This window comes from Nicotiana tabacum, chromosome 7 (genome assembly GCF_000715075.1).
Source record: "Nicotiana tabacum cultivar K326 chromosome 7, ASM71507v2, whole genome shotgun sequence".
In the NCBI taxonomy this organism is placed as follows: domain Eukaryota; kingdom Viridiplantae; phylum Streptophyta; class Magnoliopsida; order Solanales; family Solanaceae; genus Nicotiana; species Nicotiana tabacum.
In genome coordinates, this window is record NC_134086.1 from 5,209,599 (window position 1) to 5,281,687 (window position 72,089).

General features: G+C 37.6%; 4 protein-coding genes, 2 non-coding genes and 1 pseudogene across 7 annotated transcripts; 2 read left to right on the plus strand and 5 right to left on the minus strand.

The window, feature by feature from the left end:
- Positions 1-805: 805 nt before the first annotated feature.
- Positions 806-5,929, minus strand: LOC107796168 (uncharacterized). Of its 2 annotated transcripts, none has more exons than XM_016618911.2 (6): positions 5,527-5,929; positions 5,191-5,334; positions 3,559-3,747; positions 3,021-3,131; positions 2,376-2,824; positions 806-1,510 (listed from the first exon to the last, which is right to left on the minus strand). In XM_016618911.2, exons 1-6 carry the CDS (start codon positions 5,858-5,860, stop codon positions 890-892), a joined length of 1,848 nt encoding a protein of 615 aa, XP_016474397.2. In that variant the 5' UTR covers positions 5,861-5,929; the 3' UTR covers positions 806-889. The 2 variants fall into 2 exon arrangements, with proteins under 2 accessions (XP_016474397.2, XP_075113007.1); XM_075256906.1 differs by having other exon boundaries at positions 5,698-5,919.
- A 3,385-nt stretch (positions 5,930-9,314) lies between these two features.
- On the minus strand, positions 9,315-24,700 carry LOC107786922 (phosphoglucan, water dikinase, chloroplastic-like). The gene is made up of 19 exons (XM_075256903.1): positions 24,225-24,700; positions 22,299-22,902; positions 21,591-21,677; positions 21,381-21,512; positions 20,555-20,680; positions 20,241-20,419; positions 14,842-14,926; positions 13,499-13,666; positions 13,356-13,408; positions 12,894-13,102; positions 12,685-12,803; positions 12,526-12,596; positions 12,273-12,390; positions 11,832-11,918; positions 11,636-11,722; positions 11,459-11,535; positions 11,140-11,305; positions 10,877-10,988; positions 9,315-10,439 (listed from the first exon to the last, which is right to left on the minus strand). The coding sequence occupies exons 1-19, from the start codon at positions 24,440-24,442 to the stop codon at positions 9,535-9,537; spliced, it is 3,603 nt and encodes a 1,200-aa protein (XP_075113004.1). The 5' UTR covers positions 24,443-24,700; the 3' UTR covers positions 9,315-9,534.
- A 10,673-nt stretch (positions 24,701-35,373) lies between these two features.
- On the minus strand, positions 35,374-38,166 carry LOC107826573 (geraniol 8-hydroxylase-like). The gene is made up of 3 exons (XM_075256907.1): positions 37,483-38,166; positions 36,918-37,202; positions 35,374-36,060 (listed from the first exon to the last, which is right to left on the minus strand). The coding sequence occupies exons 1-3, from the start codon at positions 38,077-38,079 to the stop codon at positions 35,455-35,457; spliced, it is 1,488 nt and encodes a 495-aa protein (XP_075113008.1). The 5' UTR covers positions 38,080-38,166; the 3' UTR covers positions 35,374-35,454.
- Positions 38,167-49,097: 10,931 nt separating this feature from the next.
- TRNAD-GUC (transfer RNA aspartic acid (anticodon GUC)) lies at positions 49,098-49,171 on the minus strand. Its single transcript has one exon. It is a non-coding gene; the product is annotated as a tRNA-Asp (tRNA).
- A 626-nt stretch (positions 49,172-49,797) lies between these two features.
- LOC142161961 (geraniol 8-hydroxylase-like) lies at positions 49,798-50,169 on the plus strand. Its single transcript, XM_075218253.1, has one exon. The coding sequence runs from the start codon at positions 49,798-49,800 to the stop codon at positions 50,167-50,169; it is 372 nt and encodes a 123-aa protein (XP_075074354.1).
- A 7,741-nt stretch (positions 50,170-57,910) lies between these two features.
- TRNAD-GUC (transfer RNA aspartic acid (anticodon GUC)) lies at positions 57,911-57,984 on the minus strand. Its single transcript has one exon. It is a non-coding gene; the product is annotated as a tRNA-Asp (tRNA).
- A 1,008-nt stretch (positions 57,985-58,992) lies between these two features.
- Positions 58,993-69,052, plus strand: LOC107828268 (geraniol 8-hydroxylase-like; annotated as a pseudogene).
- Positions 69,053-72,089: the final 3,037 nt, after the last annotated feature.

Consider the following 72,089-nt stretch of genomic DNA (forward strand, 5'->3'; position numbering starts at 1 on the left):
GAACAACCACAAAAATATCTTTGTCCCTTTGTTTTTTTGCTCACTTCCCCATCTCCTTTTCTCTCATTCTCACCCCCCAGATCTGTTTCTCTGCCCCTTGCGTGTATGTATGTTTATCTTGCAGCCGTTTCTGGTGGTAGGCGGCTAGCTTTTAGATTGAGAACAAGAAAAGCTCAAAATCCGAAGGGGGAGGGGGGGGGAGGCGCTGTTGGGCGTAGATGGGGAGGAGGGACTGGTTGGGTTTGTTTGGTCGTTGTTGTGGGTTATGGGTGAAGCCTTGTTTCTGATCGTTGGGGATGGTGCGAAGATACAGGAGTGGTGTGTAGAAGACGAGATCTGGGGGGGGGGGTTCTATTATGGAAATCGGCGGATGGGATTTCTTCTTCTTTTTTGGTTTTCCTTATAGTTTCTATTTATTTTTTTGATTTTATAATCTTTTTAATGAATAGTAACAGATACACGCGCCATTTGAATGTGACTTGTACGCACTATGTCCATGTAAGATAAGCTACCGCCACATAAGCATAGTCAATGGTCAAAGGTGTTTATTAGTTATAGGTTTCACGAGTTTGAGTGTTTAAATGGGAAAGACTAAAGTTTGTGTATCGGCTTTCAAAAGCCCTACAAGTTCAAGTAGACTGCAAGCCATTTCGCTTTGAAAAAACAAAGAAACAAAGAGTGGACTACTAAACCCTTTGGGTGTTAGAACAGATGACTGAAGGCATAATCTCTTAGCTGAACAAATAATGTTGTTAACTACCGACTAATAATATGAACAAAAAGCAAAGAAACAAAACGTGTGATAGTAAAAATTTGACCTCCGTATCTCATTAATTCGAATAATGAAAAGCTTACACCAGAGTCATAGAATTTGGCTAAAACCTTAAACTTACATATGCCCTCTCTTAGGGGATGTAAATGAATAAGAAACCAAATAATACAAATAATCAAAGATGGGAAATGCTAAATCTATATAAATAAGTGTCATAATAAAACCAACAGTGACCATAGCTATAATAAGCCACCAGACATCTTTGTTCCAAAATATATTATCAAGGTTAAGTGTTTGAACACAGGCCAGAACTGAAAATGTTGTTGCATAAAACACTGAAACCATAGCATTTACCACCCTTGTAGGTAAAGATATGTAAAAATCATCGGTGTCGAATTTGCAAAGAATAAATGATAATAGAGTACCAATGGTGACTGCTGAACTTAAAATAGCTGCACATAAGTAAAATATCATCATCTTTAATTCAAATTTCAGTTTGTTGAGGAACATTGGTAGGCCGGTTTTCTGATCAAAACCTCCTGGAAGTGTGAAAATCGCAGCGAAATTGACAGTGCAAAGAAGAGTAGCAAGTATTAGTGCAGAATTTGCTAGATTTCTTATTGCATCTTCTGCTTCTTTTCTTATGTGTAAATGGTTTTCCTCGAATAGCTCTTCTGCTGTTACACCGTTGGAGTTTTTAACGTCCCATAGACGTGGATGTACGTGGGATTTTACGCGCTGCAAGAATGATCATGAGTTAGAAAATCACTAAAATACTAATGCAGGTATTTGTTGAAGTTGCATTAAGTGAAAACTAATAGTATAACCTTTTGAATGAGATGTAGGAACAAAAATTTAAATAAAAACCAGGCATCGTCTTCTCAAGACCTATCATATCAAATTATCAAGAAAATAAACTAGGCGCAGAAGTCTTGCTATTAGTGATCTTCCAATCCAAGACGTATAGATTAGGATATCTACACATAAACCTATACTTGAGGTGTTTTAGGCCTAGTTATCTTTAAACCTCAGCAGATCACTTTTAATTTGGGCCAAACCTTCTATGATGGAAAATAACATACAATTATATTATTAATACATATATACATGTGTGTGTCAGAGAGTGTGAAAGTCCATTAATTCTAACGATGTCCAACCCGAACTACTTGAGAGCTTGTGTGGTTGATTTTGGGGGAATTTGGATTAATACTTGGCCTATATAGAGTTTGTCTACAATAACAACAAGCCATCATTCAGATGGCACCATATGAGACATTGTATGGCAAATGTTGCCGCTCTCCAATAGGATGGTTCGAGCCTGAGGAAAGGAAAATGTTGGGACCAGATATAGTGTGAGAATTGATGGAAAAGTTCCAACGTAAATGCAGCCAAAAGCGGACAGAAAGCGTACTTCCATAAGGGGTGTCATAAGGTAGGCTTCACGGTTGCACATTCAAGTTGACTAGTTTTACGTGGGCTGTCAGCCTACGCTTGGGACCAACAATGTGAGCAAGCTTACACAGAAAGCTAGCGAGGTCCATCTGTAGCAGAATTAGCTAATCAAAAATAACAAAAATGCACACAAAGGAGAAGAGAAAAGTACCTTAAACCAAAGCACACCCCACATCATCATGAACACAGACAAGATACACCAGATCTCTTCCTCATGTTCTGCAGTTGATGTACGGAATGGCGACCCGACATTAGCTGCATAATGCAGAATAGTATTCCCTTTTTGATCAATATCTGCTAGGATTCTATCTTTGTGAGCCACTGTTTTGACCAAATAATCAAAAAGAAATCTGTTTTTATGCTTCACTGCTACATGCAATATATTCCTCCCTTCTTCATCCAATGTCTCGACAGCTTCAGGGTATATTCGCAAAATTTCCACCACTAACTCATTGATTTTAAGTTTTGATGCTTGCATTAACGGATTTTGCGCACTGTGTGTATAGCTCCAATCAAATTTTTCCAGCAACATTTTTGCTAATATTAGTGCAAGAATATGCTTTTGCTTTGCTTCATCAATGGCTTGTAACCAGGAATTACCTAAAAAGAAGATACATACTTAAAAATGCATGAATTATCATATAATGGATGATTATAAAGAGATATGTTGCTCGGGCTATTCGAATATGTTGTTGTAGTCCATGTTGGATCCTCAAAAAGGCATTATTTTAGGATGATCCGATATGCACCTGGCTGAATTTTTGAAGAGTCCGAGCAATAAAAATGGAGAGCATACCTAACAGAAAGTTGGCGAATAAAGACCTTTCTATGGGGACAACTTTCGTTCTAGCTTGTGTATTGCTCGAGTTATCGCTAAGTTTTGATTCTTCAAACAACACTGGAATACCTGCTCCATCAAATAATAAAGTTAGTCGTTCAAATAAAATCAGATCGAAGGGGAGCTTTGGCATAGCTGGTAATGTTGCTGCCATGAGACCAGGAGGTCACGGGTTCGAGCTGTGAAAACAGCCTCTAGCAGAAATGTAGGGTAAGACTGCGTACGATAGATCCTTATTATCCGGTCCTTCCCCGGACCCTGCACATAGCGTGAGCTTAGTGCACCGGGTTGTCGTTTCCTAAAGTATAACGAGGAGCAATTCTAAGCTATGGTTAGTCAAAACTAGAGACGATTTTAGAATGATGACTTCAAGTTCTTAAATCAAGAATAAATACAAGACGATTGGCGAACAACAACAGTATGAATAACCCCACCAAAATATAAAAGAGATCAAAATAAACTAAATTGAGGATGATTTAAAACAAATTGAGCTTACAAAAATAGATGATGATTTCAGCCATCTGAACAGGAACTGAAGGTGTTTTGCCAATTTCTTCAAACAAGTAAACAGATCCACTCCTGAATGATAACTTCTTTGTAGCCAAAACATTTAAAGCAGTCATACCATCATCATCACGTATGCTTACAATGTCTGGATATAGATTTACGATATGTATTGCTAGATCTGCTTGACATGAAACAAAATAATTAAGTCGAGAAATTTTTATAGCCCCACAAATGTTAGGACGACAGGTGTAAGATCATTAGTTTCTAAAGTTGTATTGCCAAACAAATGTTACTACACGTATAAGATTGCAGAGTTTCAACAGTTTGTTTTTTCTTTCTTAAACTCTATATCTAGTCAAATAAAAAAAGGGCAGCCCGATGCACTTAGCTCTCGCTATGCGGGACCTTACCATGCATTTCTGCAAGAGGCTGTATCAAGTCAAATAGATTCATATAAATTGAAACTGAGCGAGTACATAAATTTGGAAAAACATGAGCTAATAAATAAAATTAAGAAAATTCTTTTTTCCCAAAAAAGCGAAAAAAAAGAAGGATGGGAGGTTAGGTAGTTTGGATTATGACCCATCATTTGACACATCTTGACCTAATTTACTTTGATCAGAGGCGGACCGAGCATTTGAGCACGACGGGGGCACCATTATATGCTAATTAATAGCGATAAAATTTGACGGGCAACTTTTTAAAAACTCAATGATTTTGATGACTTATCATCCAAGTACAAATAAAAAGAAGTTCTAAAGAAATAAAAAGCATCGAACAAAGAGAGATTTCTTCGCAAAATAGGTGCTACGGAAAGGAAAGGTATTTATTTTAAGACTGTTTCAAACTTTAAAATTTCTAGCCTTTTCTCAATTAAAAAAGGTGTCTATGATCAAAAGGGTGTTCAAACTTCAAAAATTATCAAAGAAACTTACTAAAGAAATCAAGATTAAGGGTGTGCTAATAGTCAAAGAACTGAAGAAAAGCCTCAAACTCTTAATTAGATGTCATTGCCGAGTTAGAGTTGACGGATATCCGCTACTTTGTCAAAGTGATTGTTGAAGAAAGTTGTGGCAGAAGGATTTGTATTTTTCTACTTCCGAAGCGCGATAAATTACAATTTGAGGCTTTTAATTTTAAGGGAGGGATTTGAAAAGGAATAAAATTAAGTAAGTTGACTATTATATATTAAAACTAAACTATAATTGAATTAAAAAAAAAAAGATAAAAGTAAAAAGTGAAGAAGTTTGGTATTAAATACAAATTAGTTGAATTCAAAAGAGGTATAATAAAAAGGTGAGGAGAAAGTGGTGAAAATGGGATTGGAAACCACGACATCTAGCAAAGCTGAAAATTTAAGCGCCCCAGAAAACCACTCCTCCAATCTGGGCACACGAATATTATTTAAGGGGTCCCGGCTATATGCATAGATATATATAAGATAAATATACATGGTTTTTGTCGAGGCTAACGGGGTCCCTTGACCCCTCAACCATCAACTTAGGTCCGCCTCTGACTTTGATTGAAGTAAATTTTGGACGAGTCGAATCAAGATTCACATAGTTAAAAATACAAATAAATGAATGTAAGAAAACAATATGTTTATCGATATAAAGCTTACCATAAAAATAATGGTCTACTGCTGCATGAAGAACAGTTTTACCATCATTTCTCCTCATGGTGAGCTTAGTGAAATCGTAATTTGCCAGAAAAGTAAAAATTTCCTTCTCCCCACTTGCAGCCGCTACGTAAAGTGGTGTCTCACCTATAGAAGCGGAATCAGGATTTCAACTTTACGAGTTTTAAATTTTAAAACTATGACTTCAAGTACTAATAACTGACTTCTAAATTTAATATATGTACATAATTGATGGATTTCTCAACATAAATACACTGTTTGAACAAAAATTACTGAATTCGAATCTGTATCTGGACTTCTACCTCCGCCTCTACTCACCTAATTTATTGCGCAGAAAAATTAAGTCCTTCTCCTTTCTCAAAATCATCTCTACCATATCCTTTTTACCAAATCTAACAGCTTCATGCAACGGCGTATCTCCACTGCTATTCGTAATTTCCAGATCTTTAATGTTTAACGGATCAAGAATTTCAAGACCAGCAACGTTACCGTGTATTGCAAGAAAGTGAAGGATGGTTTCGCCACGATTATCAATCGGTGCGACGCCTTCTTCTCTCCAAAAATAGCGTAAAAATTCGAGAGATTGCTCTCCTGATGCAGCTCTGTAAGCTTCTGATCTGCAATTTGCTTTGGCACTGAAGTTGCTCTGCATTCTAGTTTATTTTTATTTTTTTTGGTGGTGAGCATATATGATTATTGAAATTGGGCTACACTTTGTACCAATTATTTAGTGTTTTGTTTATATATATATATATTTCCTCCCCTAGGGAAACAAGTAGTAGACTGCACTGCAAGTATATCCACCAACGTGTATAATGTGGAAAGATTGGAATAAGATTTTCAAAAGTGATGCTAAATGATGCCATTTAACTTTTAATTTATTACATCATGGCCGGTGAGTAACGGAAAACAATAACAACAAATCCAGTATAATTTCACGAGTGGGATCTGGGGAGGGTAGCATGTATGTAGACCTTACCCCTTCCTTGAGGATAGAGAGGTTATTTCCAATAGACCCCCGGCTCAAGCAAAGAAAAAAGAAAGTAGTAACAACCAGAGACGGATCCAGAATTTGATAGCTATGGGTGCCACTATTTAATGCAAACGGACCACTAGCGAAAAAAATTATATTAGGGAGTACATGTAGTCGGTTCGATCTGTTTTGGATTATTTCGGTTCGGTTTGGTACATTTTGAATTTATTCAATCCAATTTTTTTTAAAAAATATGCCTAAACGAATATATCATATGCCCCTTTAATTTACATGTAGTTGATTAATACCACATTATGTCTTTGATGTATCACTCTAAAAAATCTCTAAAATTAATATAATAACAAAATATGGATAAAGAGAAAATAATTAAAATTACATTCAAATAAAATTTGAAATCTAGAAAAAAGACAAAGGAAGAAAATAAACAATATAAAAAAATAATACAAATGAGATTGCACAAAAAATGAATAATAAAGATGAAGAAAATAAGAAAAATTAACAAAAAGAGCATAAAGAAAAGGGATAAAGTAACAAAAGGAATAACAAGGACACAAATTCCAGAGAGTCTGGATCTTGGGTCTTTAACAGGGAATTTCGACACTACAACCATGGCACCTAGCACCTACATTCATTTTGTGTATTGGGGTGCCACTTATTTATTATGTAGGATATGTGAGGAAAATACTAGTACACATAAAAGATTTTATCCGAGTGACCGGGTGGCGTACCACCCCCAACTCCATACATAGATCCGCCCCTGCTAACAACCAGCAATAACAACAACAAGATAATAAGAAAATATGTAGTAATAAAGATTACCAATAACCGAATACAAGGCTAACAACTAATTCTACTGGTATGGGGAAGACACACACTCAACTATTTACTAACATTATACCCTAATTCTCGGCTATAGATATAACTCAATTATTATATCCATATACTATAGAAATAAAGACCGAAAAAGGTAAGATTGGTCTCAAATAACGCAAGTAACTTATCACGTATATAAAAATGTCACGCAATTGTATTAGGACGTTGACAACTCACCTTACATAATATTGAGGTGAACTAATTAAAAGAATAAGAAAAAACCTCATTCTCCGATCCAACCTAATACCCTCATGTCTTTTACCATTTGACGCATCATTAGCATTATTTTTTTAAGTGGGTCGGAAGATGAGTTTTGTCCTTCTTTTTTTTTTTCTAGGTGGCGTCACGCGGAGGCGGACCTATGTACTGAGAAGAAGGATCATCGAACCAGTTAACTTCAGCAAATTATATATATTATTTCGAACTTTTGACGTGGAGTAAAGGTTTATATACAAAAATTCTTAAAAATTACAAAAATAGTAGATATGAACGCATAGCTTTAAAAATTACAATGAGTTCAATGCTAAAAATTTAAAAGTTGAACCGATAGAATTAAAATCCCGGATCCACCCCAGCCGATGAGGCACTAGTTTAGCAGTCTGCTTATGTGCCCCGCTACCTTCAAATCCTAGGTCGGCTTTGATGTCGCATGGATATTATGTAAAATAAGTTGTTAAAGTGGCATACTATTTTACCTTGTTATATATATATATATATATATATATATATATATATATATAGTTTTGTTATATTTTTCTTAAGAAAATTAGTTTTATAATTGTGATACAATAAAATAAAAGTTGAATAATCGTCCATGAAATAACTTCCTCCTCAGGTCAGGGGTAATTTAGAATATTGGACCAGTGAATAAGTTGCTTAAGTTTAGTTCTTTGGAATAACAAAAAGAAAAGCTACTTACCCCATTTACCACTGGAGATGCATTTGCTTTCTTGTTTTAAAGTAAATAAAGTAAAATTATTTGTGGAAAACATAAAAAGAAAAATTGGACTTCAGCATCAGATTCAGCTTTTTGAATTTATTAACAATTTATTCAGCTAAGAGTAAAGGATTTCTTCTCTTTTCCAGATATTCCTCTGTTCTTGTCGAAATTTATAGTACTTGATAATATATTCAATAGATGGAATTATGGAAATAACAAATTCACTTTCCTTGTTAAATAGAGTGTACTAATATTCTTTTCTTTTCTTTTCTTTTTAATAAAGAAAGACGACTAATTATATTGAAGTCATAAAGCGAGAATATAGTATGGAGATAGTCCCTATACAACAACAACGACCCAGTGAAATCTCACTAATGTGAACTCAATATTAACCACTAGCAGTCTAAAACAAAATCCTAATAGACTAGCCTCACTCTGGTGCGCCGTAGAAATATGCACAACTACCTCCTAACCAGAGGCGAATCTAGGATTTTAATTCTACGGGTTTAACATTTAAAGTTTTTAGCATTGAACCCATTATATTTTAAAGTTATGGGTTCATATCTACTGTTTATTATAAATTTATTAATTTTTACATATAAATTTATGTTTCGCGTCGAAAGTACTGGGTTCAGTTGAACCCGGTAGATGTATGTTGCATCCGTCCCTGCTCCTAACCCACGACCTTAATGCTAGACCTCTACAACTTCTTGTCTAGGGTCATGTCCTGGGTATCTCATTCTCAATTTCAGTTATACGACAAACGTTTGATCGGACACGGAATATAAGGAAGAAAGAATTTTTGTTTTGCACATATCAAAAGTACTTAAATGAGTCCATTACTCAAATGATTATTCAACTATCTAGTAAACTCATGTTTGTTTTGCTTATAATACAAAAGTACTTGCCTGTGCGTATATTCACTTGAAAAATCACTTGACTTGCGGTAGTCGTTTCGACTAATCAAATTTCTTATAATAAAATATTTGACTATTAGAAGGATTACAAATAATTTAGTCACTTTTTTTTTTCTATTTTCTGTTATTATTTCAATTAGTAGTGAAATGATAAGTAATTGGGAAGTACTTTTGGTCCTGAATGTTTGTTGTGAGGACACTGGAAATCGCTACAAAATGAACAATTTCTGGCGACAAAACTTGCTACCAAAAGTAGACAGAGACCACTGGTATGCAGTCCTGCATTTTTTTTTATCTAAGTGGCTGAGATAAGAAAAAATGCAGAAGGAAATGGCCAGAGACCACTGGCATCATTAGTTTCAGTGGATAAAGTCAAAGAAGCTTAGTAATATATGAGTGACTTTATTAATGTCTAGAATAACATGAATGTAAGGTCACAGCCAGTACAGCAGATTTGCACAATCTGAGGGAGAATATTCACCTTAAACTACTTCTATAAGACTAGTATAAGCTTGCTTCTTTAATCAACTATGTACATCTCAAAGAGATGCTGAATTATACATACACTGTTATGAGGTAAGTTCAGTGCAAAAAACAGGCTCTCACTGGGGTTGGGGCCGTGATTGCACGATGAAAATCTCGTTACCAACCAAACATCCTTCAACGTCTTGAGGAGAACCAAATTTACGTTCTAGGTAGAAACCAACAGCGCAAAGCCTCTGACCAAGTTGACGCCTGAAAATGGGGTCGATTGTTAAAGGTTTCTTGCTATAATCCACGGTCAAATGAATAACTTCTCCGTCAGCAGGAGTATTTCCACCTACAACCATCTCCTTACTAAAGTTGGCGAATGCCAGTGTGCGGACTGTGTCATCAAATTTACCACTAGACAGACGCCATGGTGTACCCCTCGTTCCTGAAGCGAGTGTTTCACCAAGTCCAGGTGCAATCTCAGCCTCAACGAAGTTATGATTGTTGTCAGTTGGGCTAAGAGTGTGGAGGACAAAAGATAAATCCGGTGAAAGCATTTCTTGCACTAGCACGGCCATTGTAGCATCTTTCTGGAGCACACCAGCAGCTCTACGGCTCAGTACTGCTCTTCTAGTATACAATGAGGCCCAAACGCGGGCTACAGCATGTCCAAACCTTATCGGATCTGAAGGGCTAACATTAGGAATTGAATCGTAAAGTCCAGCTGCTGACATCCCCGCCAAATCCTCAACATTAGCACTTGAACGCACTATTAAACGTGCATTACCCGAGAATAATTTTCCCAAACTTTCAATGACATCTTGTCCAGGCAGTAGAGAAGATATTAACTTCTGGAGATCATCACAGTGTTTATCAAGTTCACCACCATCGATTTGAGCTGTTTCTATCTGTTCGACAAGCAATGTGAAGGTCCCCGTTAACTTGTTCGTTTCTAATGCCATTTCCATAGAACCAAATGGAAGTACTGCTCCAGCAGGGACCTTAAATGAAGCTGGCACCCCTTGGTCACTATAAACTGTTATCAGATAGTTCATCAGACAAAAAAGAAAAAAAGAAAAAAGCATAAAAATGAGGCAAAGGCATCTATGTTGCACCAACGGCATCCATAAATTATGCTACGATAAGCTAAACACAAAAATTAAATCCCAATTACCTATATCGCGAGTACGCTATGGATAACAAGCATAGTTAAATTTATCTTTTATCCCTTATTATAAGATTAATCATTATGCTTGATCTATAGGAAAGGCAAGGGACACAATTTGTAACAGGAAAAAGAAAAAAGAAATCAAGAATAGAAAGGGAGAATGAACATTTAAGTGAAATGTTCATATAAAAAAAATACTCATCTGGTGTTACAGAACAGACATTTTAGCTATAGCAACTAAGAACAAAATAATAACAGTACTGATGTTATTATCAGAGGATTGTCCTGAAAAGAACCAACCCTACCTTTAGCAGAAGAAGATGCCAGCAAAGCTAATTGAGCACAAGAAGCCGCTTTTGCACCACTACTCTGTATTTCTGCATCAGCAAGAGGAATAATACCTCCAGTAGGTACCACCTGTAAGTAAAGAACTTAAGCTACCTTGAATATCTTTCTCTTTTTCTTGTGTGTGTGTGTGTGGGGGGGGGGGGGTTACAGAGGTGCAAAAAGCAGAACTACGGCCCGACATATTTACAGAAACATGTCATCGGCAAGAAAAGTTATTTACCTCTTTAAAATGAGAAGATTTGACAGCAATTGAGGAAGCACTACTGTCCGATGAGGCTGCACTTGTAGATGAAGCAGTAACTGAGAGATGTTTATTTTGGGAAACACCAGTGCCTTTCTCTGATGAAGAGGAAGTTAACTTTACACCAGTTGATGATGCCTCTAACCTGAAAAATGAAGGGTCAATAACCACAGAAAATTAAGGCAAAACAGAAAAATTATTAAAGTATTACAATCATGAAGGAGTTAAAGTTCTCATCAGAAGTCAAACTGGTGCAGCATGTAGAAATCAATGACATAAGGGGTTTGAAGAAAATAACCTCACATATTTTCCAGTTAGTTCTCTTATATCAGAAACTTTGTCATCATCGTCGCAGGTCACAAAAACTACCTTTTCCTGCAATCAAAAGAAAGTAACATTTCTATAACTAACACTCACATAAAAGGAAAAAGCCTATAATTAAATTTTGGAGATGGGGGCAAAATTTGGAACTTACCTGTCGCGCCCTAACACCTAGATGAGATAAATGAGGTAGCTCCTGTAGAAGTACGACCCCAGATATGTTACTTCCTGCTGCTGTCACCTGTAAAATGGTCGACAACGCCGTTCAGTATCCTGCTCTGAGTAATACATAAGTTTCTAAAGCCTTAGGATTCCACAAAAGAAACAGAAGGATGAGAAGCACGGGCAACCTCTTCATCTCCATCAGCTTTGTTCACTACAAGAATAACAGGTCCGGTTGCCGATGATGGTAGAGTCCCTGGGACAATTCTATCCACCTGAAATGTATGTAATCAGCCCATATACTCCAGTTACGGATATGATAGCACTATAAGAAAAAACTTGTTTAGATAGACTTAAGATAAAATTTCAAAACGAGAAAAATGCATGCATTCGCAGCATTAGAATTAAAGTTAAAACCCAGAACTAGTACGCGCAACTTAGATTTGCATCAAAACTTTAAGGGGTGAAATTTCTACATGAGAAAGGATTTTTCATTTGCATGTTAGCGTGTGTTTGTGTTTGATAGTATAGAGACAGCTTGCAAGAGAAATGGCAATGGTTATGCATTCAGGAAGAAAAATTATAACATGTACGAAGACATAGTGTGGAATAAACAGTATAACATGAACCTGTATTAGCTGTCCAAAAGCATCCCCTGGAACGAGAACATCCCAGCCCGAAGACCCAATTGTCCTTCTAGTAGCCTTCAAAAGTAGTGTAGCAAGCTTTGAAACCTGAAAAACCACACTACAAATGACACGTATTTTAAAAAGTTAGAAGCCACTTGTCAACTTATAGTAACATCTTCCCAGTCAGAGAGAAATAAGCATAATCAGATTGGAGCAAACACTATTCAGAACAAAGTATCTGTCCAAATCATACCCTGCTCGAATTTCAGCTTCAGTAAATGTTCTCACGCTATTTTCAGGAATCGCCAAAGATTTCCCTAAAATCTGCAATACGACAAACGCAGTTAGTCAGCCCTTATCATAATTGGTCCAAACTTAAATGCTCAATTTGGATAGTTTACAGGTAAATCACCTGGACTTTTTCAGGGAATATTTGGAGAAGTGTCTCGGAATACTCCTCAGTTAACCTCCGACTTCTATCAAGAGTAGCTTTTAGTCTCAATGCCCATATAGTTTTACCATCTTCACTGCCTTCCGTAAAGATAAGCACAAAAAATTTCAGGAGACCTGAAGCATATCATGATTGCACATATGATAAATCATTGGATGACAATAAGATACCTTCGGTTTCTGAAAGTCCCCTCTTTTTCCATGACAAAAGCTCATTTCCAACAGCTTTGCATTCCTCAGGTTTCCAACCAGATAGACCTAGTTGTTGGATTCCAACATTAAGTGCTCCAATTGGATCATTCCAAGAGCTAACATTTTTCTGCGCTACATTATCTGCAAGTGAATCAGCTCCTCCCCGAGCTTCAACTGCATTGACAAACCTATATATTTTGCAGAAAGATTCTTAAAATAAATGGGAAGTGTATAAACATATGCAACTGATGCTCAAATGAAGAAGAGAAACCGTCGATCAACTTGTCCTTGCCTTTACTCTAATTATTAAAGATCTTTTTACCGCCAGGGAAAAGGGAAAATATTATAATTAGAAAAAGAACCAATCTCATACTGATTACGCCCTGAGCAACACACACACATATGTTCCTTTAGCACATATCTGGTATTCAGAGTATATACCTGCTCAAAAGGACAAACGCATAGTCTTCGAGCCCAATCTCGCAGAGACGCCACTGCATAATGACAAGTTGGAAGTATTGGATGATTCAAGTAACTGGAATCAATGACAACTTTAGCATTCGGTAAATTTAAGAAATTCATACCTTTTGCCGCATAGCTATTGCAGCATCCGGAGCATCATTACGGAGGCCACTTTCAAGACCCTTGACAATTACTTCACGAAGAGCATTCAGAGAGTTTATTGTCCTGACTAGAAATTCAGTCCTTTCAGTCTCTGAAACATTATGTTTTTCATCCAACATAGCCAATCCCTAGGAAAGACGCCAAAACCAGAATCAGCATAAGCTTCAATAAGGGAATAACCTAAAAAGGGGATCCTTGCTACACTAAGGAATTAAATTTCAAAAATTCAGTCCAATGTATACCCAAACAATGTTTTCAAAAAATATTTTGAAAAGAAGGAAAAAAATTTGTGGACAAATGGCTCAAGAACATGGAATATTTAACAGTATAAGAAAATGCAAATAGGTAAGAGCCCATCTGGTGCACTTGCGGGAAACTCCTTGTTGAGGGCCTGTGCACCCCCGGGATTAGTCGGGGCTCTTAGAGACTCGGACACTCGGTGCAAATCAAAAAAAAAAAAAAAAGAGACCCATCTGAAAAGGGCAAATTATCCCAACACCAGTTTTTATTAGACTCAAGCTCTTGAACCCAAGAGGCAAAAACAGAAAACAATTGCTGGAGTCCAGGTATCTACCATAATCAGAGAACTACGGAGTGATTACTGAATAATGACTCAGCACACAAGTCACCACTTCATAGCAAAAGATACCATCTTTCAGATAAAAAGTCATTCTACTTCCCATACACCCGGAAATTGAATTATTTGGGACACAATGGAAGGGCTTCACAGCCATTTAGACCGTTATATTCTAATGAACTTTCAGAATGTGCAGAAGCAAGGAATTCTGATACTAAAAAGTTCTTAAACAGTGCGAAAATAAGAAAGGGCGGCAGAAGAGATGGAGAGAACGTCCTAAGACAAGTCTTAAGCTTGAGTCAACAACAACAACAACAAAAAAACCTAGTTTAATCCCGTAAATGGGGTTTGGGGAGGGTAGTGTGTACGCAGACCTTACCCTTACCTTATAGAGATAGAGAGGCTGTTTCCGATAGACCCTAGGCTCAAGGAAGAGTGGAAGATTGTAGCTAGTGGGAATTGAACCAATGACCTTGCAAAGGTTTTGAACCCCCTTGACCACTAAGCTATGCTTGAGTCATTAAACATATATTTGTCCGATATGTAACACTTGTACATACTTCACTATATTACATCTAAGTCAAACTTATTTACATAACTATCTAACAAACATATTACAACTGCTTACATACTAAAAAGCGCACCCAGCGATTGTTAAAATCTCATCATATTTGTAATCAAATTTGGACCTTCTCTTATGTACTATCACCAAAACAAAATACTTACCTTTTTGGACTCCAAGAATGATGAAAGCATTGACGATCTACTTTCATCGAGAGATTCCCTTATAGATTCCAGTTGTTCATCAAGACTGAAAGGAAACAACAGAAAAAATTCATATCAAGCAAATTCCATTCTCCCGTGAACAAGTTTTTCATGGAAACATAATCCACCTAATCAATTCTGTGTAAATCATACAGACATTCATAGGCATTAGGTACTGCAGAAACATATACCCCGAAGAGACACATCTGAAAAGGGAAAATTATCCCAAGACCAGCGTTTATTATACTCAAGCCCTAAGAAGATACAATATTTGCACTGCAAGTTTAACCAGCATGAGAAGACTGAAGTTGGAGTGTAAAATTAGACGAGATTGTGATACCTAACTAAAAACAATACAGATATTGAAGCTCAATGTTTCAAAAAGAAGAAAATGTACACATACAATTAAAATGTGATGGTTGAAAGGAAGTGTTACACGTGTCTTATGTGATAAGAGGTTACCTAACCAAAGTGGAAGTCAGTGCTATAGAACAGTCGTTAGACCAACAACTTTTTATGGGAGTGAACGTTAGTCATTACTCCTAATACGTTCAAAAGATGAGTGTCGTACTTAAAATGAATATTGAGGTGGATATGCAATCAAACGAGAGATTAGACAAGATTAAAAATTAACACATCTGATAGAAAGTATAAGTGATGCACATAGAGGATGTTAGTTTGATAGTTAAATAGTAGTAAATAACCCTAATCCCATATGTATTAGGAGTAGGACATGTATTTTATATATATAGGGCTCATTGTATCATTGTTAATATAAATCAATAATATTTTCTCCGGTGCATTCTCACATGGTATCAGAGCTTCAGTGAGAAAATTATCGTTGTGCATCATTCCAGCGGCTGCCGGGAAGAAAGACCTCGTCGCCGTGCAATTTTCCAGCGACTTAAGAGGCTGTCCGTAATAAAAAGCCACTTTTCGTCAGTGTTGTGCAAAAACCAACACCACCACGAAGTAGATCGGCCTCCAGTGACCAACCCATAAAATATTCTCCATCAGAAGACCCCCCACGTGCCGCCGGAATTTTCCGGCGAAGCTCCGACGTCCGCACGCCGGTGCGTGACAGTGTTTCCGGCCAGATTTTGGAGAAACTTCTTCAGGCCAATGTATTCTCCTCGCAAATCCGAGCCTACCCATCCAATTTAAATCAAATTCCGATCACTTTTATATTTTTCTGGCGTGAACAGTAATTTTCAGAAGAAAAAAATCTGCTTTTTCCGGTGCAACATTATAATGGCATTCATATCTGAAGCCTTTAACTCACAATCTGTTGGATCCAATGCATTGAATCCAATCCAGATGGTTTCCTTACCGGATTATATTGAGTTTCTTTAGTACAAAGCATGTAAACAGACATCTTCAGAGATAACTTCCGTTGTTCAAACAGATAGTAGTATGACTTGTGTCTCCCAACCTTCAACCTCTGAGTCTTGGGTTATTGATTCAGGTGCATCTGATCATATTTCTGGTAACAAATCTCTTTTCACTAGTATTTCATATTTTCAATCTCTTCCAACAGTCACAATGGCCAATGGGTCTCAAGTCATGGCAACTGCAATAGGTCAAGCAAGTCCACTTCCTTCCTTACCTTTAGACTCAGTTCTTTATGTTCCTGGTAGTCCTTTTAATCTCATAGCCGTTAGTCGCTTAGCCAAATCACTTAAATCTGTTGTTTTATTTCTTGATGACCTTGTTTTTATACAGGAACGCAGTACAGGGCGGATCATTGGTACCGGACGTGAATCAGATGGACTTTATTACCTTATCCTTACAAAATCACATGGACTCGAATCTTGTTTTCCTCCAATAACTTGTCCCGTTACTGATTAACCAGATTTATTACATAAATGGTTAGGCCAACCCAGTTTGTCAAAACTTCAGAAAATGGTACCTGGCTTATCTCACTTGTCCATCCTAGAGTGTGAGTTATGTCAGCTCGGTAAGCATACCCGCTCCCATTTGCCGCGGCATCTTGATAATCGAGCAGAGTCACCTTTTAATTTAGTCCATTCAGATGTTTGGGGTCCTAGTCGGGTCAGTTCTACCTTGAGATTCCGCTATTTTGTCAGTTTCATTGATGATTATTCCAGGTGCACTTGGATATTTTTGATGAAAAATCGATCTGAGTTGTTTTCTATTTTCCAGACCTTCCACGCTGAAATTCAAAATCAATTTGGGGTTTCTATCCGCACATTTCATAGTGATAATGCCCTAGAGTATTTGTCTTCCCCATTTCAGCAGTTTATGAACTCCCATGGGATTATTCATTAAACATCTTATCCGTACACATCCCAACAAAATGGGATAGCTGAAAGAAAGAATAGACATCTTATTGAAACTGCTCGTACCCTACTCATACTATCTCATGTTCCGTTGCGTTTTTGGGGGGATGCAGTCCTTACATCTTGTTATCTTATTAATCGTATGCCATCTTCAGCTATCCAAAATCAAATTCCATTCTCTGTCTTATTTCCCCACTTACCTTTGTTCTCTCTTCCACCCCGTGTCTTTGGGAGTACGTGCTTTGTTCATGACCTTACTCCAGGAAAAGATAAGTTAGCTCCCCGTGCTCTTAAGTGCATATTTCTGGGTTACTCGAGAACGTAAAAGGGATATCGATGTTATTCTCCTGACCTTCAGTGATTTCTTATGTCTGCTAATGTTACCTTCTTTGAAACCCAATCATACTTCACAGGTCCAGTTAATTACTTAGATATTTCTGAGGTGCTACCAGTTCCTTCTTTTGGAGATTCAGTCCATATCTCACATTCATCTTCCTCCATAGCTCCACCACCTATAGTTCCAGTTGCAGCTCCGCCACCTATAGCTCCAGTGCCACCACTGAGTCCAGTTCTACCAACTATAGCTCAAGTGCCACCACCTAGTCCAGTTCAACCTTCTACAGTTCCACCATCCCTGACTTATCATCGTCGTCCGCACCCAGCATCAGGCACAGCTGATTCATGTCCTGCACCTGACCCTGCTAATACTGCGTACTTGTCTCCTCTTAATCAACCGATTGCACTACGAAAAGGTATATGGTCCACACTTAATCCTAATCCTCATTATGTCGGTTTAAGTTACCATCGTCTGTCATCATCCATTGTGCATTTGTGTCATCTTTGTCCTCTGTTTCCATCCCTAAGTCTACAGGTGAAGCACTGTCTCATCCCGGATGGCGACAGACTATGATTGACGAGATGTCTGTTTTACATACGAGTGGTACTTAGGAGCTTGTTCCTCTTCCTTCGGGTAAAGCGACTGTTGGTTGTCGTTGGGTGTATACAGTCAAAGTTGGTCCAGATGGCCAGGTTGATCGACTTAAGGCTCGTCTTGTTGCCAAAGGGTATACTCAGATATTTGGACTCGATTACAGTAATACTTTCTCTCCCATGGCTAAAATTGCATTAGTCCACCTTTTTCTATCCATGGCTGTTGTTCGCCATTGCCCTCTCTATCACTTGGACATTAAGAATGCTTTTCTTCACGGTGACCTTGAGGATGAGGTTTATATGGAGCAACCACCTGGTTTTGTTGCTTAGGGAGAGTCTAGTGGCCTTGTATGTCGGTTGCGCCGGTCCCTCTATGGTCTAAAGCAGTCTCCTCGAGCCTGGTTTGGTAAGTTCAGCACAGTTATTCGGGAGTTTGGCATGACTCGTAGTGAAGCTGATCACTTTGTACTTTATCGACATTCTGCTTCAAATCTCTGTATTTATCTGGTCGTTTATGTTGACGATATTGTTATTACCGGCAATGATCAGGATGATATTAATAAATTGAAGCAACATCTCTTTCAGCACTTTCAGACTAAGGATCTGGGCAGATTAAAGTATTTTCTGGATATTGAGGTCGCTCAGTCTAGCTCAGGTATTGTGATCTCACAACAGAAGTATGCCTTAGATATTTTTGAGGAGACAAGAATGACAGGTTGTAGACCTGTTGACACTCCGATGGATCCGAATTCTAAATTTCTACCAGGACAGGGGGAGCCTCTTAGCGATCCTGCAAGATATAGGCGGTTGGTTGGTAAATTAAATTATCTCACAGTGACTAGACCTGACATTTCCTTTCGTGTGAGTGTTGTGAGTCAGTTTATGGATTCTCCCTGTAATAGTCATTGGGATGCAGTTGTCTGCATTCTTCGGTATATAAAATCAGCTCCAGGCAAAGGCTTATTGTTCGAGGATCGAGGCCATGAGCAGATCGTTGGATACTCAGATGCTGATTGGGCAGGATCACCTTCTGATAGACGTTCTACGTCTGGATATTATGTCTTAGTAGGAGGAAATTTGGTGCCTTGGAAGAGCAAGAAACAGAATGTGGTTGCTCGGTCTAGTGCAGAAGCAGAATATCGAACAATGGCTATGGCCACATGTGAGCTAATTTGGATCAAACAGTTGCTCAAGGAGTTGAAATTTGGTGAGATTAGTCAAATGGGACTTGTGTGTGATAATCAAGCTGCTCTTCATATTGCGTCAAATCCAGTGTTCCACGAGAGAACTAAACACATCGAGAGTGACTGTCACTTTGTTAGAGAAAAGATACTCTCGGGAGATATTGCTACAAAATTTGTGAAGTCGAATGATCAGCTTGCTGATATTTTCACAAAGTCTCTCACTGGTCCTTGTATTAATTATATATGTAACAAGCTCGGTACATATGATTTATATGCATCAGCTTGAGGGGGAGTATTAGTTTGATAGTTAAATTGTAGTAAATAACCCTAATCTCATATGTATTAGGAGTAGGACATGTAATATATATATGGCTCATTATATCATTGTTAATATAAATCAATAATATTTTCTCCCGTGCATTCTCACAGAGGATAAAACAATAGAAGTTGGATCATGTCATACATAGACCTCCAAATGCACATGTTTGTAGGTGCGAGGCCATGATGATTGAAGGTGTTCAAAAGGAACAATACAAACCGAAAAGTTCATGGAAGGAAATTGTCCGAAAAGACATACTAAAATTTTTTGGAATCCATACAGACTTAGTGAAACCCAGAACATAATAGAAGTAAAAAATTCCTTTGGGGAATACCAATCGGATGGCTCTAATGCTTAGTCATGTTCAAAGAGGGCACAACTAGCTTTATGAACTCTCCATAAGGGTTTGTCACCGTAAGAAATTGAGGAACAACATACATGTGAGATACCATTATCTAGCAAGTGAAGAAGCCTATTTTACAAAATAATGAAACTGGACCATACACATGCAGCGGAGAAGCTGGAATAGTTGGTCTGCTATATCATTTCCTTTATTATCCCACATCAGGACTGACTTTTTTCTGCAGAAATCAAATATTGAGAAACATAACAGATTAATGTCCCTACCTCCCGGCATTGAAGAAATCTTTTAGTTCATTGTGGAAAATCTTGAATTGTTCTACAAATGCCTCACTATATTGTCCAGGTTTCTTGGTAATTCTTTCGAGCATTGCTTCTGTGGATACCAGATCTTCAGGGCCAGCATTTCTGTGGAGCTTGTTTTGTATAGTATGTTTGATTTCTTGCTGAAGGACAGGTAAATATTATTTTTTATAATGAGAAGGACAGGTAAATATTATTTTTTATAATGAGAAGGACAGGTAAATATTGAGAATGAAAAGAAAATTTAAAAAAAAATTTGGTGGCTCTACAATTACAACCTTAAGGTCATGGGGTATATCATTTCTATGAGCGATGTCCCTGATTCTTGTTAACGGAACAGATTGAGTGAATTCTGCTTTAAAAGAAGGCAGGCACGGCTGCATCTTGCGGATTACAAGTATTTCCTGCATATAATGAAAAGAAAGCTTTTCTAAGCAACTCAAAAATAGAGCTCGGATACAAGACGATGACAGACTCATATCCACAAAGTACATCACGAGGATTTTTCTGTAACTCAAAAGCTTTATAATCTCATTATCATATATACAGACAGCAGATGTATGATTTAACACTATTTAAAGCAAGGGCTTATCTTGACTAATTGTTACTTTGTGTTGGGAATTGTCTAGCTATTAATGAGATTAAAGAAAGAGTACATTAAGAAAGTTCAGACCCTTCGTTGTTAGAAAAGCACAGCTGATTCTGGGAAGACAAAAAATAATCTGAACCACTGTATTAGCTCATTAATAGAATCAATAGCATTTTCTCTTCGGGGTAGTAGCTTCCAAATCAAATTTCGAGGAATGTAACATAGACCAACCAAATTTCGATGAATCTGAATCACTGGTATGATTTCCAGTCACTTTTTGTTTTATTGCCGAGAAATCCCCCAGGCCCAACGGCGCACTGTTTGCAACTCGTTGGATAATGCGCACGCACTTCTACCTTGTCGTAATTCCAGTCACTTATAACGAGTCACCAAAAGTACCACCACTTAACAGATCCAATAAGAATTGAATAACCGGCTCAAGAGACGAGCAATGTGTTCCAGAATCCATAGACATAATAAAATTAAATAAGCATAATGGGTTAATGATTGAATACCTGAAGTGTAGTGTCTCGCCTACTCAAGAGTTTTTCTACTTCACGAAAAATAAGCCTGGAAATCTCTGCATGCCTATTTGGTCGATGGTGACCCCCATCTTCAAGGCAAGGAATTTGCCCTGTGTTTATCCACTGCACCCAAGAGTAATATTCAGTACGTAAGATAGAAATGAATCAAATCAAGAAAGTAACCTAAAAATCATACAACACCTTTAGATAGACAGCTGCATATGTAAGAGCCTCCAACCGCTGTGAACTCTCCATGTTTTCAACAACTAGTTCTCGGACAACCTCAAGCTAGAAAATAGTAAAAAATGAAGACAGTTAATTATTAAGCTTTGGCATGTTGATTCTGGTAGGGGAAAAAGCAATTTGTGGTATAGTAGACCACCAAATGGAGGGCAATCAATATCTCTATGGATTATTTAGCAACAAATAAAACGGAAGGAAGAGAATGTTGTAACTCATTAGTCAATTCGCATAAGAACCAAGTGCCTGTGCTACAAACATTAACTCTCAATCTCATGGCAACATATTCTCTCCCCTTGCCCCTGTGCCCACACTTGATCTTAGCCAGAAAACAAGAAAAGGTATCCCTTTTCCTCTTTGCCCGTTCCTTCTCTCCCTTCATATCCTTTCACCACTGATAATCATAATAAGGGTCAGTAAAAATATATGAGATATATAGCCAAAAGGAGACACTCATTTCGAAGACTTCACACACCAGTAACAAGTGAGCTGAAAAGAAGGCACATATACAGCAGTGAGGATACAACAATGCATATTGATGAATTATAGGGAAAAAATAGCAGAGATTCACTGTGATGCTATCTTGCACAGACGTAACTCTTTTATTGCACAAACAATTTCCAGAATGCAAATCGTGCCATTAAGACGAGATCTAATCAATCTTCTCACCTTTCGCCACCAATTCCGAGCATTTTTATCACCTTCAACGAGCTTTAGGGAAATCCCAGTGAGACCTGATGTGTCCCATTTCCTGTTTGTTTGGGAATCCAGTTCGTCCTTTGAACGTACAAAAGATGCAGCCCTCCCTTGCCATTGCTCCACAAACGGACTTGTTACAGCGTCCAGAACAGCAGTCTCGCCAGTAATTGTAGCTCCATTATCAGTTGCCTCTTCTACTTCCTCCTCTATTACAAATGGATCCAATTGCAACAAATTCACAGGCTCATCTGTCACATTCCATTGACAGACCAATTCAAAACTTCCTCCTTCTGGTAGCATCAAGATCCGGTTACTGCCGTTTTCCCATAACATATTCTTGTCCTTACCAACAATTACAAACTTATACTCAAGACTCTCACCAGCTGGTAATTCCAATTCCGAAATCCATCCATTTTCTGTCCAGTCCATCATTATATTCTTCTTCCAGGACCCTAATTCTTTTGCCGATCCCAGAACTGCAATGTGCTCCCCAAATTCAACTTGGTGCTTAAGCCGAACACGCAGCTGTACCTTCTCACTATTCTTGTTGTTCTTTCCTTTCTGTTGCTTTTCCCTGCATCCGAAAAAAATTTAGTCAAGGAAAAAAACACAATTCTTAATTTAGCGAATGACAACAAAGATATTGCTGAACTCATAATATAATTGTATGATAGAATAAGTAATGACTTGAAATAGGAATCGAACACTATCATCGTGAATTTCTTTGGAGTTTATTTGCCAGGAACCCCTTCCCTCGAGCTTCATATTCTCAGAATTATCACAGCCAATAACCCCTGGAACTCCTTTGTCTCCTAGACAGTCATGCTTCTTCTAACTTAAGATCCCGAAAATATTTTGCTTCCCTCTGTCCTGGAAACCTCAACCAACTTATGCTCTCTATTGTCGGCGATAGCAGACAACTTACAAAATATCATTCTAGAAGTACTATTCTAATCCACCAACAAAATCCAGAATGCAATGCTAGGACTACTACCCACCTTAAACACAGTACGAGGTCTTCTGCAACTAAAGCTTAAAGACTTCATATTGAATTATTTCAATTTAATAGGTGCCCGCTTGTGGAATCAGCCACTGATACTTGCATCAGGGTAGGCTGCCTACATCACACCCTCTGGACCCTGCATGAACGCGGTATGTTTTGTGCACCGGGCTGCCCTTTTTTTTAATAGGTGCCCACTATTTTTATCCAAATTATTAAGTATTCAAGGTGAAAATTTTTGAGCTTTAAAATCAAAGTTAAAGACACCTAACATGGACAATAGAGTAGAAGAAAACAGCATCCTCAAAAATAAATCAAATATATACGCAAACACATACATACACTATTCTTTTTCCAAGTTATAAAGAATTTAGGTGAAAATTTGAACTTTATTACAAACTAAAGGACACCAAAAAAAGGATAGAGAGAGTATAAGAAACCAGCATTCTCAATATTCTCTCTATTCCAGTCTCTATTCCAGTTCATGTGACGATATTTTTTTATTAGTCCATTTTAAAAAGAATAACGCATTATTATATTTGAAAATAATTTAACTCATACTCAATGAGAAGCTTCTATAGCTACACAATATTAAGCACATTTAGATCACTAGTTTCAAAAGTTTTTCCTTTATTAAAATTCGTGTCTGAGTCAAACTACAACAACATACCCAGTATAATGTCTGAGGTCTAGGGAGTATGGTGTGTAGGCATATCTTACCCCTATCTTGTGATAGAGAGCTTGTTTCTAATAGACCATCGGCTGGGTAAAATATAAGCCGTACATTAATGAAAAGACATACAAGAAGGGACACTAGGGACAGTACCGCGTGTCGAGTCAATTACGTTACATAAATTAAAACGGGGAAGTACAATAAATTCAAATTCAAACAATACCTGGTTTCAACAGAAGAAACTGCACGTACAATTCTAGTACCCCTTCCTTTATAATCCATGAGAAAACCCAATTTTTTTCTGGGCAACAAGATTGAATTTTTAACACTTGTTTGACTCAGCTGGGGAAGAACAGTGAATTGTTTCGAAATTTGGTTGTGGGGTTGTCTCTTTTTTGCATTTAGAGTAGAATAACAGTGTGTGAAATGCAAAGAATCCATTATCAAAGCACATTAAACAGCGCAAGTTTGTGTCTTTAGCAGTTTAATTATAAACTGATTCTTGAAAAATTGTTAAGAGAGAAAAGAATTTTGAGGTAGAGTGGAATCGAAGAGTACTAATTCCTAGGATGGATCTTGAAAAATTATTTGTTAATTAATATGGGAAAAAAGCAATCATGGGATTGGAAAGAATGGACCCTCCATTTGTGGATAGGTGTCGTTAACGCTTAACAGTCACATGGCAATTTTTTTAGATCTTTTTTTCTTACTAAGATTTTTTTTTTTTTAATGATGATGAAGTTTCTAAAATATCTTTTTTCATTCTAATAAAATATTTTTTAATCTTTTTTTTGCTTTTTAATTTCTATTTGTTTTAGTAAAAAATTAGAACAATTTATTAGCTTTTAAGAAGATAAAATTTATGCACTTAGAAATTACAAAGTAAAAGCTTGGAATTCTACCAAACTGTGCATGAGTTTTTTCGTCTGTTAGCTAGAAATATTTTTCTTCATATTTGATTTTCATATTATAAAGTGACTATTTATTACTTACTTTCTCTATTTTAATTCATCTGTCTTACTTTTTTTTTTCGGTCTATTTAGAAAAGAATATCAATTTGTATAACTCTTTAACTCCAACAGCAAGATTCAAAGGGCATTTTGATACATTACACCTTGAAATTTAAAAAAATTTCTTACTTTTCTTAAATTTCGTATCTATTCAAACTAAAACACATAAAATGAAACGTAGAGAGTACATTTTAAATAGTGGCTAATATTAATAAGCACTGCAAAAACTGGCCATCCCACTCAATTTTACAAGGGAGAAATTCAAAAATAGCCAGATTTACAAGTGGTCATTCAAAAATAGCCACAGTTTCAAAAGTAATCGAAATTTAGCCACTTTTCATGCTAAGATAAATCTGAACGAAAATACTGTTCAAAATCCGGGAAATACTCCATCATAATATACTGGAGTTCCATCATAAGTATACTAGAACTCTATTATATTATAATGGAGTTCCAGCATAAGTATACTGGAACTCCAGCATATTATAACGGAATTCCAGCATAAGTATACTGGAACTCCAGCATAATATAATGGAGTTCCAGCATAATATACCGGTTCAGTATAATATGCTGAAAGTTCATACACAAATGCTCCAATCTCCAGTATATTATGCTGGAACTTTCCGCATATTGGAGTTCCAGCATAATATGCTGGAAGTTCATTCACAGGTGCACCAATCTCTAGTATATTATGCTGGACCGGTCCCTGTTGCAGTAAAATAGTAGCTATTTTTCAATGACTTTGCAAACGCTGGCTATATTTGAATGACTAGTCCGAAAACTAGCTAGCCCGTGCTATTTTAACATTTTACAACCAAATAACCTTAACCGAAAATAGGGCCAGCTGCCTTTTCTCTTTTTAAAAAGATTTGCCGGGAGAAATTCAAAAATAGCCAGATTACAGTTGGTCGTTCAAAAATAGCCAAGTTTCAAAAGTAATCGAAATTTAGCCACTTTTTATGTAAAGATAAATCTGAGTGAAAACATTGTTCAAAACCCGAAAAATACGCCAGTATATTATACTTGAGTTCCAGGATAAGTATGCTGGAACTCCAGCATAATATGATGGAGTTCCAGCAAGTATAATTGTCCGGTATAATATACTGGAGTCAGCAAAGTATACCGGTCCAGCATAATATGCTAGAGTTCATACACAGGTGCACCAAACTCCAGTATATTATGCTGGACCGGTCTCTGTTGCAGAAAAATAGTGATTATTTTTCATTGACTTCGTAAATGCTGGCTATTTTTGAATGATCAGTCCGAAAACTGGCTATACCGTATTATTTTTACAGATTTGCTTCAACAGAGCCCAACGCTCTTGCCCATTCCATTCTTCTTTCAAAGCCCATGAGATAATCCAATTCAGTTAAGCCCATCCAAATTCTTCCTTTGTCCATTTAGAACACTGCTATATTTTTTTAAGAAAATACGTATTTAATACTCCTTCTGTTTCAATTTAGGTGCATTCGAAACAATTTAGGTGCATTCATTCGAATCGATACAAGGAAGAATAAAGCAGTCAAGGCAGGATAGAGTGAACCAATCTCAATTAATGGGACTCACAACGATTCAATAGAATGATAAACTGTAAGTTTGGTAAGTTGGTATAAAATCATCAAATCTTGAAAGGAGAACAAAAATTTAAAGTAGCAAAATTAGGATTCATTCGATTAGCAAGTCCAATCGAAAGAAATTGCTCCAGCAACTTTAGTACTTTCCTTTTTTAGAAGAAAGGTGGGATCTGGACAGAATCGATCAAATGAAAGAAATTCGAGTGAGTATAAAAGACAAAATAAAGAATAAATTCCACTCGTACCTTATAGAAACATGCTATAATTGTAATTGTGAATTAAAAAAAATAATATAAAAAATTAAAAATAATTTTTAAAACTTGTTATTATACATATATTATAGCATTTGTGTGATTATAAAATTTAAAATTTCTATGGTTATAAAACGTTCTCATTAAGGATAAAATTGATTCTAAAATAGAAGTGTAATTCTCTTTTTTAAGTGGACTAATAAGGTAATAGTTTCACATAAACATAAATGAATACAATATTATTAAAGTAATATATCGGTGCACAAGTCGATTAGGTTATGTTGGAGCTTATGATTGTGGCTCAAAACATGCCAAACAGCACCTACATACATATGTTCTGGAAACATTGGCAGTAGTAGTGGCAAAATAGTTAAAAGAAAACAGTTATTCACTCATATTATTCATTAAAAATAGGTTGGATAATGAACTTTTTAAAAACGGGTTAAATATGGATAAGAATTATATTATCCACTTAGAAAATAGATAACTAATAAATAACTAATGGGTTTAACTTCTACATTTATAAAGCCTCAACTTGGGGGTTCCTCAGGTTTAATTCTCCTAAAAGTGATCATATTTAAGAAGTCAAATAATATGGATATCCATATAATCCGCTGGTTAACCCGTTTTTTACCCACATTGAATATAAGTCAGATAGGATAATTTATCCGTTTTTGTATTACCATTTTTTAACATGTTTACATCCGATCCGACATGTTCGTTTGTTACCTCTAATTCAGCCAGTGACTTAATGAACGAACGAGCCTATGACCAAGTCACATAAGATAAAGGTTGACTGCCTAAGGGGAAAATTTTATTTTGTGTCTCATACAACCAGTAGTTGTATGAGACATCTTTTTTATTTCACGGTTTTGTGGATTCAGATTTTTGTGAACCCAGAAGTGTAAGATTGGGGTCCACAAATTTGTTAGACAAAAAAGAGCCTCCCACAACTAATGTTAGTTGTGTGAGGCATACAATAAAACTTCTCGCCCAAGGGACTCTGAACTGCCTCAAAATTCCTGGGGCCATAATCTTGCCACAATATGATCTCTTGCAGATTTAACACTTTCTGTATAGATTTGAAATCATAATCAACTGTGACATTGAATCTCATTTTCTATATTTATTTTCAATAAAGGATGTTGACTTTGTGTATACCTAAACACAACTTTCAAATGCCTTTATGTTTGAGCAAAATGGACCTGTATTACGAATGAAAAATGACACTGTATAGCCGTCCTCAAAATAATAATTGAAAAAGTGTATATTTTTGTATATATATACATTTTGTATGTTATATTAAAAATTATATATGATATTATACACTTTTCAGCTATCAAGTAAATAGTTTCCGGCGCGAGCAAAAAGTGATAATTGCAATTTGGGCTATTTTTATAGATATTTTGCTTGGACTATTTTTGATTGATATTTCGTTTTGAGCTAGTTTTGGTTGAAACTATTTATGGACCGATGGTTTCCATAGTTTCCCCATTAATACCGATGTAGTTTCTTGAACAACATTCTTTACTCCAAATTTTAAAGATATTTTTTCCTTCCTATACCATATATGAAATTTTATTACCAAATGTGCGTATAGTTTCTAATTTATCCGCTATGTTCACAGTTTTTCTACAATTATTATATCATTCATTAAATACTAATTAGTAGTAGCTGAATCTTTCTAATTAGGCGCGCTACAAATCAGGAACAGAATATTCTAATTGATTTAGCGACCTTCAGATCAAATTTGAAACGCAAATCCTATATCTTCAATTTAAAATCAAATAACATAGACTCTTTTCTCCAAAAACTCTGTTCTTCGATTTTTTTCCCTTAAGCCACAAATCAAAAAAAGACAAAATCGTCAACAAATTCGAATCAAATTGTAGAAATCAGTTATGCAAAAAGCTCGGTTCTTCGACATTCTCTCTACATCTCTCTCTATTTCTCAATCGCAAAATTCAGTAATACAAAGCAAATGAAAAGAGAGCAGCAATTCCACCATTGACAGCCATTAAAAAGCTTGAAAGTTTTGAATTCAACTTTGGATTTTCAAAAATCATTATTTTTTTGGATTGGGTGTTGTTGAAAATAATCAGGAATATGGTTTAGAGTTTATATCTCAATTTTGAGGGGTTTTGGTGAAGATTAGACTTGGTTTTGACTGAATTTCAGATTGAAACTCGAAGAAGAAGAAGACATATTGCAGAAATTGTAGATAAATTGTAGATTATTTGTATTCTGATTGTAGATGCTTTATTTTCTGTTTTCACAAATAAAAAACGGCTAGAGCTTCTACAAATCTTCTAAAAAAACGCAATTATGTCAAAAATCCCAATTATGCTACAATTGAATGGGAATTGGGATATAAAAATTTAATGTACACAGTTTGTAGATATTTTGTAGATAAATTATAGATTATTTGTATTCTAATTGTAGATGCTTTGTTTTCTGTTTTCACAAATCAAAAACGACTAAACCTTCTACAAATCTTCTGGGAAAAACGCAATTATGTCGAAAATCCCAATTAAACTACAATCCAATGGGAATTGGGATATTAAAATTATCACGACCCAAATTCCGGTCTTGATGGCGCCCAACACACTACTAGGCAAGCCCGACCATTATTCAACACTTAACCCAATTTATCAAAAATAGCGGAAAGAAATATCAATTAAGCAAGATTAAAGTACTGAAGAATTTAACAAAATACACAATATAATCTCACTAGGACCCGGTGTCACGAATCTGAGCCTCTAGAATACAGAATATCATTCTAATACATTGTATATCCAAAGTCTGATAATGCGAAAATAAAGAGATAGGATAGTAGGGGGAAGATCAATGGCTGTGAACGCCGTGCAGCTACCTCTATACTCCCAGAGGCTGGATCTGCTGATCAACTGGATCTACTGAGCCTGAGACTGCCCTGGATCTGCACACAAGGTGCAGGGAGTAAAGTGAGTACTCCGACCCAGTGAGTAATAAAAGTAACTACAGTCCGAAGATAAGAAAATCCAGTAAATACACAAAGTAAGCTAAAATCCAAATATACAGCAACATATGGAACTGAGCAGTTAAACAACAGTATAAATAGAAATATATGAATGCAATGCAATGCATATGCTGGTACATTCTAGTACCCACTGCGGCGTGCAGCCCGAGCCATCCATATTTATTTATCATCGACGGCGCTCACTGGGGGTGTGTACAGACTCCGGAGGGGCTCCTACAGCCTAAACACAATATCTTGGTCAGTCATTATTACCTGACCGGTCAGCCATTGTTACCTGACCAATTTATATCATACAGTGCCATTGTTACTACTGTTCAAGTATATCATCCAGTGTCATTGTTACCACTATTTCAAGTATATCACACAGTGTCATTGTTACCACTATTACAAGTATATCACACAGTATCATTGTTACCACTGTTTCAAGTATATCACACAGTGTCATTGTTACCACTGTTTCAAGTATATCACACAGTGTCATTGTTACCACTGTTTCAAGTCACTTTATAATCAGTCTAGAAAATAATATAATAAGCCCCTTGGGCATTTACAAAACAGAAGTTCCCAGCCCGGAATACATTTAATATATCATTTAAGTTTTCAACACTTAGAATTATGGTTGAGTTTGCAAAACAACATTTAAAACCTTGGACTAAAATTAAATGATATGCAAATCATGCTAAGCAGCAATATCAATCCTCGAAGGATTTTACAAATCGGCACAAGGCTCCAAACATGGCATCAAGCCCAGTAATATCAATGAAGTATGTGTATCAATCACCAGTATAGTATAAACATCACACGGGATGGACCAAGTCACAATCCCCAATAGTATCCGACCCCGCACTCGCCATGGAGTGCGTGTCACGCCTCAATATAGTATTACGATGTGAAAGTCCGGGGTTTCAAATCCTCAGAACAACATTTACATCTATTACTCACCTCTAACCGGCCGTAGACTAGTCCGCAATGCCCTTTCCTCTTGAATCGACCTCTTCGCGCGTCGAATCTAGTCAAAACCACAACGATTGCGTTACAATAGGCTAAGGGAATATAACCCAATCGAAAAGACTCGAAAAATGTCGAAAATCACGAAATTAGCAAAACCCGAGCCCCGGGCCCACGTCTCGAAATTCAGAAATTTTTACATCAATACGACCCTTATCTTGCCACAAGTCTATACATACCAAATTCACAAAAATCGGAGTTCATTTGACCCCTTAAATCACCATTTAATTCTCTTAAGTTTCAAGCTCTAACCCACCATTTTTGTCCATAAATTACTTGAGTTTTCAGCTCTAATCCATGTATTTAAGTTGGAAATAAGTAGAAACAACTCACCTTTGATGCTTGATGAAATCCCTCTTGAAATTCTCTCCAAAATAATCCAAGCCAAATGAAAGAAATGAAAGAAATAAGCCAAATCCGTGTTTAAAAGAATCTGCCCGTGCTTCGTCGAGTTGTACCTTGCACTTGTGCTATACAAGTTGTACATCCTATTAAAAATTTTCCTTGTCGGACACCTTCTGTTTAAACACCCATAACGTCTTGTATAAATATCCAAATGACAAACGGTTTGAAGATTTAGAAACTAGACTCGAAGATCTTGAATTTGATAGGTTGTACACCATATAACTCTTTATATATCCCGAGATATGAGCTTCTGAAGTAGGCTCCCCGAAATCAGAAAATTCTGGAGAACGAGCTCCACCAGTCATATTCAATCGACCTTAACATTCACTACAGATGTCCAAATTACGATTTCTTTAGCTTTCTAAAAACTAGACATGAAGGGCTACAACTTTCATTTTTGAACCATCTCAAAATTACTTATATATCAAAAGATATAGGCCTCCGAAGTACGCTCCACGATTGCAGTCCAAAGACCTTCTGCAGAAAATTGCAGCAGAAATTTCTGCAGCTTTTTCTTTTCTTTTTGATCCGAATTTCATTCCGTTAACCTTCTGAAATCCACCCGAGGCCCTCGGGACCTTAACCAATTATATCAACATGTCCCACAATATCATTCAAACTTGTCCCAACCTTCGAAACACCCAAAATAACATCAAAACATCAAATCATCATCGGATTCAAGCCTATGAATTTCACGAACTTCCAAATTCTATTTTTGATCAAAAACACAATCAAACCACGTACGAATGACCTCAAATTTTGCAGACAAGTCCAAAATGACATAACGAAGCTACAACAACTCTCAAAATTTCATTCCGACTCTCGGATCAAAATCTCACCTATCAACCGAAATTCGCCAAAATACTAACTTTGCCAATTCAAGCTTAATTCTACACCGGTAATCACAAAAATATTCCGGACACACTCCTAAGTCCCAAATCACCTAACAAAGCTATCCGAACCATGAAATTTGCATTTCGAGCCCTCTAACACATAAGTCAATATCCGGTTGAGTTTTCCAACCTAAGCTTCCTTAAAAGAGACTAATTGTCTCAAACCTTACCAAAATCATTCCGGAATAACTTCAAATTTGCACACAAGTCACATTCGACATTACAGACTTGCCCCAATTTTCGGAATCGCATTCCGACCCCGATATCAAAATTTCCACTTCCGGTCGAATTTTCTCAAAAACCTTCAAATTTCTATATTTAGCCAAATGACTTCAAAATGACCTCCGGACATCCGAATTCACTTCCAATCGCGCTCCCAACTCCAAAATCACCATACGGAGCTATTCTAAGACTCGGAATCCCAAACGGACATCTATAATACTGAAATGCCTTCCAACCCAAATTTATGAAATTCTTCTAAAATACTAACTTCCACAATATACGTCGAAATGCTCACGGGTCATCCAAAACCAAATCCGGACATACGTCCAAGTCCAAAATCATCATACGAACCTGCTGGAACCTTCGGACCCCAATTCCGAGGTCGTTTACTCAAAATTCCAATCGTAGTTCATTTCTTCAATTTTAAGCTTTCAAAATGAGAATTTCCATTTAGATTTGACTCCAAACTTCCTGAATTTTAATTCTGACCATACACACAAGTCAATATACCTGAGATGAAGCCGCTCATGGCCTCAAACTGCTGAATGACGCGCCGGAGCTCAAAACGACCGGTCGGGTCGTTACAAAAATTCAATATACCCAGTTTGTAGATATTTTGTAGATGAATTTTAGATTATTTGTATTCTGATTGTAGATGCATTGTTTTCTGTTTTCACAAATCCAAAACGACTAAAACTTCTACAAAATCTTCTGCAAAAACGCAATTATGTCGAAAATACCAATTAAACTACAGTTGAATGAGAATTGGGATATAAAAATTCAACGTACCCAGATTGTAGATATTTTGTAGATAAATTATAGATTATTTGTATTCTGATTGTAGATGCTTTGTTTTATGTTTTCACAAATAAAAAACGACTAAAACTTCTACAAATCTTCTGCAAAAAATGCAATTATATAGAAAATTCCATTTATGAGATTGGATGAATCTTTATGATTTAAGAAGAATAAATATTGAAATAACACATGGAGCTAAGTTAAAGCTTGTGACAACTTGTACATATAATGTGCAAAAATCTCCAACGCAAAAAAAGAGTGTCCAGCTAGTGGAAGCCTGAGAACAACAGATTTTGCAGATCTGAATGAATTTAACTAAAACATCCTTCAACTCCAACCCGAAAGAATTGCGTTCTGGATATTCTACACAACTGAAACGTAAAGCAATGCTCATTCTGGAAGTCCAGGAATCAATTTCTGAACTGATAAGCTATATAGATTTCAAAGAACCGAACGCCTAGTGAACAATTCTAATTTTAGTATTAACAGACCATGTTACAACCTCATCTTTTTATGGAATTTCCTGATAAACAAATCAGCCACATTATCGATCTCGTCTTCTAGTACGAAATTCTGTCCTTCTTCCTCTTTGAAATTCCTCACCATATCTATAGCTGATGCATTTGGATCACCTAAATATTCATCCTCTTCATTGAACAACGAATGTGTCAAATCCAGATACTTATCATCATAATCATCATACTTTTCGCCTTTGCTCAATACTTTATGTTTAACAACAGTACATAAATGTGGGTGAGGGTTTGGGAGAGAGAAACGTGGGAGGGATGGGATATACGGTACCTTGAATTAAGGAGGGATATACGCTGCATTAATTGTACCCTTAAAATACACTATGGTATAAAATTGGTAATTTGGTATACTAAATGTAATTATATCAAACCTTAAACATTGAGGGTAATAAGGATGTAGTTTCTTGAACAACATTCTTTACTCCAAATTTTAAAATATTCCATATTACATTTTAGACTTTTTAAGTGCATGATAATTCAAACACATGTAATATCTGTATCTGTTTATATTTACATATTATTATATCTATGTGTATGTCAGTATTGTATGATTGAGAGCGATAAAATACAATTAAGAATATCAAAGTCGATTGGCAAATCTTTAATTCGTCACACCAATGATAGAAAAAATATTACAAAAATATCAAAGTCGAGTGTCTTAAACGATTAAACATAAACATATTTGTCATTTTGATATTTTAAGTTGTATCATTGACTTTTTATTGTCATATTTTATTTTCAGGTAGAGCTTTTTGGTGTTAATTTAATTCGCATGTGTAGCACGGATGTCTATAATATTTTCATTGTGTTTATATTATATTATTGACTTTTTTGTCATAATGGTTAATTGCTAATTGCAAATAACGCCTACCTTCAAGAGGTTAGGTAAAATTGTCCAATAATAAAAATAGGTGAATTATTAATTCACACGCAAGTTAGGAATATAATATAAATATGATAATAATGAGATCACCAAAAATTGGATACTATAAGGGCATATAGATATTATTAGAGGCGAATCTATATTGGAATTTAGAGTTCACACGAACTCAATATTTTTTTTTGCAAAACCCTGTTTATGTTAAGAAATTTACTAAATATCTATGAATATTTGATTGTGAATTCATACATTATTATATATTAACTTGAGATCATGGTAGGAACTTATAAAATTAGATTCTGAATTCGCTTATGGCTATTCTACCAAAGACTTTCTTGTTCCTTTTTTATTTATAATTTTAAATATATAACGTATGGTCATAGATATTCTACAAAGATACTCAATTGGTATAGTTTCTAAAGCTTCTTGTGTTTCATTATTATGTGAAGGAAAAAAGGGAGAAAGAGAACTAGGCAAGAACTCAAACAAAACAACATATATAAGAATGTAATGTACATAAGTCTTTTTTTCGGTTTCCCACCCGGTATTCAGTACACATATTGGAGCCCGACTAAATTCGGATTCGCACTGGAAAGTCCCACATTAGGAGGTAAAGCGTTTTCTAACAAAGGCGATTCCACACCCAGGGCTCGAACCCGAGACATCTGGTTAAGAATGAATGTGTACATACCACTCCACCACAACCCTTATTGGTATGTACATAGGTCGTTGGCATTTGAACATTGCTACATTTATGAGGAAAATGATGTGGTACAACAATCTCCTCTTCTAATCATCATAACCTTCTTATTTTACTGTAATAATCACAAGAATTATTTAAAGTAATAATACAATACGATACTCTAAATCGGGGATGGGATAGCCCGCAAAGGATGAGCTATCGCTAAGGTGATACCAAACTTCTCCTCCATATCTAAGTCTTTTGGTGCAATTCCTGGCTCAAGCTTCCAAGTGAAGGAATTCAATAGCGAGCCCAACATTACCGGAACCATTCTTAATGCCAGTGGTAAGCCAGGGCATATTCTTCGACCAGCACCAAACGGAATCAATTCAAAATCTTGCCCTCGCATATCCACATCCGAACTCCAAAACCTCTCAGGTTTAAACACTAAAGGATCCTCCCAAGACGTAGAATCTCGACCAATTGCCCACACGTTGACTAGTACCTGTGACCCTTTCGGGATGATATAGTCACACATTTCAACATCCTGCTCCACTTTACGCGGGATTAAGAACGGAGCGGGTGGGTGCATTCTTAAGGTTTCTTTGATAATGCATTGCAAGTATAGGAGTCGAGAAACATCAGCTTCTTCTACTAGTTTTCCTTTTCCAATGACTTTTGCAAGCTCAGCTTGTGCTTTTTCCATTATTTCTGGTTGTCTAATTATTTCTGCCATCGCCCATTCTAATGTGCTTGTGGTTGTATCAGTCCCCGCACCAAATAGGTCCTGTAATATTTGTATCTCAAAGTCAAAGTAGATAACAACTTATAGCCTACTAATTAGGTGAATACAATATAATGCAAGAGGAAAGAGAGATAGCTATCAATATTTATTAAAAAAATAAAATAAATTACAGTAATAATAAAAAGAGATTATAATAGATCACTGCACAATTCACCATAACAAACAAGCTGACATATACAGTAAAAAAATTAGAACATTTTAAACAAGTAGATCATGTTCTCTTACCCGATGAATACAAGTACCTATACACATGGCCGGAGCTAGAAATTGAAGGCGGGTACGTTAAGCCGAACCCATAAACTTTAGTTTAGACTCTATATTTATCCTAAGATATTTAATATGCAAATATTATTAGTAACTTAAAAATATATAGAATTTTGAACCCATATATAAACTTCAAATTCTGGCTTCACATAATCTTTTTATACATGATAAATTGAAGTCGAAAACTGATAAACAAATCAAGATCATTGTCAATCCAACCGTTCAAATATGTAATAAGCCCGATTATTTTTAATTTCTAAATTAGAGGAAAAATAGGGTCGATTAAACATATTTTACTAGCCGAGAGTCACATGCATATGTTTTGATCATTTTAATTTTTTTTCTTTCTTCTTTTTATGGGGTTTGGAGATCTAGAACACGCGGGGGGGGGGGGGGGGAATAACTTGGTAGGTATCATAATTTAAAACCTCTAAAATGTAAAATAATTTTATTAGGAGATGTATACCTAAATAGTCGGATTTTTCTAGCATGTATACATAGATAATATATGGTTATACACATATTATACATAGATTATGCATATTTTATACATGATAAAGGAGAAGAGAACGAACCAGAATCATAGACTTGATGTGATTATGATTGATCTCCTCAGGGTTTTCTTCGCTGATATAGAGAAAATCTTCCAAAACATCACTCTTTGCACTGCTAAATCTACTCTTTTCCTCCAATCGCTCGTTGATCAAACCATCAAAAAGTTTTATCAACTTACCAAAATGAAATGTTGCACGACGCCTTATCCCTTGAGGATCAATCTTTTCGAGCAAAGGGAAAAAATCTACTAGGTTAGGCTTCCCAACCTCAGCCATAATGCCCCAAATCACATCCTTCAGCTCAACCTACAAATCCAAATAGCATAGTTAATGCACCCAGTAGAAATTTCTCCAAGGGTGTTCAAACTTGAAAGAAGCGAAAAAAATTTTCCGATAAAGGATGTTCAATATATGTTATATACCCCTAAAACTTGATTATATTTACCTATATACACAATATAATTTTTCGACGAAGGATGGTCTGACCACCCTTGATAGGCTGTAGCTTTGCCCCTGAATGTGCCGTTTAGTACACATAAAGTCAAAATGAGGGGTCGGGTTGTTACAAGTTATTGATCAGAATTACCTTTGAATCCGAAAAGGGGTCAGCCAAGTCCTTAGAGAAAAGGGTGTTGGACAACAAATTGAGGTTAGTCTTGAAAGCAACTTGACCTACATCTACAACTTCACCTTCTTGACAACATTTTGCACAATAAGCAAGCAATTCTTTCACCTTTTGAGATCTTAAATGTTGATTTGCATCAAGCCTATTGGAAGAGAGAAGGTTGGTGTTCAAGATTCGTCGAAGCGTTCGCCATTGAGGACAAACATGAAGCCATACTACGGAAAATTTGTAATGGTTATGAGCTTGTAGGGCATTAGGAATAAATCTAGTGGAAAATACTTGATCTTGATTTTTAAGGACTTGTTTTGCCATGGTTGAAGAAGAAATGACAATTGTAGTAATTTGGCCAAGTTTTAAACTCATAATTGGACCATAGATTTTTGCAAGATTGGCTAGTGATATATGAGGTTTTTGACCTAATAAGTGAAGGTTTCCAATAATTGGCCATGGTGTTGGCCCTGGTGGAAGTTTTTTGCTGCCTTTTCTGAGTATTTTTGATAGAATATAAAGAAAACTCAAGGCAAAAATTGATCCCAACACAAGTGTATAGTAATCCATTATGCCCCTCTCACAGTACCCTTTCTTCAACTTTGAAAAATGAAAAGATGCTTTAATTTCCTCTTCTGTGTGTAATAACCTAGAGGTGTGTGTGTTTGATTTGGATCGTGCATTTAATAATCAGCAAAACTGAAAATGGAAAAGTCAATCACTATCCCCACATTGCTAACAACTTTTATATAATGTATAACTACTAGTCTATTACTTTCTCTATCTCAAATTATCTGTCATATTTCTTTTCTACACGTCTTTGAAAAAATCTTAATTAGGAAGTGGTTTTGATTATTTTATCCTTTTTATGTCTTAAGATATAATTATAATTAAGGATAAAATGAGAAAAATATAATTTATTTTGTCTTGAACTTCTAAAAGAACAAACAACTTGAGACAACTATTTTTAAAAAGCACGACAGATGATATGAGACAGGGGGAGTAGTATTAAATAATAAATACCCCGTCCTTTTGGCAACAAGATAAAATCATTAGAAACAACTAGGAACTACAATATTATATATATAGTTTTATCTTTCTAGGGATAATATTTCCTGTTAAATAATGCCTTGCTCACACGGGCAAATCTAGAGGGGTGGAAGTGGATTCGGGTAAATCCTTTTCTGCGAAAAAATCACACTGTATATATTGTGATTTGACTTAAAATTCTTGCTAAGTTAAGAGAGTGGTAAGGTTCATAAAATAGGAAAAGAACATTAACCTTTACTGAAGTAATCAATAATGATTTTGAACATTAGCAAATGCAAACCTATCTTGTAAAGAGAGGGGTCATCGGTATCCTAAATGTTCGGCAAATTTTTTATATATTCATGTATATAATTTTAAAAAATATTGATATATTAGTCGTGATGCCTTATATACAAAACAAATTTTGATTGAATATAAATTAAAGTGCACATCGACCTTTAAATCCTAGGCTTATTAGTATATAGATGACTTACTCTCTCTCACCTTCTCGAAGATATGTATGTTAGAAAATTTGGGAGAGCAAGACAACACAAAAAAACACTCAAAACTTACAAAGAAGAAAGTGGAGGAAAGGATGATTTCTGTTCAACTTGACCTGCTACAAATGGCCAGGAATACATGGCTATTTATAAACATAATAACTAAGTCCACACCTCACATCTTTCAAGGTATATGGATGACACTGCTAGACATTATATCTTCCAAAGTACATGTCACGACCCGGATTTCCCACCATCTGGAGTCATGACAGCGCCTACTCGTAAAAGCTAGGCAAGCCACGAAATATAGAAAATTCTAACTCTTTCATTTTAATCCTTTTTAACAACTTGAATTTACAAGAAATCAACACTTTAAAAATTAACGATAAATAGAATAAGCGGAAGACTTAAACAGCTAAAAATAACCAAGCCAGTGCTACAATGCCAATATACTCCTCTACCCGGAACCTGGTGTCACAATATTCACGGACGGACTAAGATTTACTACAACCAATGTCTGAAAGGAATACGATCTATCTCGAAATCTAATGAAAACAGAGTACATAATGAAATAGAAGAGAACGCCGGGCCTGCGGACACCGACTACCTCGGGATCTCTGGCTGGACTGAAGGCTGGCTCCCCGAGTGCTACTGTCCAAAAGCTGTACCGGTATCTGCATATAGTGCAGAGTGTAGCATCAGCACAACCGACCCCATGTGCTGGTTTGTGCCTGGACTAACCCCGGCGAGGTAGTGACGAGGCTAGGACTAGACTCTAGATAAACCTGTGCAGTTATATAATATACATCGGAAAAATAAACAGGAATAAACAATTAACATGGGGAGGGGGGTACATGCTACGGGAAAATATCAAATCCAGCAGAAACTTAAGAGAACTATGAGAGAACAACTCAAGATCTACAACAAAACAATAATAACACTGTTGCGGCGCGCAACCCGATCCCTATCACTTAACACTATTGCGGCGTGCAACCCAATCCATTTATATCACTATTGCGGCGTGCAACCGATCCAATATAACATTATTGCAGCGTGCAACCCGTTCCATATATAGTATTGTTACAGCGTACAACTCGATCCAACATAATATTGTTGTGGTGTGCAACCCGTTCCATATTAGTATTGTTGCGGCGTGCAACCCGATCCAACATAACATTTATATACCTTTAGCAACAATCATACCAAGAGTCCCGACAAGGGATCAACAATGAGCTACACTATCCCGGTAAGGGATTCAACAGTAAAAGTAAATACGTCCCGGCAAGGGATCAACAGTTATAACCAATCTTAACCCAATTTCTACTCATCTCAGCTAACACCAATACTCAATCATAAGTAATTTCCACAAAAACACACTTAATCCTTGCTCAATATCGAGAATCATCAATTAAAGCATTCGTAGTACTATTTAAGAACACAAAATAAATTGCAATTTAAGACTCACGGTCATGCTCGACACCAACATATAGATACTCGTCACCATGCCTATACGTCGTACTTAACAAGAAGCAAATAGCAATTAGGACGCAACTCCTAATCCCTCAAGCTAAGGTTAGACCGAACATTTACCTCGAACTTCCACGACCAACTCAAGCCTCAAGCACCGCTTTTTCTTTCGAACTCGGCTCCAAATCAATTGTATCTAGACATAATCGACTTAATAACATCAACAAATGCTAAACAATCCAATTCCAATGCTTAATTATAGCTTTCTAATCATTCTTCCCAAAAGGTTAAAAATTGGCCCTGGGCCCGCTTGGTCAAAACACAAGGTACGTACCAACACCCGATCACTCATTCACCCACGAGCCAGAATATATAATTTGTTTTGGAATCTGACTCCAAAATGAGGTCAAATTCCCAAATAATCAAAAAGCTCTAACTCTACCCAAATCCCTAATTTTCTACCCTTAATCACATGTTTTAGGCCTAGAAATCTAGTAGGTGTTGATAAAAATGAAAGAGAACAAGTCAAAGACTACTTACCCAAGAGGTTATAGTGAAAAAGTTCTTCAAAAATTGCCCAAGAGGTGTGGAGAAGAAGAAGTTTGTGAAAAATGCGTTAAATCCCGTAATGCATTCTGTTTCTGGACTTTTAAAATAACTTGGCGGATTTGGTCATCGCGTTCACGACAAGCTCATTGCGTTTGCGATGAGTTAGGTCTGACAGATCTTCGCGTTCGCGGAGAAGTAACTCCTCGAGCCTTCACATTCGCATCCAGGTGGTTGCGTTCACATAGGTAGAAGTTTCCCTCCCCCTGGCCAGGCCATAAGCCTTCGCGTTCGCGATACTAGGCCCGCATTCGCGAAGGAAACCCCCCCAAAGCTTCGCATTCGCGACCTGGGTCCCGCGTTCGTGTAGAAGGAACTTTCCTTCAGCACAATTAACTCATCGCGTTCGCGAGGGTCCTCCCGTAAATGCGAAGAAGGAAATACTAGAATACCAGCAACTGAAACCTGCAACTTTTTAAGAGTTTAAATCCTTCCGAAACACATCCAAACTCACCCGAGCCCTCGGAGCTCCAAACCAAACATACGTACTAACTCAAAAACATCATATGAACTTATCCGTGCGATCAAATCGCCAAAATAACATCATTAACATCGAATTAAACCTCAAAATCAAAGAATTATTTCAAAACTTCTTAAAACACCAAATTTGCATTTAATGTCCGAATCACGTCAAATGACCTCCGTTTCTTACCAAACTTCACAGGATTATCTTAAACCACCTATAAGACCTGTACCGGCGCTGGAACAAAAATACGGGCCCGATACCAACATGTTCTGATCAAAATTCATTTCCAAATCCTTTAAACAATTTTAGAAAATAATTTTCTTTAAAAATTCATTTCTCGGGCTTGGGACCTCAAAATTCGATTCCGGGCATACGCCCAAGTCCCATATTTTCCTATGGACCCTCCGGGACTGTCAAATCACGGGTCTGGGTCCGTTTACCCAAAATGTTGACCAAAGTCAAATTAATTCATTTTATAGTTAAAATTTATCATTTTCATAGATTTTCACATATAAGCTTTCTGGCTACGTGCCCAGATTGTGCACGCAAATCGAGGTGATGTTAAAAGAGGTTTTTCAAAGCCTCGGAACGCAGAATTTCATTTTAAAAACAAGTGATAGGTTGGGTCATCACATTCTCCACCTCTAAAACAACCGTTCGTCCTCGAACGAACAGACGAAGGAAGTACTTGAGTCGGGGAAAAGATGGGGATAATGGATCTGCATATCGAACTTAGACTCCCAGGTCGATGCCTCAGGAGGCTGACCTCTCCACTGAACACGAACAAAAGGAAAACTCTTCTATCTCAACTGACGAACCTGCGGGTCTAGGATAGCTACCGGCTCCTCCTCATAAGACAAGTCCTTGTCCAACTGGACAGTGCTGAAATCTAACACGTGGGATGGATCGCCGTGATACTTCCGATGCATGGACACATGAAACACTAGATACACGGCTGATAAGCTCAGTGGCAATTCAAGTCTATAAGCCATCTCCCCCACTCAATCAAGGATCTCAAATGGGCCAATGAACCTAGGGCTAAGCTTGCCCTTCTTCCCAAATCTCATCACGCCCTTCATAGGCAACACTCAAAGAAAAACTCGCTCACTGACCATGAATGCTAAATCACGAACCTTGCGGTCGGCATTACTCTTTTTTCTGGACTGAGCTGTACGAAGCCTATCTTGAATGATCCTGACCTTGTCCAAGGCATCCTGAACCAGATCCGTACCTAATAACCGATCCTCTCCCGACTCAAACCATCCAACCGGAGACCGATACCGCCTACTACACAAAGCCTCATAAGGAGCCATCTGGATACTCAACTGGTAGCTATTGTTGTAGGCAAACTCTACTAAAGGCAAAAACTGATCCCACGAGCCTCCAAAGTCAATGACACAAGCTCAGAGCATATCCTCCAAAATCTGAATAGTCTGCTCGGACTGCCCGTCCGTCTGAGGATGAAATGATGTGCCCAACTCAACCTGTGTGCTCAACCAAAAATGTGAGGTAAACTGCGTACCTCGATCCGAAATGATAGACTCGGGCATACCATGAAGGCGAACAATCTCCCGGATATAGATCTCAGCTAACCTCTCGGAAGAATAAGAGACTGCCACCGGAATGAAATGCACTGACTTGATCAACCTATCAACAATAACCCACACTGCATTGAACTTCCTCTGAGTCCGTGGGAGACCAACAACAAAGTCTATAGTGATACACTTCCACTTCCACTCAGGAATCTCAATCTTCTGAAATGAACCACCGGGTCTCTGATGCTCGTACATAACCTGCTAACAATTCAAACACCGAGCCACATATACAACGATATCCTTCTTCATTCTCCGCCACCAATAATGTTGCCGCAAATCTTGATACATCTTTGCGGCGTCCGAATGAATAGATTACCGGTAGCTATGGACCTCCTCTAAAATCAACTCTCGAAGACCATCCACATTAGGCACACAAACTCGACCCTACAATCTCAAAACTCCATCATCACCTAAGGTGACCTGCTTGGCACCTCCGTGCTGCACCGTGTCTCTAAGGACACACAAATGGGGATCATCATACTGCTGCTCATGAATACGCTCCAATAACGAAAAACGAGCGACTATGCAAGCTAACACACAGTTGGGCTCAGAAATATCCAACCTCATGAATTGATTGGCCAAAGCCTGAACATCCAATGCAAACGGTCTCTCACCGACCGGTATATAAGCAAGACTGCCCATACTGGCTGACTTCCTACTCAAAGTATCAGCCACCACGTTGGCCTTCCCTGGATGATATAAGATGGTGATATCATAGTCTTTCAACAACTCCAACCACCTCCTATGCCTTAAATTCAACTCCTTTTGCTTGAACAAATACTGAAGTCTCTTGTGATCTGTGAACACCTCACATGCCACGCCATACAGATAATGCCTCCAAATCTTCAACGCGTGAACAATTGTTGCCAACTCTAAATCATGAGCCAGATAGTTCTTCTCACGAATCTTCAACTGCCGCGAAACATAGGCAATGACCTTGCCATCCTAGATCAACACTGCACCAAGTCCAATACGAGATGCATCACAATATACTATATAAGGCCCCAAATCTATGGGCAAAACCAACACCGGTGCCGTAGTCAGAGCTGTCTTGAGCTTCTGAAAGCTCACCTCACACTCATCTGATCATCTTAATTAGGCACCCTTCTGGGTCAACCTGGTCATAGGGGCTGCGATAGATGAGAACCCCTCCACGAATCGACGATAGTAGCCTGCCAATCCCAAGAAACTCCGAATCTCTGTAGCTGATGCTGGTCTAGCCCAGTTCTTGACTACCTCAATCTTTTTCGGATCAACCTGAATACTCTCTGCCGACACAACATGACCCAGGAATGCAACTGAACTCAACCAGAACTCACACTTCGAGAACTTAACATATAACTGACTATCCCTCAAAGTCTGAAGAACCGCTCTGAGATGCTGCTCGTGCTCCTCCCGGCTGAGGGAATACATCAAAATATCATCAATGAAGACTATCACGAACGAGTCCAAATAAGGCCTGAACAATCGGTTCATCAAATCCATAAAAGCTGCTGGTGCATTTCTCAACCCGAATGACATTACCAAGAACTCATAATGCCCATACTAAGTGTAAAAAGCTGTCTTAGGGACATCAGATGCCCTAATCCTCAACTGATGGTAGCCAGATCTCAAGTCAATCTTCGAAAATACCTTGGCATACTGAAGTTGATCAAACAAATCATCAATCCTCAGAAATGGATACTTATTCTTGATTGTAACCTTGTTCAACTACCGGTAATCAATCCACATTCTTATCGACCCATCCTTCTTCTCAACAAACAACACCGGCGCACCCCAAGGCGAAACACTGGGTCTAATGAAACCCTTCTCGAGCAAGTCTTGCAACTATTCCTTCAACTCTTTCAACTCAAGTAGGGTCATATGATACAACGAGATAGAAATGGGCTGAGTGCCCGGAGCCAAATCAATGTAAAAGTTAATATCCCTATCGGGTGGCAAACCCAGCAGGTCTGAAGGGAAAACCTCAAGAGACTCACGAACAACGGGCACAGAATCAGTAGAAGGAACCTCAGCACTAGAATCGTGTACATATGCCAGATAGGCCAAACACCCCTTCTCAACCATACACCGAGCCTTCACATACGAGATAACACTGCGGGTAAAATGATCAAGAGTCCTTCTCCACTCTAAATGAGGTAAACTGGGTAAGTCTAAGTTCACAGTCTTGGTATAATAGTCCAAGAGAGCGTGGTAAGGTTATAACCAGTCCATCCCCAATATGACATCGAAATCCACCATGTCCAGAAGAAGCAAATCTACACGAGTCTCAAGAACCCTAATTATGACTATACAAGAGCGCTTGACTCGATCTACAAAAATAGAATCACCTATCGGTGTAGACACATAAACATGATCACTCAAAGAATCACTAGGCATAACTAGATACTATGCAAAATAGGATGACACATACGAGTACGTAGACCCTGGATCAAATAACACTGAAACATCTCTATCACAAACCAAAATAGTACCTGTGATAACTGCATTGGAAGCCTCAGCCTCAGGCCTGGCTGGGAGAGCATAACATGGGGGCTGGGCCCCACCACCCTGGACTACCTCTCAGGTATGGCCTCCACCTCTAGCGGTCGGAGCTCCACCTCTAACACCTCTACCTCCACCTCTAGCCCCTTTACCCCCATCTCTAGCTGGTTGGGCGGTCTGTGGAACACATGGTGCCTGAACCATAGCACGAGAACCCTACTGCTGCGGCTAAGTACACACCAACCTCAGAAAAGCCCTTCGGATATGACCATACTCACCATACTCATAGCATCTACCTGAGTGTTGCGGCTGAGAAAACTAAGACTAAACCTGGCGACCTGAATGACCACCCCGAAAACTCTGGAGCGGCAGTGCACTGATAGGAGCTAGTGGTGCACTTTAGGACTGCTGATCAGAATACTGCATGTGAGAACCATGGCCACATGAAGCACCGTGAGAAACCTGAAGTGCTGACTGAAAGGGCCTAGGAGGATGGCCTCTACCATACGAATCCCTGCCTCTAGATGAGGCATCACTGAATATGCTTGAATGACGGGGTCTCTTATCCGACACATGACCACCTCCCTACGATAGAACCATCTCTAGTCTCTTGGACACATTGGCCTCCTCCTCGAAAGTAATCTCACTCCCAGTCTCCCTAGCCATTTGAAGACGAATCGGCTGAATAAAACCGTCAATAAACCTCCTCACCCTTTCTCTCAGTAGGAAATATGACAAGAGCATGACGAGCTAAGTCGATGAATCTGATCTCATACTAGGTAACAGTCATAGACCCCTGCTGGAGATTCTCAAACTGCCTCTGATAGGCCTCTCTCTGAGTGATGGGAGAAACTTCTCCAGAAATAGCTGTGTAAACTGCTCCCAAGTTAAAGCTGGCGATCTGGCTGGTCTAGCCAAACAGAAATCCCTCCACCAAATCTTGGCGGATCCAAACTAGCAAAAAGTAGCAAAATCGACCCCATTTGTTACAACCCATGTTTTTGTACGTGAAAGTACATCGTAAGTCGGTTGATGTAAGCTTAGAAATGAGATCCTCTTAGAAAGTATATAAAGTGATTTTACGTCCCATATTTTTTTTCAAGCCTTTAAGAGTTAATGTTCAAGGATAAATATTTATAAGGGTACATGTTGTTACACCCCGTACTTCAGACGTTACTATCATTATAGGATTATCTAATGTAAACTCAAAAAGGATGAAATCTTTCTACAAGGATAAGAAAGGTTTGCCGAAGTGTTAAGTAAGTTATGATGAATATAAGACTTGTTAACCATGATTTAGATGAGTTTAAAGACATAATATGACTATATATGATGTTTGTACATAAAGTATAAAGTTTGAGAAAATTCGGATTTAAGTTGCGGAAAAACCGACTAAGGATTTGCCTTGTAATGAAGCTTATTGAGTAATAAATTTCGTGTGCTATATGAGGTATTTTTAGGACATATTATATACCAAATTGAAGGTCCTGGAATGTATTTTCCAAATCTCTTAACCGTTTGCTCATACGACATCCAGATAAAAATATATAAGTATTTGAAAAAGGGCCAATGAGATGGTGCCAAGTAGCACCTTTTGACTTTTCAACCAAAATGGATATTTATCTTCCTATGTCATCTCTTTTTTCATAATTCCAGAGAGCTCGACCAAATAATACCCCTAACCTCACCCTTAATCTTTCCACAAGGTTATCCAACAAGATTATCGTCCGAGGCAAGAAATCACGAAGCAATAACACTAGAACGATTCCCACGACGTAAGTATCACTATATAACCTCTCATTTTCTTTGTAGTTTCAGTTTTGGAAGGTATTTTGAGGTTAATAAAAATGCCTAATTTCTGGTTTCAAGCTCTTAAACATCAAGGAATATTGACTAATTTATTTCATAATAGTTAGAACTCACGGGACGGTGATCGGAAGCCGCGAGTTCGAGTTATTTGATTTGTAATGGACTGTTTTGTGGGCTGTTTCGTGTAGCTTTTGGTCTATATATTTTGCTTCTATTTAATGGAGTTTTTGGATGATAAATGGTGTGGAGAAACACCACGTAATGGCAAAATTATGGATTAGTCATTCTTTGTAATATTTTCGGGGTGTTGGACACTACTATAGTTGTCGTTTTTGGTATGAATTGATTGGGGTGTGTTGAGCTGTTGTAAGCTAAATATAATATGGATTTCGACTTGCATCTACTGTATGAGGTAATTATATTGTGTTCCTACAGGTTCTTACGGTTATCTTGGCATTGGTTAAGTTAAATGGATGAACTAGACATGAACTATTGAATAAAGTTGCTAATTAAGAATAATTGGAGTTGTGGATCATTTTCTTTGTTATGAATATATGGTATAAGGATGGAATTATTGATGAATGACTTCATTATCATGTTAATGATACTATTAAGTTAAAGTAAAAAGTCTATAAGGGATGATAAGGGGTATACGAATTTTAATTGGAGCTTGTCGCTCGTCGTAAAATAGTTATGACTTGTTGTTGTTTTATGGTGTCTTGTTATTGATAATTATATATTGCTGGATTTCTCTGGTAATTGTTGGAGGAGGCTCTTGCTATAGGGGAGATGATGCCCGGATTTATATAAACGAGCTACAAGTTTAAGTTGCAGATTTAGCCTTTATTCAACACTGATTTTGAATCACCTTATGCAAAGGTAGATTGAGTTGAGTTGTTTTAAGAGTAGCTTGGGAGGTATTAAGGACTCACCATGGTTAAAGTATGTTAAGGCACTTCCTTATTTCTTTTGGCATGATCTAAAGTGAAATGAATAAGCTATTTCATAACGGATCTACTCCTAGAAACTAAGGTTGCCCATGTTGTTCTTTCCTTATAAAGTTATTTTAAGCAAGTATGTATGATCCTTGAATCCTATAGAAGCTTATATTGATGGTATGTTGTCCATAATGTTAATCGAAGGTGCAACGACCTTAAGTCACTCCAAAAAGTTTAGAACATGATTCCATGAGTCTAGCATGCATTATATATAACATCTATTTTACTATCTCTCCAGCAATCAAATTGGCCAAAGGTGTGCGTTCATGAGACCATGCTAAAGTTTCAATCAATTCCTGCCAATATCCACGGATTACACCTAGCAAGAAAAAGTTTTTTGTTTTAGTTCGACCTGTCATCACATATGAAATAACGGACGGTATAAATTTAGCAACCCTTTTTCCACCGGATCCATTGCAGGAAAGGGATAATGTGCAACTTCGAATTGTCAATTATATCCTTTATGGAAATGGCAAACTGATTCGAGGAATTTCTGACACAAGTATTCAATTAGTTCGGACTTGTTTAGTATTAAATTGGAACCAAGACAAAAAAAGATAATGAATAAATAGGAGTTAATATCATTCCAATTGCCATTACAAAAGTAATTAGTAGATATATTTATTGGATCCATCGGGACTGACGGGGCTCGAACCCGCAGCTTCCGCCTTGACAGGGCGGTGCTCTGACCAATTGAACTACAATCCCAGGGAAATACGGGATCTAGCAGAAAATTTGATTCTTTTTTATCTCCTTTCATTACGGTATTTCTGAACAAGTTCCTGGATAACAAGCGCCAAGCGTGAGGGAATGCTAGACGTTTGGTAATTTCTCCTCCGACCAGGATAAAAGATCCCATTGAAGCGGCTAATCCCATGCATATTGTATGGACATCTGGTCGCACAAATTCATCTGACTCTCGGCTAGTAGAATATGTTTAATCGACCCTATATATCCTCTAATTTAGAAATTAAAAAAATAATTGGTATTAATTATTACATATTTGAATGGTTGGATTGACTATTATCTTGATTTGTTTAACGGTTTTCGACATTATTTTGCCATGTCGGAGCCAGAATTTAAAATTTATGAATTTAAAATTCTATTATTTTTAAGTTACCTGTATTAATGATTTTTGCATGTTAAACAAATATCTTAAGAAAAATATAGATATACTGTATTCACCAATCAAAAGGCACTTCATTTTTTTTACAATGATGATAGGACTCCACGTAATCATTAGACTATAATTTGTTATATAAATTGAGGTACAAATGTTACAGGACCTATTTGGTTCTGGGACTGATACAACCACAAGCACATTAGAATAGGCAATGACAGAAATAATTAAACAACAAGAGATAATCAAAAAAGCACAAGTTCAGCTTGCAGAAGTCATTGGAAAAGGAAAAATAGTAGAAGAAGCTGATGTTTCCCAACTTCCTTACTTGAAATGCATTATCAAAGAAACCTTAAGAATGCACCCACCCGTTCCATTCTTAATCCCACGTAAAGTGGAGCAGGATATTGAACTGTGTGACTATATCATCCCGAAGGGGTCACAGATACTAGTCAACGCGTGGGCGATTGGTCTAGATTCTACTTCTTGGGAGGATCCTTTAGTATTTAAACCTGAGAGGTTTTGGAATTTGGATGTGGATATGCGAGGGCACGATTTTGAATTGATTCCGTTTGGTGCTGGTTGAAGAATATGCCCTGGCTTACCACTGGCATTAAGAATGGTTCCGGTAATGTTGGGCTCGCTATTGAATTCATTCAACTAGAAGCTCGAGGCAGGATATGACGACCCGGCCAGTCGTCACATGAGTTACCGCTCCATTTTTTCCTATTTCAGTTTATTTACGCTTCGTTATTTGTATTTTATGTGATCGGGTTGATTAGTTCGAGTTCGGAGAGGATTTGGTATGAAATGAGACACTTAGTCTCTTTTAAGAAGGCTTAATTTGAAAAAGTTAACTGGATGTTGACTTATGTGTTAGAAGGCTCAGAAATGAGTTCCGATGGTTCGGTTAGTTTCGGGAGGTGATTTCTGACTTAGGAGCACGATCGGAGAGTTTTGGAGTTGTAGAGAAGATTTAGGCTTAAATTGGCGAAGTTGATATTTTGGCGGTTCCGGTTGATAGGCGAGATTTTGATATAGGGGTCGGAATGGAATTCCGAGAGTGATAGTAGCTTCGTTGTGTAATTTGGGATGTGCGTGCAAAATTTTAGGTCATTCAGACGAGAATTGATAGACTTTTTGATCGAAAGCATAATTTAAGAGTTCTTGGAGTTCTTAGGCTTGAATCATATGTTAAATTGGTGATTGATACTATTGTGAGCATTCTGAAGTTTTGAACAAGTTTGAACGATATCATGGGATGTGTTGGTACAATTGGTTTGAAGTTCCGGGAGTTCCAGGTAGGTTCTGGGATGTTTTAGGCCGAAAATCATAGTTGTAGCAGGTCCAGAAGGGTTGCAGGCCTCGGAAATCACCTGTGCGGTCAGCACGAAAAGGAGTGAGGTTGTGTTATGTTATGTGCGGATCACACAAAATGAAGTGCAGCCGCGGTAGGTGTTGTGCGGACCGCACAAAATGGTGTGCGGCCGCAGTGAAGAACATTCCGCTAGTCCTACTTCGGAAGCTCATATCTTTTGATCTACAAGGAATTTTGAGATGATTCAAATATGAAAGTTGTATCCCTTCGTGTCTAGTTTCCAGAAAAGTAAGGATATTGCAATTTTGATATTTGTAGCAAAAGTTATGACCAAAATACTAAAGCTTGTCACTGCAAAGGAAGCCTGTGCGGTTGCGGTCATTTTTGTGCGGACCACACTGGTTTTGTGCAGACCACGGTCGATTCTTATGCAGCCCGTGAAGGTGGAGATTTGTGGGGTACTCTATAAATATGAGGTTTTGGGTTTTATTTGATATTTTGACCTACAAAGCTCGGATTTTGGCGATTTTTCGAAGGTTTTTCAAGAAATTCATCAGGGTAAGTGATTCTAACCTAGATTTGGCTAGAGTACATGAATATATCATTGAATTCATCATTTAATTTGTGATTTGGGATGGAATTTGGGAAGAAAATTGTGAAATCTTTTAAAAATATAAAATGATGATTTGAAGGACCAAATGGTATCGGAATTGGATAAATTTAATATGGTTAGACTCGTGAGATTATAAGGATTCGAGTTTTGTGAATTTTGTCAAATTCGAGATGTGGGCCCGGAGGTCGGGTTTGACCAAATTCTAGAATTTTGTGGTAATTCGATTGTTTTCACTTGTGCTTTGTTTCCTTAGCTTATTGTGATGTATTCGTTCTGATTTTGGATAGATTCGACACGCGTGGAGGCCGATTCAGGAGGCAAAGGCGTCGCAAGAGAGAGATTTAGCTGGTTCGAGGTGAGTAATGATTGTAAATAATGCTCTAAGGGTTTGAAACCCCGGATTGCACATCGTAGTGCTATATTGAGGTGAGACACGTGCTCGATAATGAGCATGGGATCATTTACTACTGGGGATTGAGACTTGGTCCGTCCCGATTGATGATTTTACCGCGTATTTGACTGAAACTATTTGTTATCATCATGTTTTGGGGCTAATTGCCATATTTGGGCTTCGTGCCAACTATTTGATCCCTTCGCGGATTTTGACTGATTTTCCTCACTATACTTGTTAAAAATTGTATCCTCGGTCATGTTTCTCTCTGTTTTAAATGATTCGAGCCGGTTTTGTCATACTATTCCTAAATGAGAGGAATTTGTGGGCTAAAATCCCTATCTTCTATTATTGTGCCTGAGAGGCTGTGAGGTTAATGACTGAAAGGGGTTGAGAACCCAATGGTGAGGATATTATATATGTTATGGATCGGGCTGCACGCCGCAACAATATAGCGCTTGGGCTGTAGGAGCCCCTTCGGAGTCTGCACACCTCCAGTGAGCATAGTCGACTATCTATATGGATCGGGCTGCACGCCACAGCGACGTACGGATCAGTCTGCACGCCGCAGCGACTATTCTGATTTCTGTTATTATGAGAAATATATAGGTCGAGAGCTAAGAATGAGCACCAAGTGATGAGAGTGAGCCCGAAGAGCTGATACTATTCTGAGTGATTGACACTATGCTCGAGGGGTGGATTTCTGCTTGTTATTTACCTGCTAAATTATCGTTTTACCTGATTTAAAGAGATTTCACTTGCCGTCTTCACTGATTTACTGCTTTAAGTGATTTTTACTGCTTGATATAGAATTGTTTTGTGCCTTTATGTGTTTTTTTGCTTTCAGCCATTATTTATGATTATTACTCACTGAGTCGGAGTACTCATATTACTCCCTGCACCGTGTGTACAGATTCAGGCATCGCAGAGTCCGTTCCTGACTGCTGATCCTCCCACTCCAGGCAGTGTTTTCGAAGACTACAAGGTAGTTGTTGGCGTCTACAGCCCCGTGCCTCCCTTATCTTACTATTTTCATGTCCTTGAACTTCTGTATCAGATTTCATATCTAGTAGACCGGTATTCGAATTTATTAGTTGCTCATGACTTGTGACACCCCGGTTTGGGCTGTGTCGAGATGGTTTCTACTGTTGTTATAGTTACTTCCACAAATTATGGTTATTATATCATATTTTAGAACTATTTATGGTAAATAACTATTTAAATGAGGTGTTTTGCTTTGGTCTGGTTGGCCTTGTCTTCACGAGAGCCATCACGACTAGGTTCGGGGTTAGGGTCGTGACAAGTTGGTATTAGAGCCTAGGTTATATAGGTCTCACGAGTCATGAGCAGGTTTAGTAGAGTCTCGCGGATCGGTACAGAGATGTCTGTATTTATCCTTGAGAAACTGCAGAACCTTTAGGAAAAACTTCATATTCTTGAAATTCTTGTCGTGCGAACTTGTGGTCCGAGTACTAAACTTCTATTATCCTATTCTCTCGCAGATGGTGAGGATGCGAGCTACCGGACGAGGTGGGCGACCACCAGTACCACCAGCTGAGACCACCAGAGGCCGTGGACGCGGTCGTGGTCGTGGAAGAGGCAGAGCAGCGAGGGCAGCACCTGTAGATCCATCAGCTGCCCTAGCTCCAGATCAGGCTCCAGCTATGGGTGCTCCAGCAGCACCAGTTCAGGCACCAGCTGTGCCCATCGTGATTCCAGGTCTTCAGGAGGCCTTGGCACAAATCTTATCAATTTGCACTGGCCTGGCTCAGGCAGTTTCAGCCACTACAGCAGCAGCTACTTCACAGGCAGGGGGAAGCAATCAGACCCCCGCTGCTCGCACACCTGAGCAGGTAGTGCAGGGACTTCAAACGCCGAGGGCACCTCCAGCCTAGCTGGGTGCACCAGCTCAGGAGTTTGTGGTGCCAGTTATGCTAGATGATGAGCAACGTGGTCTTGAGAGGTTTTGTAGACTCTAGCCTCCGTTATTCAGTGGTGCTGAGGGCGAGGATGCCCAGGGTTTTTTGGATAAGTGTCAGTGGATGCTTCGTACAGTAGGGATTCTTAAGTTCTGCACTTCTACATTTTCATATAGAAATCCTTTCTATAAACTTCTGCACTTTTGCATCTTAGAAATCATGCTTATAAGTTCTGCATATATATCATATTAATAGGTTTCGCATTTCTGCATCTCATATACAGAACATGACTATAGGATTCTGCATTTTGCCTAACATATAGAAAGCATGTCTATAGGATTTCTGAATACTGCATACGTATCCATTACTAGGCAAACGATATATAGGCTTAAATAATAAAATCAGCATTTTAGATGTCATGCCTATAGGATTTCTGCATTTTCGTAAAGGATAAAATCAGTCACACTTAGAAAGCATGCATATAGGAATAAGCAACTAATCTGATTCCCTCAACTTGCTTATAAGTTTAAAATCAGTAATAGCATTGCTTAAACGCTTGCAGAACTTATGTTCCTATTGTTAATAAATCTGCTTCTGAAATCAGTATCTTTCTCTCGTATTTAGATATCACGCCTATAGGTTTCACCTAAGCAAGCTATAAGGTAAATTAGCTAATTGAGTCAGACTCTGTTAATTCCAACCAGCAGGCAGGTCTGATTCTGGTTTCTTATCTGAAATGTGTAATAGATCAGTCTGCCTCCTTAATGTTTAAGTTTAATTTAGACCATAACCAGTATCTGCAAGACATGCTAAACAATCTGTCTTTAAGTGAGGAGGCTTGTCTGAGCCTTTTAAATTGTTATGTGTTTCCCATATCTGCCTTATGTGTTTTTGTTTGTCACTTTAGAATTTTATCCTTTTAAACCATACAAAGACCAAATCTCCCTTCCCTTTAGGACTAGTAAACCCAAATGCCTCCGGGACTGATAGGATTAGGATGGGTACTAGCATGCAATAAGTAAAGGAAACCATTCCGCGTTTAATACTTCAACGGGGTGGGAAAGATTAGATATGGATATGATAACCGGTGCGCTAATACCACGTGTAACCCCTCTTCTGAGGAGTGATTACCGGGTATTGCATTGATGTGATCCTTATTATTTATAAACCTAGGACTCCCTTTCCTTTACTTGTTTATTTTATTGCTTTCAAATTTCAAAACTCCTTTTTCTCAAAGTTTAGCTTCCTTGTTTCTTCAGACTTTAACTTATTTGCAATCACAATGTGACAACCCCTCATATTTGAAACCCTTGTTTGCTTATTTATTGTTTGTACTTAAGTCACAATTGTATCATGGCAGGGAACCACACTAGTGGATCTTGAGGGGTGCCTAACACCTTCCCCTCGAGATAATTTCTAGCCCTTACCCAAACTTTGGTTTTTCTAAACAAATTCTTCCTAGTGTCCTAATGCACTTAATCATTAGGTGGAGACTCTTCAAATCAAAAAACTCAATTCCCAAAAGGAAACGAGTTGTCCTCCCAAATGTCATAAAACCGATTTTGCAAGAAAAAGGGGGCGCGACAAGAAACAAGAGGCAAGGAGGAGACTTCAACATAGAGTTCTTCATTTCTTCATTTGTATTTTACCATTTATGATGACTTTGGCTATTGTTATGATGAACACTAGTATGAGTAGCTAAATATTTAGTCTAAGGTTGTGATTGAACCTATTGAAGGATGAACATCTTGTTATGTTAATATAGATTGCTTGGTTTAATCTTTATTTGTGTCAACTACATTTTTGTTGTAGTTAATTGATAGGATCCCCAATAAGTAATGCCTATTTAGTATGTATTACTCGGGAAAGAGTACATATTTAGGTAATTTTTGAACAACACCACTCCCAAAGTATATGAAGGATCAATAACCGAGGGTTTAAAGGCGGAATTAGGGATAACAAAGCTTTGGGTGTGATCTATAGTGAGCTGTAGAAAAAGCCAGCTAGCGTAACTCAGGAAAGTGCGTCTAATAAATTGTCGTGATTACTCAGGACAGATTTACGATAATAAGAGTATTCATGATTGATAGAGACGATTAGTCAAATCAATATGAAACTTAACTGGAAGGGATTTCATCAATAGGAGAAATTACAACCTTAGATCCTTCTCTTAATTGTTTACAACTTAAACATAATTAGTCTTTATTTACTTAATTGCAATCAGTCGTAGTTGGTAAAAATATCCTCAATTGTTATATAAAATATTTGGGAAGTTGATTACGTAGAATTTAGTGAGTCTGACAAGAGTAATTGATAGATTAATTCCTTGTTGGGCATGATCAAATTTTGGCGTCGTTGCCATGGTCTTTAATAGTGTTATCAATTACAATTGTAAGAAGTACAAAAATTCTTAGTGTAGTCAATTTTCTCTATATCCAATCTATACATTGAAATTTTAACGTTTGTTGACTTGGTTGTACAGGTACATGCCTAGAAACTCATCGAGAACTGGTGAAGTATTTGAAGCATTATCAGATCTTGAGAAAGTTTTCAAGGCCTTGAATCGGGCCAACCGGAAAAACAAACAACAAAAAACAACTAAACAATTCAAACCAGACATGGGGGATCACGTAGTAGACCCAGCTGCACCAGTAGCGCCAGTGTCACCTCTTGTGCCATGGGCTACGCTATATGACTAGGCACAACCCACAGTAGAGAACTTGGCCACAAAAATTTTAGTTCCGCAGATACAGGCTGAATCGTTTCAAATCACGAACAACATGCTACACTTGTTCAAAACAAGGCTTTGAAACAAGACCATTCAAAGCTTTGCTTTTGAGAATGAGTTTTTTTTGAATTTGTTAGCTGTTTGGATTGGGTGTTGTTCCAATTGATTGAAAATATCAAAAGAAGTTCAAAATTTAAATTTGAAGTGATGTGGAGTAGATTTGAGCAAGATTTGAGTTAAATTTCAGAAAAGACGCAAGGAAAAAGACGAAGTTAGTTTTTTGTATAATTATGTATAATCTTGTATAATAGTGTATATGAGGGTAGAAACATACATTATACATTATTATACACTTGTATACACCTTTATACAAGCGTATGTAGAAGAATTTCTTCCACGATTTTCAGTTGCAATTCTCGAAACCAGTCCAAATCTCCATTAAATGACTTCAAATTTTATATACAACCTCCTTATGCTATTTCTAACAAGTCTAAATAATACCCACTCCAAATTTCGTACAAAATCAAATGCTTTTTCACCACCCAAATGAATTTAATTTGTTGAATTAATATTTGAGTCACAGTTACTTATTCGAAAATTAATTTAAAATCTTAAGGAATTATTTTTAAAAAGTAAATAGTAATTTTGAGAACCTATTTGATTTGAATATTGAATCTTAGCCTATTATTTTTGGGCTAGTTGGTTGTAAATTGAATATATGCTATAAAATTTAAAAGTATGGAGCTTAGTTGTTCTAATGTGAAGTTTTCCAATTATTATTTCCCCTTCGTTCTAGGCCTCCAAACACCATAAAAAATAAGAAGAGAAGAAATAAATAATTTGGCCCGACGTAGAGGCAATCAAGAAAGCCGCATAAGTGAATATATAACCTACAGAAAAGTGAGCTAATCCAACCAATCTTGCTTGTACAATGGAAAGGGCCACTGGTTTATCTCTCCAGCGAATCAAATTGGCCAAAGGTGTGCGTTCATGAGCCCATGCTAAAGTTTCAATCAATTCCTGCCAATATCCACGGATTACACCTAGCAAGAAAAAGTTTTTTGTTTTAGTTCGACCTGTCGTCACATATGAAATAACGGACGGTATAAATTTAGCAACCCTTTTTCCACCGAATCCATTGCAGGAAAGGGATAATGTGCAACTTCGAATTGTCAATTATATCCTTTATGAAAATGGCAAACCGATTCGAGGAATGTCTGACACAAGTATTCAATTAGTTCGGACTTGTTTAGTATTAAATTGGAACCAAGACAAAAAAAGATAATGAATAAATAGGAGTTAATATCATTCCAATTGCCATTACAAAAGTAATTAGTAGATATATTTATTGGATCCATCGGGACTGACGGGGCTCGAACCCGCAGCTTCCGCCTTGACAGGGCGGTGCTCTGACCAATTGAACTACAATCCCAGGGAAATACGGGATCTAGCAGAAAATTTGATTCTTTTTTATCTCCTTTCATTACGGTATTTCTGAACAAGTTCCTGGATAACAAGCGCCAAGCGTGAGGGAATGCTAGACATTTGGTAATTTCTCATCCGACCAGGATAAAAGATCCCATTGAAGCGGCTAATCCCATGCATATTGTATGGACATCTGGTCGCACAAATTCATCTGACTCTCGGCTAGTAGAATATGTTTAATCGACCCTATATATCCTCTAATTTAGAAATTAAAAAAATAATCGGGCTTAATTATTACATATTTGAATGGTTGGATTGACTATTATCTTGATTTGTTTAATGGTTTTCGACATTATTTTGCCATGTCGGAGCCAGAATTTAAAATTTATGAATTTAAAATTCTATTATTTTTAAGTTACTTGTATTAATAATTTTGCCATGTCGGGCTTAATTTTGCCATGGACATCTGGTCGCACAAATTCACCTCTTGTGCTAGGGGTTGCGCTATATGACTGGGCACAACCCACATAGAGAACTTGGACACAACGATTTTAGTCTCGCAGATACAGGCTGAATCGTTTCAAATCACGAACAACATGTTGCACTTGTTTCAAAACAAGGGACTACTTTCGGGGTCACAAATCAAAGATACTCAACAGCACATAAAGAATTTCCTGTCAATCAACAAAACTTAAAAGGCAGCCCAATGTAACTCAGGAAGCAATCAAGTTATTATTATTTCCATTCTTAGTGACAGGAGCTGCCTAGACCTGGCTAAACTCACTCCCCATTAATTCCATAACAACTTGGGAGGAGTTAGTCAAGCAATTTGTGAACAAGTTTCATCCACCCAACAAGACTGCGCAACAAATTAATGAAATTTTGAGTTTCAAATAGAGACCAATGGAGACTCTGCAAGAAACACGGGAACAATTCAAAGGAATGTTAGTTATATGTCCGCACCACGGTATTCCAGATCAGATGTTGGGGCAGCGGTTCTACATGGGTTTGGTAGATGGCTGACCCCTTCTCGGATTCAAAGGTAATTCTGATCAATAATTTGTAACAACCCGACCCCTCGTTTTGACTTTATGTGTACTAAATAGCGCATTCAGGGGAGAAGCTACATCCTATTAAGGGTGGTCAGAACTGACCACCCTTCGTCAAAAAATTACATTGTGTATATATAGAGGCGGAGCTAGGATTTAAAGCTTATGAATTCGATGTTCTAATCCTTTTAAGTTACTGGGTTATAAACTAATAACTTTTAAATATTCAAGGAATTTTTTAAGATAAATACAGAGTTTAAACCAAAGCTACTGGGTTCGGCCGAACCCATTGCGATATGCTGGCTCCACCCCTGTGTATATATGTAAAATATTAGGTTTTAGAGGTATATAACATATATTGAACACCCTTTATCGGCAAATTTTTTTCACCTCTTTCAAGTTTGAACATCCTTAGAGAAATTTCTAGCTTCGCCACTAAATGCATTAACTATATTTTTTGGATTTAAAGGTTGAGCTGAAGGATGTGATTTGGAGCACTATGGCTGAGGTTGGGAAGCCTAACCTAGTAGATTTTTTCCCTATACTTAAAAGGATTGATCCTCAAGGAATAAGGCGTCGTGCAACATTTCTTATTGGTAAAGCAATTAAACTTTTTGATGGTTTGATCAACGAGCAATTGGAGTAAAAGAGTAGATTTAGTAGTGCAAAGAGTGATGTTTTAGAAGATTTTCTCAATATCAGCAAAAAAACCCTGAAGAGATCAATCACAATCACATCATGTCCATGTTTCTGGTTCATTCTCTTCTCATTCATCCTTTATTTTCCTATACTGTGTGGTATCCATATTGGGAGTGCTTCCTACCAGGATTCGTATATTTTCAGCTCGAGTCAGAGACCTATGGTTATGTGGAGGGATTATATTTACATCTTTCTCCAATTTTTTGCCTTAAATTTCTTGACCAGCCAACTACCAAGTAATGAGGTGAAAAGGGCATAATAAAGTTTTACTTGAATGATAATTGGAAAAAAATAGAAATTTGAAAAGTTCCAGAAAATATACATGTGAGTTATGACTATCCTAGAAGTTGGAAACAAAAAGAATGCAGGTTTATGGTATATAGCGAAGTAAGGTTTAAAATACTAGAACCTGTACCATATTCATAGGGATCATTGAATGTGATTTGCTTTTAATTGAATTTGGTGTCTCCAAGGCCTTTAAAACCTCATTTAGAGTCACCTTGACTTGCGTGCACAGTCCGGGGCGATAGCCAGAAAGCTTAGGTATGAAATTTTTTGAAAAATGATAAGTTTTAACTGTAAAATGAATAAATTTGACTTCGGTCAATATTTTGGGTAAACAAACACGGATCCATGATTTGACGTTCCCGGAGGGTTCGTAGGAAAATATGGGACTTGGACGTATGTCCGGAATCGAATTTCGAGGTCCCGAGCCCGAGAAATGAATTTTTTAAAGGAAATTGTTTTCTGAAAATTTTAAGGGAACTTGAAATAAAATATGATTAGAAAGCGATAGTATCGGGCCTGTATTTTGGTTCCGGCGCCCAGTACAGGTCTTATATATGGTTTAAGTCATTTCTATAAGGTTTGGTTGAGAACGGACGTCGTTTGACATGATTCGGACCTAAATTGCTAAATTTTATACTTGATAAAGGTTGAAAAAAAGTTTTTGATTTTGAGATTTGATTCATTATTATTGAGGTTATTTTGTCGATTTGATCGCACAGATGAGTTCGTATGATGATGTTGAGTTAGTACGTGTGTTAGGTTAGGAGCCCTGAGGGCTCGAGTGTGTTTCGGATGTGTTTCGGAAAGTTTTCAACTTAGGAAAAAGTTGCAGGTTTTTGAAGCCAGGTCCCGCGCTCCGTGGTGGAAGCTTCGCGGCCGCGGTGGGTACATCGCGGTCCACGGTGGAAACTTTGCGGCCGCGGTAGGGACTCCGTGACCGCGGTGGTATTTGTGCGGTCCGCAGTGAGCAAGGCCAACATTCACGGTCGCGCTCGATTTCTTGCGGTTCGCGGTGGAGCCCCGCAATCACAACCTTTTTGTGTGGTTTGCAATGAGGGTCTGAGAAGAGTATATTTAAATGAACCTTTTAGTTATTTTTCCACTTTTCAAAACCCTAAAATATAAGAGGCGATTTTTCAAACAACCTTTCTTCTCCAAATCAATTGTAAGTCATTTTTAACTAGTTTTCTTCAACCATTAATATCTTTTAACATGATTTCAACTTCAAATCAGTGATTTTCATGGGAAAAATTAGGTGTTTTGGGTAGAACCTAGGTTTTATAAAAATTGGGGATTTGGACCTTGATTTGAGGTCCGATTTCAAAACAAATCATATATTTGGGTTCGTGGGGGAATGGGTAATCGGGTTTTAGTTCGAACCTCAGGTTTTGACCATGTGGGCTTGGGGGCAATTTTGACTTTTTGGGTAAAACTTTAGAAAACTCATTTTCATGCATTAGAATTGATTCATTTAGCATTTATTGATATCGTTAAGTAAATTGTGGCTAGATACAAGTGAGTTGGTGGTGAAAACAAGAGGTAAAGTGGTAGTTGAGGCTTGAGTTGTGTTCGTGGCATCGAGGTAAGTGTTTGGTCTAACTTTAGCTTGAGGGATTAGGAGTTGTGTCCTATTTGCTATTTGCTATTTGCTTCTTGTCGAGTACGATGTATAGGCATGGTGACGAGTATCTATACATTGGTGTCAAGCATGACCGCGAGTCTTATATTATGATTTTCATGATTTTGTTGTATTATTCATGCTTTGGTGAAGATTGCTAATTGTTGTATAAAGTTTATGGGAAGAATTGTGACGTATGAACATTGAGAAGCGTTGACTCAAGTTGTATAGCGAAATTGTGAAAGTATAAGTAACAATCGAACCTCTAGAGCATTGGCTCGAGTTGTGAAGTGAATTGTGAAGGGAAATTGAGAAAGAGGAGAGATCATTATGTTGTCACCCTTACCGGGATATTGTTGATTTATTTGTTGTTCCCTTGCCGGGATTTAATTGTTTAATTGTTGTTCCTTTGTCGGGATTTAATTGTTTAACTGTTGTTCCCTTGCTGGGATCTCTATTACTATTTTGTTCATTCTCTTTCCCCTTTGCTTGTGATTGCTTGTTTGGGTGAGGAACAGTGTTAAAGCACGAAGGGTGATGCCGTGCATTATTTGTTATTGTGAGGAAAGAGTGTTAAAGCACGAAGGGTGATGTCGTGCCGCACGACATACCATTCCGTGCCGATTCTATTGATTATATGGTGAGGAAAGAGAGTAAAAGCATGAAGGCTGATGCCGTGCACATTTTGATTATATGATTGTTTTGGTGAGGACGAGAGTAAAAGAACGAAGGGTGATGTCGTGCACATTTTCATTATATAACTGCTTTGGTGAGGCTGAGAGTAAGAGCACGAAGGGTGATGTCGTGCAATTTTTGATTTCTGCTTCCCTATTGATATTCTGGTTATGTTGTTCCTTTCCGTACTTGATGCCTTTCTATTCGGAACTATTATCTCCCTCATAGCATGTTTCCTCTTCCCACATTGACTGGTTATTTCTGTATTTCTTTTTCGCTGTATATATATATGAACCGCACAGGTTTATTTGGTAGTCTGGTCCTAGCCTCGTCACTACTTCACCGAGGTTAATCTAGACACTTACCAGCACATGAGGTCAGTTGTGCTGATACTACACTCTGCACTTTGTGCAGATCTAGGAGCAGCTTTTGGACAGTAGTTGGAGGGCTTCCTTCAGCTCACTCGGAGATCCAAAGTAGACCTGCATGCATCCGTAGGCCCTGGCGTCTCCCTCTATCTCTATTTCCTGTTTCTTTTTCTTTTGCCCAGAAACATTGTATTGTATTTCTTTAGACCATGTATGCAGTAACTCTTAGACGGTCTATGACACTGTGACACCAGGCTTTGGGTATTTGAGGTTTTGAAAGTTGCAATAGACGTAGACTTAAGATATTTAATTATTGATTTCGCTTATTTACTTAAAATTCTGTTGTTATCATGTTATCACCTCGTGGTTGTTAAAATGAAGCAATACAAAAGTGTAGTAGGTAGTTAAGGTTTGGCTTGCCTAGCTCCCATTAGTAGGCGCCATCACGACTTCGGAGGGTGGGAAATTTGGGTCATGACAAGTCAGGTTCAGAGCCTTATACAGTTTATTGTGATGCATCTCGTATTGGGGTTGGTGCAGTGTTGATGCAGGATTACAAGGTCATTGCCTATGCTTCACGACGATTGAAGATTCATGACAAGAACTATCTGGTTCATGATTTGGAGTTGGCAGCCATTGTTCACATATTGAAGATTTGGAGGCATTATCTGTATGGCATGTCATATGATGTGTTCACGGATCACAAGAGTCTTTAGTATTTGTTCAAGCAAAAGGAGTTGAATTTGAGACAGAGGAGATGGTTGGAGTTGTTGAAAGATTATGATATCACTATCTTGTATCATCCGGGAAAGGCCAATATGGTGGCCGATGCGTTGAGCAGGAAGTTAGCCAGTATGGGTAGTCTTGCTTATATTTCGGTCGGTGAGAGACTGCTTGCTTTGGACGTTCAGGCTTTGGCCAATCATTTTGTGAGGTTGGATATATCTGAGCCTAGTCGTGTATTGTCCTGCACGGTCGCTCGTTCTTCTTTATTGGAGCGTATTCGTGATCGGCAGTATGATGATCCCCATTTGTGTGTCCTTAGAGACACGGTTCAGCGCGGAGGTGCCAAGAAGGTTACCTTAGATGATGATGGAGTTTTGAGATTCCAGGGTCGAGTGTGTGTGCCAAATGTGAATGGGCTCCGAGAGTTGATTTTAGAGGAGGCCCATAGCTCCCGGTACTATATTCATCTGGGTTCCGCGAAGATGTATCAGGATTTGCGGCAGCATTATTGGTGGCGGAGAATGAAGAAGGATATCGTTGCATATGTAGCTTGGTGTTTGAATTGTCAGCAGGTTAAGTATGAGCATTAGAGGCCCGGTGGTTTATTCCAGAGGATAGAGCTTCCGCAGTGGAAGTGGGAGCGGATCACTATGGATTTCGTTGTTGGACTCCCGCACACTCGGAGGAAGTTCGACGTAGTGTGGGTCATTGTTGATAGGCTGACCAAGTCAGCGTATTTCTTTCCTGTGGCAGTCTCCTATTCATCCGAGAGGTTAGCTGAGATCTATATCCGGGAGATTGTTCGTCTTCATGGTATGCCTATATCTATCATTTCGGACCGAGGTACGTAGTTTACCTCGCATTTCTGGAGAGCAGTTCAGCGAGAGTTGGGCACCCAGGTTGAGTTGAGTACAACATGTCATCCTCAGACGGATGGGCAGTCCGAGCGGACTATTCAGATTTTGGAGGATATGCTCTGAGATTGTGTTATTGACTTTGGAGGCTCGTGGGATCAGTTTTTGCCTTTAGCAGAGTTTTCCTACAACAACAGTTACCAGTCGAGTATCTAGATGGCTCCTTATGAGGCTTTATATGGTAGGCGGTGTCGATCGCCGATTGGATGGTTTGAGCCGGGAGAGGCTCGATTGTTGGGTACGGATCTGGTTCAGGAGGCTTTGGATAAGGTCAGGATTATTCAAGATAGGCTTCGTACAGCTTAGTCCAGGCAAAAGAGTTATGTAGACCGCAAGGTTCGAGATGTGGCTTTTATGGTTGGAGAGCGGGTATTGCTCCGAGTGTCTCCTATGAAGGGCGTGATGAGATTTGGGAAGAAGGGCAAGCTTAGCCCTAGGTTCATTGGTCCGTTTGAGATTCTTGATCGAGTAGGAGAGGTGGCTTATAGACTTGCATTGCCGCCGAGCTTATCAGCCGTGCATCTAGTGTTTCATGTGTCCATGCTTCGGAAATATCACAGTGATCCATCCCACGTGTTAGATTTCAGCACTGTCCAGTTGGACAAGGACTTGTTGTACGAGGAGGAGCCGGTAACCATTCTAGATCGGCAGGTTCGTTAGTTGAGGTCGAAGAGTTTCCCTTCTGTTCGTGTTCATTGGAGAGGTCAGCCCCCTGAGGCATCGACCTGGGAGTCCGAGTCCGATATGCGGAGCCGTTATCCCCATCTTTTCCCCGACTCAGGTACTTCCTTCTTCTGTCCGTTCGAGGACGAACGATTGTTTTAGAGGTGGAGAATGTGATGACCTTTATTGAATTCGATGTCTCCGAGGCCTTGAAAATCTCATTTAGAGTCACCTTGACTTGCGTGCGCAGACCGGGCGCATAGCCGAAAAGCTTAGGTATGAAATTTTGTGAAAAATGATAAATTTTGATGTAAAATGAATAAATTTGACTTCGGTCAATATTTTGGGTAAACGAACCCAGATTGGCGATTTGACGGTCCCGGAGGGTCCGTAGGAAAATATGGGACTTGGGCATATGCCCTGAATTGAATTTCGAGGTCCCGAGCTCGAGAAATGAATTTTTTAAAGGAAATTATTTTCTAAAAAATTTTAAAGAAATTTGAAATGAAATCTGATTAGAAAGCGATAGTATCGGGCTCGTATTTTCGTTCCGGCACCCGGTATAGGTTTTATATATGGTTTAAGTTATTTCTGTAAAGTTTGGTTGAAAACGGACGTTGTTTGACGTGATTCGGACCTAAATTGCTAAATTTGATACTTGATGAAGTTTGAGAAAAAGTTCTTGATTTTGAGGTTTGATTCATTGTTATTGAGGTTATTTTGGCAATTTGATCGGACGGATGAATTCGTATGATGATGTTGAGTTAGTACGTGTGTTTGGTTAGGAGCCCCGAGGGCTCGAGTGTGTTTCGGATGTGTTTCGGGAAGTTTTGAACTTAGGAAAAAGTTGCAGGTCTCTGAAGCCAGGTCACGCGGTCCGAGGTGGAAGCTTCGCGGTGGAAGCTTCGCGGCTGCAGAGGGGACTTTGCGGTGGAAGCTTCGCGGCTGCAGAGGGGACTTTGCGGTCCGCAGTGGAAACTTCGCTGCCGCGGTGGGATTCGTGTCGTCCGCAGTGAGCAAGGCCAACTTTCGCGGCCACGCTCGATTTCTTGCGGTCCGCTCGGAGCCTTTTTGTGCGGTCCGCGGTGAGGGTCTGAGAGGAGTATATTTAAACGGACCTTTTAGTTATTTTTCCACTTTTCAAAACCCTAAAACATAAAAGGCGATTTTTCAAAGAACCTTTCTTCTCCAAATCAATTGTAAGTCGTTTTTAACTAGTTTTCTTCAATCATTAACATCTTTTAACATGATTCAACTTCAAATCAATGATTTTCATGGGGAAAATTGGGTGTTTTGGGTAGAACCTAGGTTTTTCAAAAATTGGGGATTTGGACCTCGATTTGAAGTCCGATTTCAAAATAAATCATATATTTGGGTTCGTGGGGGAATGGGTAATCGGGTTTTGGTTCGAACCTTGGGTTTTGATCATATGGGCCTGGGAAAATTTTGAATTTTTGGGTAATACTTTAGAAAACTCATTTTCATGCATTAGAATTGATTCATTTAGCATTTATTGATATCGTTAAGTAAATTGTGGCTAGATACAAGCGAGTTGGTGGTGAAAAACAAAGGTAAAGCGGTAGTTGAGGCTTGAGTTGCGTTCATGGCATCGAGATAAGTGTTTGGTCTAACCTTAGCTTGAGGGATTAGGAGTTGTATCCTATTTGCTATTTGCTTCTTGTCGAGTACGATGTATAGGCATGGTGAAGAGTATCTATACGTTGGTGTCAAGCATGACCGTGAGTCTTATATTATGATTTACATGATTTCGTTGTATTATTCATGCTTTAGTGAAGATTGCTAATTGTTGGATAAAGTTTGTGGGAAAAATTGTGACTTATGAACATTGAGGAGCGTTGAATCAAGTTGTATAGCGAAATTGTGAAAGTATAAGTGACAATCGAACCTCTAGAGCATTGGCTCGAGTTGTGAAGTGAATTGTTAAGTAAAATTGAGAAAGAGGAGAGATCATTATGTTGTCGCCCTTGCCGGGATATTGTTGATTTATTTGTTGTTCCCTTGCCGGGATTTAATTATTTAATTGTTGTTCCCTTGTCGGGATTTAATTGTTTAACTGTTGTTCCCTTGCCGGGATCTCTATTACTATTTTGTTCATTCTCTTTCCCCTTTGCTTGTGATTTCTTGTTTGGGTGAGGAACAGTGTTAAAGCACGAAGGGTGATGCCGTACATTATTTGTTATTGTGAGGAAAGAGTGTTAAAGCACGAAGGGTGATGTCGTGCCGCACGACATACCATTCCGTGTCGATTCTATTGATTATATGGTGAGGAAAGAGAGTAAAAGCATGAAGGCTGATGCCGTGCATATTTTGATTATATGATTGTTTTGGTGAGGACGGGAGCAAAAGCACGAAGGGTGATGCCGTGCACATTTTTTTATATAACTGCTTTGGTAATGCTGAGAGTAAGAGCACGAAGGGTGATGCCGTGCAATTTTTGATTTCTGCTTCTCTGTTGATATTTTAGTTATGTTGTTCCTTTTCGTACTTGATGCTTTTCTATTCGGAACTATTATCTCCCCCACAGCATGTTTCCCCCTCCCACATTGACTAGTTATTTCTGTATTTCTTTTCCGATGTGTGTGTGTGTATATATATATATATATATATATATGAACTGCACAGGTTTATTTGGTAGTCTGGTCCTAGCCTCGTCACTACTTCGCCGAGGTTAGGCTAGACACTTACCAGCACATGGGGTCAGTTGTGCTGATACTACACTCTGCACGGTGTGCAGATCCAGGAGCAGCTTTTGGACAGTAGTTGGAGGGCTTCCTTCAGTCCACTCAGAGACCCAAGATAGACCTATATGCGTCCGTAGGCCCTGGCGTCTCCTTCTATCTCTATTTCTTGTTTCTTTTTCTTTGGCCCAGAAACAGTGTATTGTATTTCTTCAAACCTTGTATGTAGTAACTCTTAGACGGTCTATGACACTGTGACACCAGGCTTTGGGTATTTGAGGTTTTGAAAGTTGCAATAGACGTAGACTTAAGATATTTAATTGTTGACTTCCGCTTATTTACTTAAAATTTTGTTGTTATTATGTTATCGCCTTGTGTTTGTTAAAATGAAGCAATACGAAAGTGTAGTAGGTAGTTAAGGTTTGGCTTATCTAGCTCCCATTAGTAGGCACCATCACGACTCCCGAGGGTGGGAAATCTGGGTCGTGACATTGAATAGCTGGATTAGACTATAATTATTATTTTAAATTTAAACATACTCCATATATAATTTTATCTTGCATATTGGTAGGTGTACCCTATGTATGGTTAAGAAAATAGGGCCCCTGGTATCTGTGCTAGCGAAAATAGCAAGTATCTCGTGGAGTTAGTCGAGAGTACACTTAAACTGACTCGGACACCATAGTTATACAAGAAATAGTTAAGAAAACATTATGCCCTCGTCATTTAAAATGCCTTTTAAGTGATTTTGGTGAATTTCAAATGTTATAGGACCTATTTGGTGGGGGGACGGATACAACCACAAGCATATTAGAATGGGCAATAGCAGAAATAATTAAACAACCAGAAATAATGGAAAAGCACAAGCTGAGCTTGCAAAAGTCATTGGAAAAGGGAAAAAAGTAAAAGAAGTTGATGTTTCCCAACTCCCTTACTTGCAATGTATTATCAAAGAAACCTTAAGAATGCATTCGCCCGTTCCGTTCTTAGTCCCGCATAAAGTGGAGCAGGATGTTGAACTGTGTGAGTATATCATCCCGAAGGGGTCACAGGTACTAGTCAACGCATGGACAATTGGTTGAGATTCTACTTCTTAGGAGGATCCTTTAGTGTTTAAACCTGAGAGGTTTTGGAGTTCGGATGTGGATATGAAAGGGCAAGATTTTAAATTGATTCCATTTGGTGCTGGTAGAAGAATATGCCCTGGCCTGTCACTGGCATTAAGAATTGTTCTGGTAATGTTGGGCTCGCTATTGAATTCCTTCAATTGGAAGTTCGAGGCAGGATTTGCACCAAAAGACTTAGACATGGAGGAGAAGTTTGGTATCACCTTAGCCAAAGCCCACCCTTTGCGAGCTATCCCATTCCCAATTTAAAGTTTCGTATTGTATTATTTCTTTAAATGTAATATTTCTTGTGATTATTATGGTAAAATAATAAGGCTATGATGATTAAAAGAGGAGATTGTTGTGCAATATCAATTTCCTCATAGATGTAGCAATGTTCAAATGTCTAAGACCTATGTACATTACATTTTTATATATGTTGTTTTGTTTGAATTCTTGCCTAGTTCTCTTTTCTCCCTTTTTTTCTACTAACAGAAAGACTTGTAGATACACACGTTAACCATTTAAAAATAAAAATAAAAAAAGGACAAGAAAAAGTCTTTGGTAGAATATATTATACTCTTTTTACCATGTAGATTCGCCTCTCGTGATCTCACTATTATCAAAACATTCCTAACTTGCGTATGAATTGATAATTCACCTATTTTATCTAAACATGAAACAGATGATAGTTTTACCCAATGCTGCTTGGTGGGCCGGGCCTGAACCGGACCGGACCGTGCCTGGTGGGCCGGGCCTGGTGGGCCGGGCCTGGTGGGCCTGAGAAGCCCGTGATGGGCCGGTCTTCATAGATTAGCCCACGAGCCCGGGACCGTCAGCCGGGCCTGGGCCGGTCCTGGCGGGCCTAACAGGCCCAATGGATTTTTTTTTTTAAAAAAAATTTGTATACACATAACATACAAAATATATAAGGTAATATATACACCTAACATATTTGTAGTCAATATGTTTTATACAAAAAGGAACCCATGCAACGATAGGAAATCCTTTTTTTAGAGAGCCAATGCCTTAAGACAGACCCTAATAGCAGTTGTCGCCTACTTCACTGAGTTGTGGTTCTAAAAAGAAGATTTAGCTTGGTATATTCCATCAAGAGAAAGCCATATCTATATATAGAAAGCAAATATATACTACAAGAAAATATATAAGTAATAAGTTATAATATATATACATAAGATACAATATATATACTACAAGAAAATATATAAGAGAATATATATACATAACATACAATATATTATATAAGAGGATATATATATATATACATAACATACAATATATACTACAAGAAAATATACAAGAGAATATATATACATAACATACAATATATACTACAAGATAATATACAAGAGAATATATATACATAACATACAATATATACTACAAGACAATATACAAGAGAATATATATACATAACATACAATATATACTACAACAACATATATAAGAGGATATATATATACATAACATACAATATATACTATAAGAAAATATACAAGAGAATATATGTACATAACATACAATATATACTACAAGACAATATATAAGAGAATATATATACATAACATACAATATATACTACAAGACAATATACAAGAGAATATATATATACATAACATACAATATATACTACAAGAAAATATACAATGAAATATATATACATAACATTCTATACTAGTATACTATATATATATATATATATATTAATATGCTTCATGTTGTACTTTGTTATTAATTTATTATGCATGACAATTTAGTGTTTTACTATTGTTTTGTTATTTTTCTTTTTCGTCAAGCACTTTAATAATTAGATTTCTACATATATACTACATATATATTTTTAATATAGCCATGATACTACAATAAATTGCCTTACAAAAAAAAAAAAAAAAAACCCGCTAGGCCCGTGTAGCCTACGAGCCCGACCCGTTTAGCCCAGGACCACATGGGCTTAGGCCCGTCACGGGCCGGTTCCACCAGGTGAGCCCACGAAACCCGGGCCCACGAAGCCCGACCCGTTTGGCCCACGAAGGCCCGGGCCCGGCCCAGAATACAATATTAGTTTTACCTACCACTTGAAGGTAGGCGTTATTTACTATCAGAAATATATCAACCATTATGACAAAAAAGTCAATAATACAAATATAACTGAAATATTTTAGACATCTGTGCTACACATGCGAATTAAATTAACACAAAAAAGCTCTACCTGAAAATAAAATATGGCAATAAAAAGTCAATGAGACAATTTAAAATATCAAATTGACAGTACTTTTTTGCTATCGTTATAAATCCAGAGATCTAAAACTTAGACTAAATAATTTTCTAGTGTTCTATTCAGGAGATAATCATGGGTGAAGTCTTTCATGAATTTTCTTAGCATTATTTTATTTTATTAATACATATAATTAGTAACTAAATATTCTTTGTGTTATTTTTAACATAATATTTATGTTTTAATTTCAATTATTATTAAAATGACATGTATTAGAAATATTAATTTCAAATAAGTCTTATAATTTTATTTTAAGCTGACTTTTTTTATGTTTAAAATTTTTTTCTTCCTTTTTTATCGCTATTATATTATTATTTACTTAATATTTTTACATTTTAATGAGAATTATTTTGGCTTGTCAATTAACTTAATACAGCTACATATGGATTTTTCTTACTCATAAAATTTTTTGTTTAGACTTTTTCTAGTTCTCAAAATTCTTTTATTGTTTGGTATTATCAATAATATTTTTTAGTATTTATTTATTTCCTGAAATAATTTAAAATATATTTAGCCTCACTATTTATATTTTTTCTCTCTTTATACATTATTTTTCTTACTTTAATATTTTAATTTAATTTTTTTATTTAGTATTTCACCTATTACTCAAAGAGTGACATATTTTTATTCTAACTTATAGGCAAAATTTACTTCAATTTATTTGAATTAATGTTTGAGAAAACACTTTTAAAGTACCCATCAAGGTTAGTTCGGGATTCTTCCTAACTATCTTATCAGCAAGATTTAAATATGCCTCCTTAGTGTTATTCAAACATATATTTGAAAAAAGCATTCTAAGATATTATTTACCCTTATCCTTTAATTAATATATACCTAGATGATCCTACCAAAAAAAAGAGGAGCAACACAAAATTAGAGATCAAACTTACCTGTCTACAAATAACCTAAAACCTTTTTTGTTATTTTTAACAAAAACATATCTGATTCATATAATCTATTTATTCTATTTTTGACTCACACAGCCTTTCTTCCAACCGAGAGGTTGTGAGT

Bases quoted from the DNA above. Each gene is read 5' to 3' on its own strand.
- LOC107796168 (XM_016618911.2), bottom strand. From the start codon at position 5,860: ATGCAGAGCAACTTCAGTGCCAAAGCAAATTGCAGATCAGAAGCTTAC. The intron at 5,335-5,526 runs GTGAGTAGAGGC...CCGCTTCTATAG, and splicing joins TTTTCTGCGCAATAAATTAG to GTGAGACACCACTTTACGTA. The intron at 2,825-3,020 runs GTATGCTCTCCA...TCTTCTTTTTAG, and splicing joins ATTCGCCAACTTTCTGTTAG to GTAATTCCTGGTTACAAGCC.
- LOC107826573 (XM_075256907.1), bottom strand. From the start codon at position 38,079: ATGGATTACTATACACTTGTGTTGGGATCAATTTTTGCCTTGAGTTTT. The intron at 37,203-37,482 runs GTAATTCTGATC...TTGGATTTGTAG, and splicing joins ACCCCTTTTCGGATTCAAAG to GTTGAGCTGAAGGATGTGAT. The intron at 36,061-36,917 runs GTTCGTTCTCTT...CAAATATTACAG, and splicing joins ACATCAAGTCTATGATTCTG to GACCTATTTGGTGCGGGGAC.
- LOC142161961 (XM_075218253.1), top strand. From the start codon at position 49,798: ATGACAGAAATAATTAAACAACAAGAGATAATCAAAAAAGCACAAGTT.
- LOC107786922 (XM_075256903.1), bottom strand. From the start codon at position 24,442: ATGGATTCTTTGCATTTCACACACTGTTATTCTACTCTAAATGCAAAA. The intron at 13,409-13,498 runs GTATGAATTTCT...GTCATTATGCAG, and splicing joins CAATAGCTATGCGGCAAAAG to TGGCGTCTCTGCGAGATTGG. The intron at 11,919-12,272 runs GTTCATGTTATA...CATACATTTCAG, and splicing joins CTTTTGGACAGCTAATACAG to GTGGATAGAATTGTCCCAGG.